Here is a 72,089-nt window from a genome sequence, read left to right as displayed (position 1 = left end):
TTCTCATACAAAAATGTAAATGTATGTAAAGCAAATTAGATCACTAGTGAAAACCTCCAAGGTCAATTATGAATCAAAACTAGCCTCCATAACAAAGGGAAACCATAAAGTCTTCTTCAGTTACATCAGGAACCTCTGTGGCAAAGCCCAGGTTTGTTCCAAATTAGTACTTAATAGTATCACTTACACTGATCCTGTTGACTTAGCCATACTGCTAGCAGATAGATTCAGCACAAACCTCACTCCCCTGTGTACCCCCAAAGGCCCTTTTGGCATCCCCAATACTTGTCCTGCACCTCATATCTCCATAGATCAAGTGTTACAGGCCCTATAGAAGGTATAAAACACAGCTTCAATGGATCTGATAGTATCCCAGGATGTATTCTGCACCATCTCCAGCAAGAACTGGCTTCATCATTGATCATTCTATTCAACCACAGGCTAATTACTGGCTTCATTTCAGCAGAGTGGAGAACCACCATTGTCATCCCCTTGCACAATGGTGGTGCCACTACTGATCTTGGAAACTATCACCCCATTAGCTTGATAAGTCTGATTTGTAAAGCCATGGACCGTATTGTTATTGATCACATAAACAAGGACATAGGCAATCTCCAAGCACTTGATCCCACTCAATTTGGATTTGTCATGGGCAGATCTTGCCTGTTGAACCTGGTTGACTTCTTTGAGACTGTCACCAAGGCCCTGGATGTAAAAGTCAGTACATACAGCTTACCTTGACTTGGCCAAGGCCTTTGACACAATCCCCCACTCAGGTATCATCAAAAAGTTAACACAACTCAGCATAAATCCCTATCTCATCAAGTGGGTGACCAACTGTGTCACTGACAGGACCCTCAAAGCCAAAATAGGCACCTCCACCACCAATAGCAGACCTGTCACTAGTGGAGTACCCTAGGGATCTGTCCTGGGACACCTACTATTTGGCATCTATTTCTCAGAGGTACAGGTAAAGACAAAAGGCCTGTGGCTAACCAAGTTTGCCGATGAATGTAAGTTGGGTGCTGTCATTGACTCCCCAAATGATGTTAACATACTGCAAGAGGGTCTCACAGCAACTAATGACTGGTGCCAAAGTCATGGCCTCAAGCTAAATGCAAAAAAATGTATCACCATACCATTCAGCAAAAACATGACCCCTACTGATTACCACATCGACGGCAACCCCCTAAGCACACAACCTGTGGTAAGAGACCTGGGCACTCAGGTTGATAACAACCTCACATTTTACCATCATGTAGCGGCAGTGGTCAGAAAAGCCTTTTACTTGGTTCATCTCATAAGTAAAGGGATTGCATCCAGAAAAAAAGGAGGTTATTACCTCTCTATACTCCTCCCTCATTAGACCAATAATTAAGTATAACACCCCATTTGAGATGTACCTCTCCAAACATCTGCATCATCTGGAAAGGCCACTGAAATACCTCACAAAGAGAATCCATGGCCTCCAACACCTGTCCTATGCAGACAGGCTCAATCACTATCACTCTACTCGGTATCATACAAATTGCTCAGGGGTGGTCTGTGTCTTGCCTACAAGGCAATCTCAGACCCTGCCCTACTATAGATGCTCCATATCCATAAGTATTACTCCTCATGCACTACCCACTCAAAAGGCCTAAACCTAATATGTGACATTAACAAAATCTCCTGGAGAGACAGGTTTGCTCCAATTCTTGAACAGACTTCCCATACATGTCAAACGGAGCACCTTGCTGATCCTCTTCAAGCACAACCTTGATGCGTGGATGGGAAACCACAAATTTGTCCCAGGGGTTCCACCTGTGTCCCTCATTAACAGGTGTGACAGGTGCTGACTGAGGTTTCTTTTTGAGGATAAACTCTTGGCTAGGCTTGTAAGGGCCCCAGGGCCATTAGCCTAGTAACCTCCTATGATCCTATGATCCTATGATCACAGGCTGCTTTTATAGGAAATTTAAACATGGTGTAAGGAGCTACACAATTACATGCGCATGCCCTAGCATTGCAAGGATGACCATTGATAAGTGTTACTGGCTAATGGGTGTTAATAGCTAATGGCTTGCAGATGCCTATGATTAGTCTGACTGAAGGAGCAATCATGGTTTCACAGTCTTGCATCTTTGTTGTACACTTACTGAGGGTATGTCTGGGAGAAGACACTTAACAAATAGTCTGAAAATACATTGACTGTGCTAGGAAAGAAACATTCCTAACATTGAAATGCTGGCTTTAATGGCCACAGTTATTGTCCATTTCTAAGAAATATTGTTCGTATTCAAGGGAGTACTTTAAGCATTGATATAGATAACATATGCAATAAAACAAAGATAGAATTGGTCTGAAGTAAGCATAGATAACAGAATGAGGTACCATAAAGAAAGAGAGGAATATAACTCTTTGTTTTATATTGTGTGAGTTCATGGCTATCCTAACAGTTGGCAATATCACAGTCTTCCAAGCATTTCCTGCCAAATGAGAAAAAACAACTTTCCTAAATGATTTCTGTAACACTTTCAATGTGATTTAATACAATGTCTCAGTATCAGTGCATCTAAATATTTTTCTCTTTGGGAATATATGTCTGTGTCTGTGGTAAATATGGGCCATACCCTTCAATGATTGTTCTTAACACCCTTATTTGAGATTACAAATCCATACATGTTCCTGACGACTCCAGTTTTTTTTTCTTTTCATCTATTATCATTTGTGTTCCATTTGGCATTGCATCTGGCAGTGGTCAGTAGCAGTGAGCAGCAGTTCATTGCCAAAGGTAAAAACTGCCAACTTTTATTTGGACTGTCATTGATAGTGCAATGAAGACTGGGATTGTTACTCTTTACTCAGCAGTCTGGATAGTACTGAGTGAAGAAATTCAAGCTGTCACATTCTTATATCTGTGGCATAATGTGTAAATGCATACAGCTTACAGAAACAGTACAGGTGATGCAGTGTTTGAAACTTGTTCCCATATCATTTTGCTAAGGGAAGTCATAATACATCTTGACACTCATTTTGGTGTATGAAGATGTTGATGTGGGAAACTCCAGCGAGGTCAGTATTGACTAAAAGTGATAGACAGATGTGCCCTTCTTCATTCCCATGTCATTAGCTAAAGTCCTGATATTGTGAGACATACATGATAGTACTGCTGTGGCAAGGAGATGTGAGAAGGCTGAATGTAACAATGTAATTCAGTAGTTGCTCTCCATTTGGCAGTGTGTAAACATGGTTCCCTACCTGAGGAAAACATTAAAAGAAAAATTAGTTTAGGATGTCTTATGTAGCACAAACTTGCCTCATGGCTATGTGTGACTGACAGCACTCTGGATAGAACTCACTAATGAAAAAAACATCTGTCAGGAAACTTTCTCTGTAGCACAAGGTATAACTGAAATGAACTGAGAAAAATAAGGCTCATGATGCATTATTGGAATACTGTTTAGAGATCACATTTCACTTATTCCCAATATGTATTTTTTAATTTTTTAACCTGCATTTGCTCTCTGCTTGGCAGTGCTAGGCTACTTTATATAGTACAACTATGCCTGGCAATGTTATGTGTTCTTCAGTACTCTGGGCAGTACTGATGAGAAAAAAAATCATCAGTAATGTACCTATTGCTGTGGCACAATATGTAGGTACAGTGTGTTTGGATAATTTAGCATATATCATTAATGCTTTACATATAACCTCAAGCTAATGTGTATACAATTTCTTAAACGTGACATTGATGATTCTGAATTTCAGATTCATTTGCATATGTATGGTGGACATAATACTTTTGTTATAATCATCATGACTCATCACATATCCTATTTGTTTAAAACTGGTGTGCCTTGAGAAGTATGTATGTAAGTAACATACCCAACCTGTATTACTCAACTCATTCAAATGCATCCATCTGAAATGTATGTATGTGTATATATATGTATATATATATATATATATATATATATATATATATATATATATATATATATATATATATACATATATATATATATATATATATGTATATATATGCAAACTGGAAAAACAAACATTTGGGCTGGTATATATACATGAGTTTTACAGAGGAATGCATTCCCAGGACTAATTAAAGTCACACACATGCAAGCATCTCTGAAGTAAACTTCCATTCATTCTGAAATTCGTATATCTCTAATTTCTCATGCTTCAAATGTAGTTCTGTGGCAAATAAGCCTCAATATCACAACATGTCACTCTTCATCATTTTCTCTTTCCTAACTGCAAGAAATAAAAGCCATACCATTAAGCATTAAATTGTTGAGCACTGGAACCTGTGTCAGTAGGTTGTGCATCACATATGGCAAAGCTCAATGTCATGTTTCACATCTTTACTGCTATGTGATGTAAGTAGTGCCAGTGTGTCTGCAAAATAAGCCATCTGCTTTCAATTGTGCAAATGCAGTTGGCAAGGCTGTGTGTCTTTGCTCACAACCAGTTATCTGTGAGTTCTGAACTGGGTGTCAGTTCAGACATTTTTGTTAGCCTAACCTTTGCACACATACTTGATAAGTGACAGAATTGTGCTAAAATTAGAGCACAAAGGTAGGGTGTTGAAGAGTCCAAGATATTTGTGGCACTCCTTGTGAAGCAGTGCAGATTTAGGCTGCTGCACATGGGTAATACCAGGTCTCGCTATAAGGCTGAGGCTTGCAATAGCTTAGCCAAGGCTTTTCTCCAGTGCAACTGGTATTCCATACTGTGGGAAGTTATGTCATCACCACTTTAGTGACTTTAAGAAGCACAAGTTGGTCCTCATAAGCTGAAGGGAGGCTGAATTTAGGATTGCAAACACCCTTCACTTGAGCAAGTATAATGACCAATATCCTGTCAGTGATATGGCATTAATGATCTAGCCAGCCAGTGTAGTTGCCCATTATGCTTTCATATGCATTTCTTTCTTTTTTGTACTTACAGCTGCAGAGGAAATAACTGCAAACCATGAGGTGCACCAGGAGAGATTAACTTGTTTCTGATTGGCACACGATAAGTATGACTCAAGTCCAAATTCAAGGCAGAAATTTAATTTCATTCCCTCAGTCCTTAACATCTTGATCAGGCATACCTCAACCTTTATATCAAGCATGCATGCCTTCTCCAATAACTCTTGTTGCTTACATTAGGCAATCAGAACACAAGATTAAAAGTGTGTCTGGGTTCAATACCCAGGAGCAGCAATTACTTTTTATTACTAGTTAAGTAGTTCTAAAATATTAACAGCAATAATATGTTGGAAAGAAATTCAGTTATGGTAATTGCAATTATTACACTTTTATGTATATAGGCCACAATGGTGCAGCAGTTAACGTTGTCACCTCACAGCAAGAGGTTTTCCTGTTCGATTCTTGGCTGGAGCGCTTTCTGTGTGGAGTCTGCATGTCCTCCCCGTGGTTGAGTGACATTTGAAAGACATGCAAGTAGGTGCGCCTGTGAATGGGTGTGCCTTCTTTGAAGGTTGGGCGTCGGGCTGGCAACTTGGCACCATAAATACCTACTGCCAATCATTAGTGGACCGAAGTTCTGCTGTGGCAACGCCTAACCAGGAAAAGCTGAAAGACATTTGAATGTATATATCCTATCCATTATATCACAATAAAGGCTGATGTTTGTTATACCATAGCAGGGAGATAGATTTGTTTTATGACACAAATTGGATGTGGAAAGGGTGTGCAATAGTAAATTATCATAATTGTTTATGTATTGCTCAACAAAGTTTATTGAAAAAATACAGTAATGTGACATGTTGTGTATCTAATTATCTATTTTTTTGTCTCCCCCACACTAGCTCTCTTTTATTTGGGGGGGGTTGTTTGCATACCTTAGTGGTGGAAAATAAATGACCAAAAGCACATAGAAGTAGACTGACCACTGCAGCTTGGCACACCATACCTCTGCAGATGGCAGCACAGACACCCAGCACTTTGAGTTCACAGACTATCCGTGTTGCTAGAGCTGACAGAGAAAGTAGAACATATCATGGCAAGGGTAGTTGTTGCATGTATCGGCAGGGTTTGAAAGGTACTGAGTTGGAATGAAAAGACAATGCATGTCAGACACTGACCCACAGCGCTGATGCAGGAGACAATGATGACAGTTCTGAGTGTGAGGACTAGATTCTCACTGTTCTCAAGCAGCACATGGATGTGCTCAGATGTCCCCTACATATCTCTAATCATGGTGTCCCCCACCTTTTGTCTCCATCACCATCCTTGTCAGCCTTGTATGTCGGCAGATTCTTCTTAACCTAACCTACCTACCTCAACCTTTCATTTCTGAGCACTTTTCCCAACATTTCTATCTCTCTGTCTAAAAAGTAATAAAAGTAAGCACCTGTCTTACAAAGAAAAAAAAAATTGCCCCATACATAGCTGTCCACTTCGCCTATGTGTCATCTTTAATTTGATCTAATTGGCAATAGAACATTATCCTGTTGTTGTCACCCCTAGTGTAGTAACTCCAAAAACATGAAATTGTGTGTACAATTGTACATTTATGTTGTGAAGAACTGGATAGCTATGGTGGTCTCCCACCTCCGGCCTGCAAATTCCTGTATTCGTCCCCTGTGTCCAACCTTCTACTTGCCAACCCCAGTTTCACCACTGTCTTGTCCACCACTTTTCACAGTTTAATCTGGTCTGAGAGTAGATTCACACACAACACACATAGCCAGAAATGCTCCATGGAAATGCTAGAATTTATGTCCTTAGCATTTCTGTGGAGATTGGCATAGCATAATAATGCTAAATGACAGTGAAGATTGTTTAACTGCTTATTGTAAAAGCTGATAATTTCAATTTAATTTTCAGTGGTCTGCTTACTTTCACACAAATGAGCTTAAATCTACTGCACTGTCAAAATGCAGAGTAAAGCAGAATACAGAGTAAAAGCAGACTAAAGGTATTACTGTGAAACAGTTAATATAACAGTTCTTAAGTTGCTGGATGTAATAAAATAGAACTTCCTATGTGCCTTGTTAAGATAATTATCTTATTTTTAGACTCATGTTTTTGTATATTGTCATGGGTTTGATTACAGGTGTACATCTATTAATTCATGGCATTTCATATTACTTTCATATATTTAACCATAAACATCTGTTCTCGCTCTCCATTTACAATATTTCATTTGCATATCATTTGAACAGTGTATCAAGGCATCATTTGCTAAAACACTGCAGCACAAACAGGGAATGTTATCAAGTCAGTCTTATCCTGCTTATGTCTTTGTGTTTGCAGCACTCTCCTAGCCTTTATTTGCTCCTATATCAAGCACTTTATTGTACAGAGATTGACAAATTAATGATGATTTAATAAGTAAAAGTTACACACCATAGAGAAGTTCCTACATGTCCCACAAAACATATTGTTGCTATTCCCTCTGAAAATGTTTCTCTCTCTCTCTCTCTCTCTGTTCACCCCTTCTGCTTCAGTAAGTTGTCACTGTGTGTGTGTGTGTGTGTGTGTGTGTGTGTGTGTGTGTGTGTGTGTGTGTGTGTGTGTGTCTGTGAGTGTGTATAACAGTGCTGTATCCACTTCCACTTCAATTGTGTTATTTAAATGGCGTGAAATAGTAATTCCTTAGTGGTGTGATGAGATACTGCTCACATATAGGAATAGACTTTGACTACTTTCAAGGCTTCCAAACTAGCCATTAGCTTAGTGTTACTGACTGTTTTTAGTACACTATTTTATGTGTGCCATATTGCTAGGAGCCATCATTATCCTTTTGTCATGAGCTACTTTGTCACTGCTTCCATCTCATCCTTCCACTGAATCTTCCCCCTACAGTATCTTTATTCTTCCACCCATACCTCTCAACTGCCCAGATTTTTGCCTCATATTTTTATTCTTTTCCTCATATTTTTTTTATTTTTTTGGCAAATCATTGGCATGTCTTTGAGGATTAAAGTCAAAATATAATGGCAGACATTTGAGTTTCAGACTTTGTACTCTTCAGAAGAGTCATGCTAATGCAAAATCGGTTATTCATCAACTTCCTGTGTTTGTAAGCACGATATTTAAAAAATGCCCCTATTGTTGGGCCTTTGTCCCCCATTATTTATGGCTTTGTCCAAATGTCTTGCTCTAAGAGGTTGAGAGGTATGCTACCACCTCTACATTTGTGCAATGTCTAGTTCAGGGCAACAAATGCAAGTAAGGCTAAATGGAAGTGCACATCTTATGGCAATGTCTTGTGATTGTATTGCCTTTGGACACATTACTCTGTTGGACTTTGCACTGCTGTGCTTAGCTATGTATATCAAGTTAAATGTACTATTCAGCAAGCCAAAGAGTTGGATATACAGATTACAGTGGTCAATAGGGTAATGAAGATAAATACATGTATTCATGTTTGCTGAAATCTGCTGTGAAATGTGAACTATCAGTCATATGACTTAATACATGGTGTGCTTAGATAATACTCTGGTATAAATCTTTTCTTTGCAATGTTCTAAAGGTTTGAATACAGATGGGTGAAAAAATGTATCAGCATATTTTGTATGTCTCTGGTGGCTGTAAATGTTTGCTACACCTTTGCTTAATGCACCATTATCCTGCTGCTATATTAATGTGCTTGATTCCTATTTTGAAGCCTGTGTTATACTGATATTTATGTGAAACTCAGCACAGAGCAAAATAGAGTACTGATAATTCCCATTTTAAGGTCAACACTTCAAGATATGATTATGTATGTGGTAATACTTTGCATCATCTTTGCAATTCAGCTTGGCAGTGCTGCATTGAAAGAATAACATAAAGAAATGAAAACCAAATAATTATTGTTTTAGTTTGCACAGCATTTGTGTATCTATATTAATTTTATAAACAGGTTATCTTGATTTCAGAATGATGCTGAGCAATTAATTCAGCCATTTAATGTATGCCTGTTCTACACTGTTTACATTTGCAACTGTGTTACAAATTTGGTTAACCTAGTCTCACATAATCCGTCACTGTTATTCTGCAGTGTACTGTCCTAAGTATGACTTGCATGTTTTTCATTTCAATGTACATAGTGCAAGCGTGAGCCAATACAAGTGTACAATCACCCCCCTATGAAGTTTCAGGAAAGTTTAAGTGATAATCCACTGGTTTACAACAGCAAATGTCTATTGCATCCCGTAATGTGAAACATGTCAACGTCCCTCACAGTAATGCAATAAACATGAAGGACACTATCTAAATTTTAGTAGAAAAGTATGCAGTTATGAGTGACAATCATAGTTATGCTACATTGTCCTGTGCACACATATCCATTTATTGTACAATATGTAATGCACAGTACCATCTGCTCCAAACAGTGGATTTTCAAAAAGTACAAATGTGCTATTTCACCTCACTGAAGTCAGTATTTAACTGTGGCACTTGCAAATAATATTCTGATCTCTAGATTGTGTAACTAGATAGGAAGGTGATTCAATCCTTACCATGGAAAAATTGTATGTGTGAGTGTGTAACAGTTAGTGTTGTATCCCTTTCCACTAACAAGAATCCTTTAACTGTTCAAATAACTCCCTTAATCCACTTCTTACTGAGACATCCTCTCTAAAACACAATGATGAAGTCTTCCTGACAAAAGTGTTCTCTTCCTTTAGGAATCCAACTTCTCCAGTGGTACTTGCAACTAATATAGTGCTTTCTAGATTGTGTAATTAGATGGCAAGGTGGTTTGATGACCAATATGGGAAACTTGTGTGTGTGTGTGTGTGTGTGTGTGTGTGTGTGTGTGTGTGTGTGTGTGTGTGTATACACATGTAATGCTTTGTGCTGTATCCATTTCCCATGAGGAAAATTCATTTCCATTTGTACACAGCTCTATTATCCCACTTTTTAATGAAACACCCTTTCTTCAACACAGTGATATCATACTGACAAAAATGTATTTGTCCCCTGAGAGTCAGACTTCTATTGCACTTGCATTTCTTACACTATTCTCTAGAATGTGTAAAGAGATATTTTGGAGGTTCAGATATAGCAGTGCTTATCTTGTACAACCGTATGTGTGACTAGAGATGAATTCAGAATTTACAGACATTTGCACTGTCAACTATTACAACTCCGGATGACTGTAAAATACATTTTTTACCAGACACATCTCCTTGGCAATACAGTGCTGATGTCATCCCTTTACAGATGCTATATGTCTCAGTTGTACTTAGTGTTATTATGTGGCCCTAGCTGCTGATAATGTGGGTTATAGATGATGTAGTGCAACAGGCAGGTGATTCACGTCCATCCCTGCTTAAAACATATAATTATGATTACTGTCATATATCAGTGGGCACCTCACAACCACCTTTATGCACACTTCCACTTATGAGATGGATTTATAAAGGCACAGTGTTATACTAGCAAACCCTAGCATCCCCAGGAGAACAAAAACATTTGGGTTGCACAGTGATAACATAATGCTGCTATAACTGCAGTATCTCACAGCTGGAGTGCAAATTCTTCTGTATTGTGTACCTGCTTTGTCCATTGTGTAAATATATATGTAGGAAGTTTGAAGCCAGATCTGAGTGCATCTTTCGCCCTCATGGTGTGTGTTACTATTCCTCAAATACATATATGTTATGTAGCTGTACACTGTTATTGTGCACTTCAACCACTGTTTAGCATAGTTATCCAACAGTTAAAAAGTGGTGATGTCATCCATTTAAATGTGCACAGTCCCTGTTGTACCCCAACATGTTGTGTGGTGCTTGTTGTTCAGGCACTAATAAATAGCTTGTGATCTTGTGTAATTAGTTCAGATCCAGACATTACTTCTCAGACTATGTTGTGTCCGTTTTATTGTAACTATATAGTTTGCTAACACTGTTGTCAAACACATCTGCTGTGTACACATATAAATGCTGATTCCTCTTACAAAAAGATATGATGTCTCTCATAGCAATGCTTTTATTCAGAGTAATGATATCATGTGATAACATTTTCTTTACATAACATATGCAGGAAGTGCTAACCTCTGGCACAAGGGAATGAGACAACATTCTAACATTTGTTGCCTTAGTACAGCAACTACAGGCACACATATCCCTTGCAGCAATAACATGATGCAATGCCTTGACACACTGACATATCTCACAATGGTAGTGACACTTCTACCATGGCACATTTGTCCTGCAAAATATTGTGTATTTTCTGTTCTCAAATGCTCATGTGTTCAACATCCACATTCAGTGCCTGTTATCATTGTTGGCTCTTATACTGTAATGCATGAATAGCATCCACCACACTTGTGTACATTTACAGTGGGAGAGGCTTCCACCATTCCTTTTATCTTAAACAGATTGTTTGCAACATATACAGCTGGTGTTATTAGTTAGCATGGGTGGAGTCCACACTTGTGCTAAGCCTTATACTGTGGTGCTTGTGGTTCATCCACGTCATTAGTTAGTAGAGTCATGTAGCTTGTTGTTCCATTCCTGAAAGGGTGACATTATATGAATGTACTGACATTACATAAACATGGCTATATCTAGTTATTCTTATCTAGTTTATGTTAGACAATTATATATCGTCACAGGTTGTGACTGCATTACAGTGAACTGGTTATTTGGGGCATGTCAGGCTTTGAGTGTGTCTATGGCAAGTGCATTGATTACTGACTTGTATAACATACATATACAGACAGACTGTAGTTCAGTTCTGGGGCAGTGTGTGCACTACATGATGGAAATAGTTTATTTGTCAAAGAAGCATTGATATTGTCCTGCTCACTTTTGTGTGGTCAGTAACACGTGCAGCTCCTTTACAGTATTCTGACTAAATCTGATTGTTCCTATTACATTTGTAACTCTTATCTTAATGCACACATTCAATTCAGTTATTTTTGGCAGCCTCCATTACTACCTGATGTGGCACATGCAGCCAATGCAGAGGTCTGGAGAGGGTGTAGTACAATAGGCAGGGGTGTGAATCTCATATCATGTGTCTGTCAGACAACTGTGTCAACAGCAGTGGCTTATATACAGGCAGTAGTTATGACACAGTCAGAGGGCCACCATTTTCAGGCCTTGTCCTACAAGGGAGGGTATCCATACCCGTTATAATAGGAAAGTGCTATAAGCCCTTCAAGGGTATGCTTCATGACATAACTGATATGCATATTTCTGTCCCATCCTTGATTTCTATGCATCTCTCTGATATCTGTCCTGGCAAGTGTTCAGAAATTACATGACACAAATATTTTTTATGTCATTCATTGTTCAGAGGCATTACCTAGCTCAAACGAATAATGCTCTGTATTATCCATATATTAATCCAGACATTTCTTTATTACTGCCACTGTGACTGGTCCTCAGTCACAGCACTTTCTTTTGTGTTGGTGCTGTTGAATTTCTGTTGTTACTGTTCCCTGTAATTCAGTGTGAGCATGCCCACTTTAATGATATCTGACATGTTTTCAAATTAACTATGTAAAACTTAAACCATGAAATGCCATCTGATCTGTGTAATCTGTCACTAATGTATGTTGTGTGTTATTATATTACCATTTAGGATTTACATGAATATACAGCAATTGTTTGCCTATTACATGTTTATAGGTGATAACCCCCTTTCCTATGGGTGCCACTTTCGATTCTTTACAAAAACATGCCCATTTTTGATATACATGACATTACAGCTGTAAGCTCCATTTGTTCTTGTGTATACATGCTGAGGTGAAGAATACAGCAGTGGCTTGCATAAGTACCCTCTATACACATATCATATGCAATAACTGCAGTCCATACATTCATCACATAAGGTATGTTTTGTCCTTGTTAACTGTTATCTCAGCACAGCATTTTATTAACATGTTTTATCACATTTTAATTCCACTTTGTTCCACTGCTACTTTATAATCCTATAACACCCTTTGTTAGTATGTCTGCTTTTATTTATGTGCATAACATTGGTATTGTCATTGATATTTTAATTAGCATTACATCAATATGACAGGATGTATGTTAGAAATGTTTCTTTGACACATCCTCACATTTACTTGTGGTATTTAACTATACTTTACCTATTTCCCCTCCCTATTAATTACTTCTGCAGTACAAACGATTATTCTTTGTGTACAACTCCTCCATTCCACTCCTCTCTTTCAAACTTCTTTCACTATACTTGCCCTTAACATTTCAGGTTAAAAGTTTAATGCTTCCAGTCGTATTTATGTGCCTTGTTTTCTTCAGTTACATTTGTTATTGGCTTGCAGGCACAGTTCATTCCTTGGGGATTGTCTTGTTTGTTTCTGGCACTTAATATTTCAGGGTTGCAGTGCATGCTTATGGCTTAGTTTTGCATATAAGCATAGGTTCATAAGTTCATAGATAGGTAGTAGGCTATTGGCCCTAGTGTCTATATAAGCCTAGCCAAAAAGGTTCCCTGGCTTTCGGCACCCAAGAAAATTATTTTCCTGTGCTCCTGTTGAGCAGAGCCACAGAGGTGATCGCCGGGGTGAATTTCCTATTTCCTATCCAAACATGAAGATTTTTCTTGAAGAGTGCTAATGAGGAGCTTTGTTTGATATAGATAGGTAGTTTGTTCCAGAGTATAGGAAGTGTCTGGGGCATGAATCTATCCCTCCAGCATGTTCTGTTTATTGTAGTGACAAGGATTAGATCCCTAGATCATGTAGCTCGGAGGGATTGGGATTTCATTAAAAGGAGCATGTCCAACAGCTCTGGGTTTCACATAGCTTTGTATGTTAGGCAGAGATCACCTCTGAGTAGGCGATATGCGACGGAGTAAAGCTGGAGTTTTTTGAGACAGTCTGCGTAGGGCATCTGTTTGAGGCTGGTAATCCTCTTTGTGAGGTATTTCTGCGGCCTTTCCAGTTGTAGATGTCTTGTGAGGTACATGCCAAAATGGGCATTATACTCTATAATGGGTCTAATGAGTGACGAGTAGAGGGGAACAATGGCCTCTTTTTTCCTGTATGGGAAACCTTTTGTGATGAGGTGTGCCATGTAGAAGGATTTCCTGACTACTGTGGCGATGTGATTATCAAAGGACATAATGTCCACCTGTGTTCCAAGGTCTCTTATCACACTTTTGGTGTTAAGTAGACTACCACCTATGTGGTAGTTCATGGGTACAGAGTTTTTACCAAAAGGGATGACAATGCACATTTTGGCATTGAGCCCATGGCTTTGACACCAGGCATCTGTCTCTGTGAGGCCCTTTTGTAGGATGTCCACATCATTAGGAGTTTCGATTATGGCTCCTAGTTTGCAGTCATCTGTGAGCTTCATTAGCCAAAGACCTTCTGTGTTAGCCTGTACTTCAGAAAAGTAAATACCAAACAGGAGAGGACACAGGACTGAACCCTGTGGTATTCCACTTGTCAGTGGTCTGAAGTCGGATTTGGAGTCTGCTACTTTCACAGTGTGGGTTCTGTCAGTGAGCCAGTTCTCAACACATTTTGTGACATAGGGATTTATACCTAGTTTAGTGAGTTTATCTATAATTCCAGAGTGGGGGATGGTGTCAAAAGCCTTGGCAAGATCTAGATAGGCTGTGTGAACCACCTTACCCTCGTCTATGGCTTTGGTGACTGCTTCAAAGAAGTCCATCAGGTTTAGGAGACATGATCTGCCTTTTACAAACCCGAACTGGGTGGGGTCCAGAGTTTGGAGCTTACCAATGTCTTTGTGTATAAGATCCATGGTGATACGTTTCATGGCCTTGCAGACCAGGCTCGTTAGGCTAATGGGGCAGTAGTTCCTGGGGTCTGTGGTGGCTCCCCCTTTGTGGAGTGGGATAACCATTGCTGTGTGCCATTCAGTGGGCACAAAGCCTGAGGTAAGGCTATGATTGAACATGGTGCTTAGGTGGGGGTGCCAGTTCATTCTGCAGTTTGTGTAGAACACAGCCTGGGATGTTGTCAGGTCCCATGGATGCTGTGTTCTTGGCTTTGGAGAGTGTGTTTTTTACCTGTGCAGCTGTGATTACAGGAACTTTGCATTCTTCCTTTATAGAGATGGGCCCTTTAGGGGGTGAGAGGGGGGTAAAGTTAGCACTGAACCTATCTGCCAGGATGTTGGCAATATCAGTTGTTTCTGTATATTTGTTGCCATTGTGCTGTAACTCAGAGCAGATCTGAGTGTTGCCATTGAGATTCTTGACATAGCTTACATTCAGTGTTTGTGCATGCAAGCAACTTGTCATGGCTTCGAACATTATTGCTGGCCATGAAAAGGTGCTTGCAAATGTGTAGGTGTGTTGAGCAGCATGAATATTTGATTAGTACTGGAACTCATCACAGTGAGCACAAAGTCTACACAAAGTTTACATGACTGTTAATGAATTCAAGGGCCTATTAAGATTCAAGAAAATATCCTAATACACAGAAGATGGCCAAGTTTGCTTTGGGACATCTGCATAGTTGTGTGCCAGATAAGTTTCTGGTCATAAGAAGGACAGCACATCTTAGTGATTCCTTAAGAAAAACATAGTGAGGTTATTAATTATTATATATGGCAACATATGAAGCAGAATTCTGCATGAGAAACTGCATCTTTATTTTATTTGAAGGCAAGGTTATTATCAACAGAGCTGACATTAAGTATATGGAAGAACACAGAAGAACTGGAACTGAATGGAATGTGACTGCACTTCCTGTTTTGTGCTGACGCAGTGTAATCCATGCATGATTTTCTTCATTAGCAAATGATGAAAGGTGCACACATTGTTCTTAATATGGGCTCTCACAGATTTATTGCAGGGGAACGAACCTCCCCTTTACCTTCAAGCAAGGGAAAACACATCCTGTCCTCCAGATGTATATATTCCTCCTCTGGGGATATACAACAGTAGAGAAATGAGTAAAAGTTGTATCAGTGAGTTGACTTCAGAAACTAGCATTTGTTTAAGCAGTACTCTACCTTTTAATATTCATTTAACTTCTTCCTCCAGTCTCCGCACATGCAGATGTTATTTTTATGGCAGGCTTATAAATGTACAAAGTTCTCAGCTGTTCAGTAAATACAATGATTAACTAAACTGGAAACACTAAAACCTGTAAGAAAAAAGCAGAAAAAAAAACATAATTTCAAATAGCTACTACAGTGGGCCTAAAACACAATAATGTACACAGAAATATTTACTGCTGCAGTTTATATGAAACAATTTATGACAAGCAATCTTACAAGATGGTAGACATTCAATACAAGATGAGAGGCAAGGACAGGGATGGAATGAAGATACTACTGGATCATCCAGACATGGAAAGCAATGTAACTTATCTGACTCCCTCCTTAGTGTTAAGTTCTGAGTCTGAAGAAGTACCTATGGAAATATGCATGGTTAAAGTGGCCAGCAGGGCCTTATCCACCTGCCTCGCCTTACTTGTGAATGCTAACCCTAACTCTGCAATTTAAGTTGTGAAAATGCCTATCTTTGACAGTACCAGTACACAAGTCACTTGGAAAGAGACACAAATGCACTATATGCATACAGAACACACCATCTATCCCATAAACTAACCCTTAATCTAACCCAAGCCATCAAATGTCCACACATATATGTATCCACACATGTTCATCAATACATGTTGAATTAACTGTATTTGACAAACATGCACACACACACACACACACACACACACACACACACACACACACACACACACACACACACACACACACACACACACACACACACACACACACACACACACACACACACACACACACACACACACGCATGCACACACACACACACACACACATACACACACACACATCATTAAATATATCTTCTTATGTAGCCTACCTCAACCTACTTACCTAATAAACAGGTATTTAGACTTTTGAATATCAACATTAAACATACTCGACAAAAAGTACATTTAAACTGTTAACAAACCCAAAAATACTATCAAACACATTGCATTCAAAAGTGCATTTGCACCTATATATTGCAACAAGGAACCTACTACCAAATATTTTATTCATAGTGCAATAAACAGACATCTGCTTCTGAACTATCACCCCTTCTTCCATGAAACATTATGCCCAGTTCAAATAAGCACTCCTTATAGATGAATTTTTGAGTTTAGACATAGACATATAAATCCATTAGCATAAGCTTTCCAAAAAATGTTCCAACATGACATTTCAGCTTAAAAATGTAAATCAACATCCTGCTGGAGACAAGGCCTTCCTAGAAAACCTGACATTTGAATGTGCATATGAGCTCATGAATATGATGATGAACTACTGCTTCTCATACTTTTTACATTTCTTCAAATCTTTTGAGTTTCTAATACTGTGAGGAGAATAGACTCCATTCCTAAGTCAAAGCATGATTAAAGTTCATGAAAGTAGTATTGCTTCAATCTTTGATGTCAGCCAGTAGTGTTCTTCACAGCACTCACAATGTGCCCAGTAATGACTCCTTTTGCAATTTGTACAGTGTTACATGGATTGGTAGCATATCTAAATATGATTGTAGACTCTTTTTTATAAGACCTGTTGCTCCTACTACTGTTGGAACTGTCTGAGTATCTTTCTTCCACATTGCTCTCATTTCTGCCTGCAAATCCTGATATTTTATGACTTTGTGTCTCTTTGTACGCAATACACTGAAGACTCTGGCTGTGGCAATTTCAATGATCAATACTACTTTTGTCTTCTTTCTTGGACCACTATATCCGGTTTTCTAGCATCTGTCTTTTGAATTGGTGGTAATGGGTGATGTTATGTGATGTAAAGTTCTTCATTTTCTATGATGCTTTGTGGCTCATGTTTTCAGTGTTTTTCAGCCACTTCAATACTATAATGTTTGCCAAATCCCCATTGCAACAGTCTTGCCAAATTGTTATGCCTTGCAGTATACAGTCCTTCGCCCATTAGCATGTCGCAACCAGCAATGAGGTGTGCAACTGTTTCCAATTCAGTTTTACGAAACCTACATTTGTTTGTTTCTCCCACATGTTCAGTGGACTTTGTAAACCAACGTGTATGCAGCTCACTGTCTTGGGCAGCCATTATTAACCTTTCATCACTTGGTTTGAATTTGCTTCTCCTCAATCATTTCTGTGTTCGTTCCTGATCAACATGAGGTTCTTCCAGAAGTTTTCTATACTTGCAACTATATTTATGCTTTTTCCACATTTCTTGCCTTCTCATCTGGTCGTTCACCTTATGTTCTTTCTTTTGTTTTTTGGCACATTTAGTTGCTGCCTAATTTTTATCTACTTCTGGTTTGATTTGAGCTTGAAAGAGACCAGCTAGCACAATGGTTAAGGTATTTGCCTCCCATGCACAAGGTACACAATTCAATACTGACCACTGATCAATGTCCGTTTGACATTTTGGATGCCGCAGTGGTAGCATTGTCACCTCACAGCAAGACGTTCTCTGGTTTGATTCTTGGCTGGGGTACCTTCTGTGCATGTCCTCCCTGCATTCATTTGGTTTTCCTCCAGGTACTCCGGTTTCCTCCCACATAAAGACATCCATCTGGAGCATTTCTCCCCAGGCCTCTACTGAAAATTGGCTTCATTCCAAGTCAGACTTTCCCAGTAAACAAATGCTAAATAAAAAATAAAATAAATTAAACATTTCCATTCCTGCTTGATGCCAATAGGCTTCTGCTACAGTAAGCAGAGAACTCATCTTAGATTTATTCTCCTCATGTTTCAAAACTTTCACTACATTTGGGTCTTGTGAGCTCAGCAGATATGTGTAGAGTCCCACAATTGCAGATCTATACATGTAATCAACTTCAAGGAGGCCCATCCCTCCTTCAGAACAGGGAATACATAATCTTGGTATGCACTGATTGTTATAAATCATTTGGTGAGCATGAAGCATCCTTCTTATTTTCCTATCTAATCTATCCAACATGTTTTGGGGCCTGTCAATCACTCCAAAACTGTAAGTTAGGACAGGAAGAGCAAATTGAGTTATAGCCTGGATTTTGTTCCTAGATATCAGTGCTGTTTTCTGGATTAATTTAAGTCTTCTGAAGTAGTCCTTACTAAGGTTTATTTGCATTTATTTGTGTTTTATTGAGCCTTCATCAATTCCCAATTATTTATACACTCCTTGCTCAAGTTCTTTTATGTCATATTTGTCCCAAACTGATGTTTTCCTGGTGTTGCAGTTTTCCTGCTTTAAAGGTTGCTTTAGCACATTTATCAAGACCAAATGACATTCTTATATCATCTGAAAAAGTTTCGACAACTTCCAGTTGTGCTTTTAGTTCCTCATCTGATGAACTATACAGTTTTAAATCATCAACAAAGAGAAGATGAGAAGTCTTTATACTGTTGTTTTCTAGGAGCCAAATTATAGCCTTGGCCTAAGTTGTTAAATAGACAGCATAATGGGTTAAGGCCAAGGCAGAATATCAGCGGTGACAAAGCGTCAACCTGGAATATCCCCTTTGAATTTTTATCCCTGAGATGATTTGTCCTTTATCGTGGCTTAATTACAAAGTGGTCTGCCACTGTTTCAGGGTTACTGTAATGTAGTTGATCAGTGTAGGATGTATATTATACATTTTTAAGCACTCTTTTATCCAGGAATGTAGGATACTATCAAATGCTTTTTTGTAGTCAATCCATACCATACTTAGATTCTTCCCCTTTTTACAGTTTTCTGCTATAATTTTATTTAACAAGTGATCCTTTGTTCCATATGACTTTCTTGTATTGCCATTTTGTTCTACTGCCATAATTGAGTTTTCTTCTTAATGACTATAAACGCTGTCAGCATCAATTCCCGTGTATAGTTTATAGGTCATCAGAAGGCAAGTTATCGGTCTATAATTTTTATGGTATCCTGCAAGTTCACTCTTAAGTAAGAGGATTGTTTTTCCTATTGTTAACCAGGTTGGTGCCTTTTTGGGATGTGCATATAAATAGTTCTTACTCATGGCTAAATCTTTGTGCAAAGATGTTAATACTTTCAGCCAAATGTTAGGTACTGCATCTGGGCCTGGGGTTTTCCAGTTAGAGGATTTTTTTAACTTTGTTTCAATCTCTCTAGCTGTTACTTCATCCCATTTCATATCCTGTACCTTTAAAGCTCTTATTCTTTCTTTAACTTCTTCTGTCCATTTAGCATCTTTGTTATGTTCCATAGGATCTTCTCTAAAATGTATCTATTTCTTTATTTTTTGGTGGTCTTTCAATTCCTTTTGTCATATTTCCCAATTCTCTATAAAACTTTTTTGGGTCATCAATAAATTGCTTATTTTGTACTTTTCCTTTATATTTATCCTTGTATTGTCTAAGTTTTCCACCTGTGGTGAAATTTTTAGTTTGTTATTTGCGATAGTGCATGATAGATCCTGGTCTGTTCTAAAACTGCGCATTGCTTTTAGCACATCTATCTTTCTTAGTATTTTTGTTGATCTATTCCCTGTTCTATAGTCTTCTAACAGTGACAATTCTTGTCTTAACTGCTTTGTAGTTTCCTCTATTTGATATTTCCATGATGGTATTTAATTTCTCCGCTTCCTTTCCCTCACTACCCTGTGTTCTTGTGGTAGAGCTTTATCAGTTATTAGTTCAGTTGCACAGTAATATATCCTGTTTACTTCTGTTATACCGCATGGATCTCTATGAACAGTTCTAATTAGTGTTCATTTGTTTTATCAGACTTCTGACTTTTTGGGTTTTATTAACATTCTGCAGTCTATTTCTTTCATTGATCTTGATGTTTGTCCATGTCTATTAAATCAAGTAACTCTTCTCTTAGCTCATTTTCTTCCAAACCGAGGGCACATCCCTTGTTTTCCACTTCCTGCAGGCATTCTGTAGAAGGTTCTATATCATCTTCCTGTGGCACATTCTCTTCAATTTCATCCTGTACCATTCGTTGGTCTGTCATATGGAAACTCACTAGCCTATCACTCCTCAGCAGTGACTGTATCAGTGCTTCCCCAGTTTCCTGTTCCTTCTCTTGCTGTCTAACTTAAAGTGAACGTTTATACTGGTTTCTGTAGGGGGGTCCAAATTATCTTCATATAGCAACTGACCAATTGCTTCATATTCCACTGATTTCTCCTTAATTTGGATATCCATTACTCTATCCTGTTCTGGTACTTTCTGAAATAGATTTTCTACACTGAATCCTTCACTTTGCAGGTACTCCATAACCTCAGTTTCTATTTCTTTAACTTCTCCATTACTGATCTCCTTTTCTACTTTTCTTCTTTATCTTCTTCTTTTTTGTATTGTAAAGTTTATCTATGTCTGGATTCCTTTGCCTGTATTTCTCTTCAAATATCTTTGGAGCTGCTCTTTTTGTATTGGTTTGTTTTGCTTTCTCCTTTGCATAAATATTACACCACATTAAATCTCTTTTTCTTTCCCACGTTCTTCATATTTCTTCTTCACCTGTCTCCTGATCTTCTTGTTTCGCCTTACTTTGGGGACTAGTTCCATCCATCATGTAACCTGTGTTGGACCTTCTGCATCAAATCCTTCACTTTGCAGGCACTCCATAACTTCAACTAATATTTTTTTTTTAACTTCTACTTTACAAATCTTCTTTTCTACATTCCATCTTTGTGATATTATTTTTTATTGTGAAATTTTCCATATACGGATGCTTTTGCTTGTATTTCTCTTTGAATATCTTTGGTGTTGCCTTCTTTACATTGATTAATTTGGCTTTCTCCTTTGCACAAATATTGCATCATATCAAATCACTCTTTCTTTCCCATGTCCATATTTCTTTTTTTTTATACTTTTCAAATATTTCTAGGTTTTGTTGTTTATATTTTTGTACTTCCTCAGAGGCTTATTTTTTCCAAACAGATCAATGTTTCTTATCTATATGTTTTTCACAAATCTGTTGTATTAATGAACACAAATTTTCATTTGAAGCTTCTGACAGTTTTTCTTGTGGAAGTATTTTTCTTTCCTCTAATTTCTCTCTTAATCATTTTGTATATCTTGTGTCTGGAAATTCTTGGCTTTTTGCATAACAGTAACAATACATAATTTCTTTCTTATCCTCAGTAGTCCACTTTATCATCTTTATGGCTCTTCTTTGGCCTATCAGTTTTTGTGATTTTTGTGTACCTCTTTCTACCTGATCTAACCACCTTTTTTCTCCTCCCTTTGTATCAACTGAGACCTTATTTACCGCTGCAACGATGCCAATCGAACTGAAATTGAGATAATTGTTCTGCTTGTAATTACCTCTGTCTTCTCTAATCTTTGTCTTAGATAACAATTGTATGTAACAATTGTATTGTATGTTCCTATGTAATTATGTAAACCTTATGTATATTAATACTTGTATAGGTGGAGCTTTTCTCCCCGGGCCTCCGCTGAAAATGGACATGTATCCAGTCGGATTATCCCGGTCAACAAATCTAAAATAAAATAAAATAAATAAATAAATAATTGTGGACTGCTACTTTCTTCTACAATGGGGTGGTATCCTCCCCCTATGCCAGGCCTGGCCCCATTGTAGTAATGTTTCCATATTTTGAGTATTCTACACTGTCATCATTTCCAGTCCTGGCACCAGTGCGCCTACCAGGATTGGGCACTTTTTATTCTGGGTTTTGTGCACCCAGTTATCTTTTTCAATTTTTAACCTACTTCTATCCATGATATATACTATACAAATGCAGTCTATATATCATTTTCGCCTTGGTGAGATTTTGCTATTGCCTCTCATACCCATGTGAGTGTTGTGCCTGTGTTCGAGATAACCAACCTATAGCGTTGTTTCATCCTTTCTCTGTTCTGCTCCCTAAAAACAGAATTTGTCTGCTGAGTTATACCACTTATTCAGGTAATATACTCCAGGAACCTCCTGTCTACTCTGAGTAGTGTTATATTCTGAACTGTAACATGAGACATTCCCACTTTGCAGCTGCTACCTATATCCTCATGTCATGTCTTAGTCCTTCATTTCTTCTTAAAATGTTTCTTTCAGAGTTATTGTCAGACACTGCAGTCTGCACACATCACATCCCCCTTACTATATTAACACTGTAAAAACATACACCTGAGGTTTTGAGTATGTGGTCTTGTCCTCACACCTGCATTACTTTTGTTATTTTGGTATGTGTCATAGACACACACACACAAACACACCTATACACAGAGACAGATGCACACACACACACACACACACACACACACACACACACACACACACACACACACACACACTCACATAGATGTACGCAAACACATACATGTACACAAAGACAGACACACACACACACACACACACACACAGACACACAAAGACACACACAAACACAAACATATGCACACAGACACACAGAAACACACACAGACACACACACACACACACACACACACACACACACACACACACACACACACACATACACAGACACACACACCTATACACACAGACATATGCACACACACACACACACACACACACACACACACACACACACACACACACATATATGCACATAGACAAAAAGTCAGACAGACAAACACACAAATGCACACACCACACAGACAAACACAAACATATACACAGACAGAAAGACAGGCACGCAGACACACACATGTATACACACAGGCACACACACACACACACAGATAAAAAAACACACACCTATATGCATATACACAGAGACAGATGTGTGCACACACACACACACACACACACACACACACACACACACACACAAACACACACACAAGCACACAGACAGACACAGACACAAATATATACACATAGAAAGACAGACAGACACATACACACACACAAACACAAACATGCACATATGCACACATACACACACACACACACACACACACACAAAACACACACACGCACACAAACACACACACATGCACACAGACAGACACAGACACAAATATAGACACATAGAAAGACAGACACATGCACACACAAACAAAAACATGCACATATGCACACAGACACACACACACACACACACACACACACACACACACACACACACACGTAGACACACAAACACACAGCTATAAGCACAGACAGATGTGTGCGTACACACACATACACACACACACACACACACACACACACACACACACACACGCACACATGCACACACACCAGTAGTCAATGTCAGTGGCTCATCAGGTAACACATTTGCCTTTGTTGCAGGAAGATCCATAAACTGTGCATTTGGTTTCCATACTAGTTGCTTGGATTCATTTTCCAGTACTGACACTGCAGTGCAACGGAAGAAGTGATGTTGGACTGGCAAGTGTGCCATCATTTGTATGAAATGCTGAACTGAGGTTCCATCTGCCTGATTTGGCAGCTGTGAAAGATTCCAATGGCACTTACTGAAAACAGTAGAGGAGGTTTATTAAAATATACATGGGGATTCTTAAAGAACCCCACCACTTACATTAAGGGCTCCAGTAAAAAAGTCCTGTTTCCAAAATACAGAGATTTTTGGGTCAGAGACATATTAGATGCAATAAGGAAATACCTAATCATCCAGTAATTTGCATGTTTCTGAATCAGCACTTTCCTACAGTAGTTAACAGTGGCAGAGGCAACATGTTAGTGGAGGCAGGCCCTCTCAGTCGCAAGCATACACACATGGGTCTACTTCACATGATTGAAATTTCATTTGACTGAGACCAAAATACCTAATTTTCAAAATACTGAAAACTTTCTTGACTGAAAATCATAATACTGAAACCTTGCAATGCTAAATTTCAAAATACTAACTTGTAAATCATAGATATGCACACTTACAACACCAATGATTAACTCTTTCCAGAACTTAAAAACTACTTGCATACCTTCTTAATAGAAGCCGGACAATATAAAAACAAACTAGGTGGGCGGCTATGCCCCACATCCTCCCAAACTATATATACTAATTCCAGGATCGCACTACAGTGAGGAAAAGGGCTTATACCTTTTACTAACCTTACAGTAGTCTACACGCAGCCACTATTGCTGGGAACGCACAAAACATCCACCATATTACTTGAGATACTTCCCATAAAAATATAAGCAGACATACCCACATTTTGAAACACTACAACACTACTTTCTACATGACTATTGATTAGGGTTGCCAGCTTTCTTTGTGGCTAAAACCAGACTAAGGTCACACCCCTCGCATCACCCATAACTCCACCCATTCCCACCCCTCTTCCATCCAGGCCACACCCATTTAGTGACATCACTGTGAAATCAGCTGATGGGAATGCCCTCTTTTTCTGTTCCGGATGCCTGCTTTCAGCTGATTTCTTACCAGTTGCCATAAACACTGTTCAAAACTCTCAGAGTGCATACTGTCTTCTGTTTCACACATACAGTGATTACAAATATTTGGATTTAATTTAAAATATTTATTTCAAATTTTATAGCACAAACCACTGATACACATTTGCTAAACAAAGCAATATAGTCTCACAATGAAAACAGACTTAGCATTAAAACTACTCTGCCTTTAAATATCACATTCACCGACTATACAAAAATACTACACAAGCAGTATTAGAAATGCATATATGATACATAAAAACATAATTACTCAAGTTCAGTGTAAATATTATGTGCAAAAACTATTAAACAAAATTCCTTTGCTAATTCACAATATCAAACAATGGATTTTACACAAGTAGTTACAGACGGAGCAGAGAGTTAAGGCTACAAGTGGTAGTTCTTGTGGAACGAGGAGTTAACAGGTGCAATATGTGAAGCGGGACAATAAGCAGAGTGGAGGTTGTGAAAATATCTTTAAGGGTGAAAAAGAAGATGTGGTGCAATATACAGTAATTCTGCAAGCACAGTATTCCATGAACAACTAAACCAATGCCTCATAAAATTGTTATACTTTCTGATTGGTATCGGCCATTATTCAGTGACTTCAGTTGTCAATGACTTTCCAGAAAACCACAAGTTTATGAGGAAGAGATTAAAAATATGGGGCAAAAATCTGGATATTCTACAAATCTTTTGAGAGTTAAAAGGTCTTAGAATGCATAGTAAATTCATGTATGCCGTCTGAATGGAAACTGGATTTTATGTTGCAGATCACTTGGTACATTTCATACATTTGTATAATAATAAATACATTTCACGTTGCTGAATTACAGGCACTGCTACTGTCTCATGTTACTGTTACTGCAGTAATGTGAAGTGGCTATTATATAGTGTTGTCAAACAGGTATGAATTGTATACATTTGTAAAATTATGCACTTCATACAGAGGTTAAATGTTATGATCTATGCATGAGGTTGCTACTCTCTCCTCACTTAGTTAACTGTGCAAACATGAGTACTACTATAACCCTACCTCACAGGTCTTGCAAGTGGGGTCACTGCCATTTCCTAAAAAAAAAACTTTCAGCCAAGAATCAGGGAGGAAGCCAAAATAATTTGGGGGAAGGTGAGGGGGGCAGATAAAGGCTCAAAATTAAGGGCAAATTTTAAATATTGCTCTTAGCAATTTAGGGTTAGATAATCAGGTTTTGCTTAAGCATGCATTTTCTGAAGGATATAAAGTCAGAAATTAAAATGTCCGTCATTACTTAGTGACTGCAATCCACAATGATTGCTAGAAAACAGGTTTTATGGATAACAGGTGTGAGGGTGCAGGCAAACATCGATCCCCTGCAAAAAAACGTAAAAAAAAATATTTGTGCGGCTGTTGAACACATCAGCATGAATAAGCATTCATTACTCCAACACGTCACCAGGTATTGTGTGGTGGGCGACACTTGCTACTGCACACCCAATGAGGAACTCTTCAACTCCATCACCTAAAGAAGGCCACTTGTGCTGCTACTGGCACAGGGACTTTTAAGTATAAACTGAGATTTTCCTGTTATACACGTGTAAATCACACTCTTTTTCAGACTATTCATGCTTTATTTTTCTGTTGTACTGACAAGACTGGAGATTGCACACTTTTAGCTACAGTTCTTACGTACACCACTTTATCATCTATGGGGGGATAGCATTGTTAAACAGGCCCACAACTCATGAGTTTACCCATTCGCATTAGGCAATTAACCGGGAACATCATTCTGTAGTTTATACACTGAATGCTTGCATATATAACTGAAATAAAACAGACACATTTTAGCCACAGCTTGCCTACCTGCGTCCATCCCCAATAATGTGTGTACAATGGATTTGTTTCAAAATTTCCAAGCTTTCAAGCTTCCACATCCACACTGCCATCCTGGGCTGACACAAGGAGGAGCAAGAGGCAGTGCTTGTCAGAGAACCGGCAAAGATGTTTACCAATGGCCCCGGTCATATTCCATTTCCAGAAAGGGGAGGGGCTGATCACATCCGCTAGTGTCATATATTTCCGGACAGTCTGGAGTCAGGTAATGGCTCTATTTATAGCCAAAAAGCACACCGGGACCACAGGCAATAAGGAGGGGAGAGAGAGAGTAAAGATGGCGAATGAGAAATACTTCAGACCACGGCAGTGGCACAAAACCCGGACTTCAATGTGTCCGGTTTTGAATGAAATTTGTAATCGGACAATTTTTCAGAAAACCAGACAGTCTGGTCAAAAAACGGACAGCTGGCAACCCTACTATCGATATTCTGACAATTAGCAATATACGTTACAGTAATTCTTTTTATCACAAGCAAGTTACAGAAGGGAAACCCTCATCATGTCTATGGCTTACAATTCAGTATAATGAGATTCAGTCAAATGAGTTTTCAGTATTTTGAAAATTTGGAATTATGGTCTCAGTCAAATGAAAGTCAGTCAAATGAAATTTCAGTCTTGTGAAGTAGACCCCGACACACACACACATGCCACATGCCCATACTTGTCCCTGTTGTTAGAACATCCACAGTGTCTTCTTTATTTCCTGCCTTGGTAATTCACAGATGATAACAGTCAGTCCTTAATGTCAGACATTCAATTTTCATACTTCACACCCTTCATTAAATGCATGTTAATGCAAAAGCTGTTATCCTAGTGACTTTCTACAATTGGAGGACAGATACTTCCAATCCCCTTCATGATTTTGTCCCATCTTTAATTTTGGCTTTTGTCCTTATTTCTTGCAATACATGGTTGAGAGGTATGCCTAAAGATCCCAATCCCTCTCAGTCATAAGTCATGAAATGCTGAAGGCGTTGTATATTACCTGAAATCCTTAACAGATGTTAAAAAAGTAGTATGCTGCACTAGCTTATCATGCCAAGGTTTTGTGTCCCAAGGATGAAGAGTTCATATCCTTCCCATCCTCTTGTACTTGATTTTTTCTTCATTAATTTGTTTTTAACATGATATCCCAAATATGTAATGGAGACATATAGTACTAATATCTGCTGTGAGAGGGTACACGCTTGGAATTCCTTTTAGTGTCTTTCAAGGCATTCTACTTGCTAATGCCATCTAATGATTTCCTGCACCACATTTTTTAACATATGCATTTGAAGCACACCATCTAGAGTTTCCTTGGTGAAAAGTTCTTCACTGTACCCATATTATTCTAATTGTCCCTGTTGGTTATCTAGTGGTTCCACCCATTTCTGTTATGTTCACATGCTGTTAAAGCATGAAATGTGAAAGAGTTCTAGAGTTCCCCTGGTTTCTAGTATCCTTTCTGACCCATGTTATGTTTAAGTGCCTTTCAGACACATGCAGAGTAATTTCTGGTGTCTACTGCCTCCCAACCCTGTGTGATGTTAAGTCATGTTGCTAAAGACATCCCTGATGGTATGCAGTTTTCAGTGACTCAGTGTTGTAGGCCCTGTTCATTAGTCTAGCTGTGTGTAGAAGTACGTTAGCTACTCACAAATAGACAGACAGACACAGAACGCACACACACACACACACACACACACACACACACACACACACACACACACACACACACACGCACACACACACACACACACACACACACACACACACACACACACACACACACACACACACACACACACACACACACACACACACACACACACACACACACACACACAGACAAAAAAGCCTTCTGCCCATACTGTCTTTCGGAGATACACTCATCCATTTACCCGCACCCATACAAACATACACACATACACACACCTTACTTACCTTTCTCACTAATTCCTCTATTGTGACCACCTAGGCAGACACACACTCACACATGCATCCCCTTATATACATTAACACCATGTTACCACTAAATTTCTAATCATTTAACTTTTGGCCCATTTTTTTTTTACCTCAAACAGCCATGAGCATCAGTGCTATTTTAAACAAGCAGCCCCAGAGAAATGTATGGCTAATTAACATATGCCTACTCCCCTAGACATCCTCATTAGCATATAGCAGGTAGCATGGCTATGGAGACAGCCCAAAAGCACTACAGTAGAGCTACCTCTGAATTCCAGAAAGTTACAGCAAGGTGTATAGAAGGTGTACACCTTGTGGTAAATTTAAAGAATTTAGCCCATAATGTCTACATCAGACCAGATGGCTTAGTGGTTAAGGTCTTCGCCTCCAATGCACAAGGTACAAGGTTCGATCCTGACCTCCAACTAATGCCTGTTTGGAGTTTGCATGTTCTCTCTGTGTCTCCGTGGGGTTTCTCCCATGTTTGAAAAACATGCTGAGTGTTTCCATCTCAAACTCACCAATGAATGGAACAGCAGCACAGACTCTACATGGTGCTCAATGGGGGGAAGAGTTGTAAAAAAAAAAAAAAAAAAAAAAAAACAAGACCAACCACTGTGGGCATCTATTGTGGTGCGCAGTATCCTCAAGATAGGAGAACACGGATCACTGACCTCAACGGTGTAAAATATGGCTCTAGGTGATTCGGTCATGTTGACTGTCGCCAAAAAATGGGCATGGGTAGTTACCAGTGATAAGTGGGATGAGGACCCGGCCTACTCCCTGACCCACACCAGGGACCCATGCTAATGGTGGGAGGGGTGTATGTGCCCCTGTTGGCCAGTGTGTGCCCACCATAAAAGCCCATAAAAGCCCAGCAGCCCTGGGTCAATAGGCTACTGGCTGGCCGGTGTCTAGTTGCCCAGCCTGGGTTACCTGGGATAGCTCTGTTGAGTGAAGGCTGGACATAAAACCAACCAACCTGCCAAACATGAACTGAGAATTGCTACGCTTAATGTAGGTTCACTGACAGGACGCAGCTTAGAAGTGGATGACATGATGATACAGAGGAGGCTGGAAGTGCAACAAATGGGATCCAGACTCTACTACTCAGGTGGTGGACAGGCTAGAAATGGTGTAGGAATTGGGGTGAGACAGAGACTTCAGAAGTCAGTGAGGGATATCATCAGAATTAATGACAGACTCATGGCAATCAGACTCCAGTGTAATGATAGGACAGTATTCATAATCTCAGCCTAGTTGTGATAGTGAGGAAAAGAGTGCATTCAGACAGCAGTTGCAGGACCTACTGGATAAAGCAGGATAACATGAATTGGTGTTGATAATGGGTGACTTAAATGCAAATATCGGGACAGACAGAACAGGATATGAGGACTGCGTGGGTCCACATGGGTGGAGCAATAGGAATAAAGAAGGAGAAGCCATTCTAGACTTCTGGCTTGATAGTAGCCAACACATGGTTCAGAAAGAGAGACAGTCACAAGATCACATACAAGAGTAGCCAACATGCAACTCAGGTAGACTTCCTCCTAGTAAGGAAAAGGCACTGGGGTAGAATCCATGATTGCAAAGTCATCCCCAGGTTCACAGCGTAAACCAGTAGTTGCCACAATCAGCTGCAAGCAGTGGTCAGAGAAAGCTCTAAGGTCAACAGAGACCAGGCTGAAGACCTGGAAGTTGACTGGAGAGAAAGTACAGCAGTTCAAGGAATTACTCAGGGCTCTAGCACCCCAAGAAGAGGAGGAAATAGGTGGAGTTGAAGAAGAGTGGCATCGCCTAAAAAACAGCATGTGTTAGGACTACAGAAAAGATATGTGGCTAAGCCAGGTATGGAAATAAGGTACATAAGGAAAGCTGGTGGTGGAATGCAGAAGTGCAGGAAGTAATCAAAAGAAAGAAGCAGTGCAGGAAGAAGTGGGAGATTGAAAAGACTGACCAAGCTAGGAAGGACTACTGGTTGGCTAACAAAGAAACTAAGAAAGAAGTTGCAATAGCAAAGAATAGGGCATCAGAGGCACTCTATCAGCTTCTGGAAAGTGACTCAGTAAGGGGCACAAAGAAACTATACCAGGTTGCAAGGCAAAGACAGAAAGATAAAGAAGATAGTTGGACACCCTTCATAAGGGATTCCAGCAACAACCTGCTTACCAGCCCACAGGGCATCAAAGGCAGATGGGAGGAGTATTTCCAGCAGCTTCTGAATGAAGAAAACCCCACAGAAGCGGTACTGCCCCAGAAACAGCCTACAGTGAGAGTAGAAGAGGAGCCCAGCTTAGAAGAAGTAAGAGCAGCACTAAGGAAAATGAAGTCAGGGAAAGCAGCAGGCACAGATGAGGTCACAGCAGATATGATAAAGATGCTGGGTGAGCTAGGGGAGAAATGGCTCCTGAGGGTACTAATTGCAGTGTGGAGAGAAAGATGTATTCCGGATGACTGGAGAATAAGCATACTCGTGCCAGTGTACAAGAACAAAGGGGACATCCACAACTGTGGACAGTACAGAGGCATTAAACTCCTACCACATTGCATGAAAGTTCTGGAGAGGGTGATTGATAAACGGATACGCAGAATAGTAGAATGTAAGATGGGAGTTGAACAGTTCAGATTCAAATCAGGATGCAGCACAATTGACCTGATGTTTGCATTGAGACAGATACTTGAGAAGAAACTAGAGAAGAGGAGAGAGTCAAACTGGGCTTTCCTAGACTTGGAGAAAGGATATGACAAGGTCCCAAGAAAGCTGATCTGGGCAGTACTGTGGTGGTTTGAAGTCCCAGAAACATTGGTAGAATTAGTACAGGCTATGTACAAGGACCCAGAGACGAACAGTGTTTGGCCTCACTGAGGGGTTCCCAGTGGGAGTGGGTGTACACCAGGGTTCAGCTCTGAGCCCACTGCTGTTCATACTGGTAATGGACTACATCAGCAAACAGGTTGGAGGGGTCAGAGCAACAAAGCTGCTGTATGCAGACAATGTGGCAGTACAGGCAGATTGATCTAGAACTTCAGCAAATGATAGGAGAATGGAATGCAAATCTGAAGGCACATGGGATGAAACTAAGCACAGATAAGACAGTGGTAATGACAGCAGATTGGGGAAATCAGAAGAAGCTGAGAATAGAGATAGATGGGAAGATAGTGGAACAGGTAAACAGCTTCAAGTGTCTAGGAGGGGTGGTTGAGGAGAAGGGTAGTCTGAATGAAGAGGTCAAAGCTAGAATCAGAGGGGCTGCAGCCAACTGGCATAGAGTATCAGATGTAGTATATGACAGAAGAATGTCAAAGAAGCTGAAAAGTAAGGTGTACAAGACAGTGGTGTGGCCAGTACTACTGTATGGTACAGAAACCTGGGCAGTAAAGGCAGAACAGTTGAATAAGCTAGAGGTGATGGAAATGAAGTGCCTGAGAAAGGTGGTAGGATGCACACTGCGGGACAGGCAAAGAAATGACGACATAAGAGCAGAAGCCAAAGTAGCTCCAATTGCAGAAAAGATCAAAGAAAACAGATTACGATGGTATGGGCACATGTGTAGAAAAGCAGACGACAATCTGGTGAGGGAGATTTGGGACAGACAGGAAGAAGGTAAGAGGAAGTGAGGGCGTCCAGCAAAGAGGTGGATGGATTGTGTGAAAGAAGATCTGCAACAGTCAGGCATGAGTGTTGAAGAAGGCAGGAGAGTGGCACTGAATCGAGAGAGTTGGCTACAATTAATACGATACCCTGACCCCATGTAAATGGGAAAAAGGGGATGATGATGATGATGACGATGATGTCTACATCTGTAAAAACGTTGCATATATAAATATATATATATATATATATATATATATATATATATATATATACACATTTATATACATGCAATTGGAGGCTTTGGCAAAAGAGAAAAACACAAAGGAAAACCACGTGTTTTATACCCTTATTCTTTATTCTATACCCACAAGTTAACATTCTTTTTTATGTCTGTAACATCCCTTTGTTCATGACATAATAACCCCTGGCATGTTGCTTTCTATAAAAATCATATGCAAATAAATACCACATCATCCATTTTATCATTTTTCCTTTGTTCTTGAACTGATCATAGTGGTCTTTTCCAAATTTAGAAATTCTATTCTAGTAATTTATTTCTGCTCTCCCAAAAAAACCTTTTGAAAAATCCTTCATTTATTTTTATTTCAGTAATGCTTCACTGGGATATGTGTCTAACAAAACATACTATAAAAATCTTGCCAGTCACAGATATTTTAAACCTTTTTCTTGTCATCAGCAATCTTGCTTTTCCATTTTTACATGGGGTCATGTTGACGTGTCACATCTCTCTTTGCAGAGACAGTCTATACCTTCTTCAAAGTCATTCCCACATATTGCAGGTCAACTTAAGTCTTCTTTCACATAACCCATGTATGTCTCGGCTAGATGTCCTGATCTCGTTTTGCAGTCTTCCCTTTGTGCTAAGGCTGTTTTCCCATATCACATTTTTCTTTCTTGCACATACAACTGAATCATGATAATTTCTTCTCCTTGATCTTCTCTATAACTAGGGCTACTTGGGTTTCTGCTCTGATAGCCTCATTTCTTCATCTCTCCCACAGTATACATCTTGCTACCCTTCTCTGGCACTTCATATGCACCACCTCTGCTTCCTCAGCTTCTCTGCCTGGAATGTCCACGTTTCTGTAGCATGCATATGCACTAGTTGCACTAGTGTTTTATACACAGTATGTTTCAACTGCTTTGGCATTCTGCTGTCACACTAACCCTGACACTTCGTGTCAGTTTGCTGCAGCAACTAGCAAGTTTTGACCTCCACAATCAGGCCTCCCTTCCCCTCAACCACACCTCCTAGACACTTGTAGCTGTTAACCTGTTCCACTATTTTCCTTCTATCTCAATTTTAAGCTTTTTCTGATATCAAATTGCTGCCATGACCGATGTCTTATCTTTACTAAGTTTCATCCCATGTGCTTCAGTTATGCAATCCAGTCCACAATCATTTGCTGAAGTTCATGTTGAGTTTCTGCTTGCAGTGCCATATCATTTGCATACAGCAGCTTTGTTGGTCTACCTCTCCCTGACCTGCTTGCTGATGTTGTCCATCAACAGTATTAGTAGTGGGATCACAGCTGCTCCATAATGCATACCTACTCCCACTGAGAAACTCTTTGTGAGTCTGTTTTTTCACTGTGTCCCTGTACAAAGCCTGCACTAATTATACTCATGTTTCTGGGGCTTTGAGCCATCAAAGAACTATCCAGATGAGCTTTCATGGGACCCTGTCAAATGCTTTCCCTAAATCTAGGAATGTCCAGTAGGACTTTTTCCTCACCCCTATCTTCTTCTTTGCTAAAGACCTGACTGCAAAACATTGGGTCACTTATGTTGTATCTTGATCTGAATCCAAATTCCTCATTTCCCTTCATAATTTCTACTTCTCTGTGTATTTGTTTATCAGTCTGTCTCTCTCTCTCTCTCTTTTGGTGTTTGAATTAACTTATCCCATTTGTTGTTAGACTGGCTTACCATAGATAGGTTGTAGGGACCCATTAATGGCATAAAGCATTTAGGAGCTGTGTCTGTCCACTAGTAGCACAGAGGGTAGTCCTGGGATAAATTTTCTATTACCCATCCATAGATCCAAGTTGTGCTGGAATATGTACAGGAAAAAGATTTGTTTACGTGGATGTGGAGTCTGTTCCAGAGCAGGGTAATATCTGCAAGATATACCAGTCCCTCCAAACCACTTGTTGATATTACAGAAGAGGTTTAGATCCCTGAACCATGTATTTCTGATGCAATTTAACTTGCTGATATACAGTAGATCCATCAGTACTAGATAAGAGGATGCCTTGTATGCCAAACACAAGTCACTACTTAGCAGTCTGTAGGATACCAAGTACAGTGGCAGGACTTTGAGGCACAACATGTAGAAAATATTATTTAAGCTTTGTATCCTTTTAGTAAGGTATGTCTGTGGGCATTCCAGTTGTTGCATGTGTCTGAACAGACTAAAGCATTATAATCATTGATTGGCCTAATGAAGGCTGAGTAAAGAAGGAGAATGACATATCTAGATCTAGTATGATCCCTTTGCTTATAAGCTGTCCAATATGGAAGGACCTTCCTATGTCCATTGACACATGTTAATCAAAAGTTAGGTAACTGCCCATATAAGTTTCCAAGGCATGAAAAACACGATCAACTCTCAGGGGCGTATTGTCAATGTGGTAGTTCCCTGGCATAGATGACTTCCCAAAGGATATGATAATCAGTTTTGGCATTTAGTTTCAGTCCTTGATTCTGGCACCAGTTATTTGTTTGGGGGTTCAATAACTGCTCGTAGCTTGCAGTCATTTGTAAACTTAGTCAGCCAGAGCCCTTTCGTATTGGCTTTTACCATAGAAAAGTAGATGCTAAACATACAAAGTCCCAGAACTGAACCCTGGGAACTCCACTGGTGACTGTTCTCTTTATGGAGATAGATTCTGCTATTTTTGGTCTCCTGCATCCCATCTATAAGCCAATTGTCAGTCTAGTGTGTGATATAAGGGCTTATTTCCAGTTACTTTAGCTTTTCTTCTATGTCCAAGTGGAGGATTATGTCAAAAGGCTTAGCTAGGTTGAGGTATGTATCGTGTACTGTTTTACCTTCATCCATTGATCTGTGGACCTTTTCAAAGAAGTCCAGCAAGTTGAGTAAGCATGATCTGCTCCTGACAAATCCAAACTGAGATAGTTTCAGTGCTTTCACATTCCCTATGTCCTTTTTGATTAGTTTCATGATAAGTCTTTCCATGCCTTTGCATATGAGGCTGGTCAAACGTATGGGTCTGTAATTCCTTGTAATTGTGAAATGTGCTACCTTATGCAGAGGAAAGACTGTAGCTGTTCTCCATTCATTTGGTACAAAACCTGTATGAAAGCTGAAGCTGAATAGTCTTGTTGGTGGGGGAGTAGTTATAGCTAAATTCTGCTTCATGTCATTTAAGATGCATTAATGGATATTGTTAGGACCCATTGATGCATTATTTTTAGCTTTTGATAGTGCTTTCAAAACTTGGTCTTATGTGATATCTGGAGATGAGTCAGTTTCAGGTATATCTTTTGGGATAGATGGTGGGAAGACAGGGGTAAAGTTTCACCAAAAATTAAAGGCCAATAGGTTAGATTTATATTCAGCTAGACTGTATGTTACATCGTTCACAATCATCTCAGCACATAGCTGCATTGTTATTCTAAGATGATGAACAAAAATAAAAAAAAATCTTGTGACTGTCTTTGGCTAGAGTGGCTATTTTAGCCTCAAACTTGGCTTTGTTGGATTTTATTAAGCTCCAGAGTTGTTTGCTTATTTCAGTAATGAGAGCTGAATCTTTCTGGGAATTACTTTTCTTACTTTTTGGCCATAATTGTTTTCCTTTTATTGCAAAACTTGTTGATATTATGGTTCCACCAAAGAGGTGTATTTTTGAGGTTTGCCCTGCACTTGTTCGTATAGGGTGCAGTTGCATCTACTCAGCTGTATACATGCTGGTAAAGTGTGGTGGTGTATGTTTCCCCTGCATTCAGTAGAGTTAACTGGGTTTGGTAGGGATTGAAAGCTTTATCAATGTATCACATAGCAGTTGGTAGTTTGTCTTAGCGCAATTCCTAAGGATGCCACAGCTGGAAGAAGTCTATGATTTCAATATTATTTTGAATGAGATTACTTTATGGTCCAAACTAGCAAGTGACAAAGATATGTAAGGGATGGTGCAAGATGCCCCTATAATAGTAAGGACAAAACCCAAGATGTTGTTCCCTAATGGGTACTCTGACTAAATGTTCCAGTGCATTTGTATTGGCAAAGTCCAGGAATCTCTGTGCTTGTACAGTAGTGGTGGTTTAGGTTTCCCAACCTATGGTGGCATCGTTTAGATCACTTAGGAGAATGGGATTGAGTTTAAAACTAAGTGATTCCAGTTCCTATAGATGGGCATTCTGGCTTTCTTGGGACATAAAGGGAGCTCTATAGCTGACTAATATATGGTATGGGACCGTCTGACAGTAATTTAGGCATGAAGATCATCTAGCTCATCATGCTGCTTTACCAACTTTGATGTGAGGTTCTTCTGGAGGAAAATTGTGACACATCCACCTTTGCTTTCCCTTTGCACAGTATCTGATCTAAATGTATGGAAGGCATTTTAGCCCTGCACAGCCAGAGTGCTCTCAGCTGTTTTAAACCATGTCTCAGCCATTGCACACATATCTATGTCATCCTGGTTGAGGCAGACTTGTAGGGAGTAGAATTGATTGTTTAGGCTCCTAACATTGATTAGTGATACCTTCATATTTCCTTGATTTGTTTTGTTATGTTGTTAGGTTTATCAGATTGGCATTACCTAAAAAGGCTCTATAGGGATTGGCAATGTGTTTGCCAATGATCAAAACCATAGAGGACACAGAAACAGATGCAGTCTGGAATGATAAATATTGGACCCACTTCCACTTAACTTTCATACTGTGGTACTGCACCTAGTTATGAATATCCCCTTTGTTCTTGTACACTGGCACTTGAATGTTTTCTCCTGTCACCAGGGATATTTATCTCTCCCCTTCTCTCCATCTATCTATCTTTCTATCTATCTATCTATCTATCTATCTATCTATCTATCTATCTATCTATCTATCTATCTATCTATCTCCTTATCTGTCTATCTATAGTGAATTCATATGAACCTGTTGCTTTTCTGACTTCACATTCCTTAGAATACTTTTTACTTATTTTGTCTTTATTTTATCGCATGTAATCGGTATCCTATAAATTCTAGCCATGTATTAATACATTAATAATAATTGCACAGATATGCTTCATATCATTCCTTTGCTTTTACTACTAACTTTTGTAAACAATACCCCCCAAATTCATATGATGTTATTGGATTCCCCAAATTATCCTTCACTGTATATCCTTTCTTTTCCTGCCTTCTATCCCTTCAGAAACATCATCATATTCAGCACATTATAATTCTACTAATATAACTTTTTTTTATCATATTTCATGACTTTTTAATCCAGGGCAAATGCAAAGCAGCTAAGTAAACTACCATACTCAACAAACCTAATCTACTCCTTTACTTGTTATTATACACAACTCTTCTTTTAAATGATTGATTCTGGAAACCCAATGCACACCAAAAACAATCTCCAGCAACTCTTGCTCTTTGTCGAAGGAAACATAAGCCTACTTTTTAAATATCATTGTTTTCCCAAAACTACATCTTCTTCTTCTTTCAGCTTTTTCCCAGTTAGGAGTTGCCACGGTGGATCACCTGTCTGCTCATGATTGGCAGTAGAGTTTTGATGGTGTCGCTTTGCCAGCCCGGTGCCCAACCTTCCACAGAAAGCACACACATGCACACACTCATGCCTAGGGCCAATTTAGAGTGTACAATCCACCTACAGCATATCTTTGGGATGTGGGAGAAAACTGGAGCACCTGGAGGAAACCCATATGACCACAGAGATGACATGCAGACCCCACACACAAAGCACCCCAGCCAAGGATCAAACTGGAGAACCTCTTGCTGTGAGGTGACAACGCTAACCGCTGCATCACCATAGTCACCCGTTTTCCCAAAACTACTGAATGAATTAAATGCAGTTTCTCAGAAAAATATATAGATAAAACATTCCATTTCCCTACTATTCTTGTCATTTCTGCTGAAGTATCACTCCTTTGAACATCTACAACATGGACCCAAAATGAACACCTATCACTTTACATTTTACCATATTAAAATTGACTGCCAGTTTAACTGTATTTCCATATCATTCGCTTGTCTCCTAACTTAGCACCATACCTACTTTGTGCAAACAAGCATACCAAAGCTCTAAGAACAATCTGCACCCATGTCCTACTTCTGATCCTTATTAGCCAAATCAGCTGCATAAGACAAAACTGCAAGAAGCATATTATTTTTTTGTATGAAACGAGCACAAACATTTTCAGATTCAACACACATGCTTCAGACATTAGCATTAACTGCTAAACCAGACAAAACAACAAACCACTCATTGGACACCCTTGTCTCACTCCCTTGTTCATTTTTACTCTATCACTCAATCATCCATCTACCAATATTTACACCTACCTGCTTCCATACACTCCTTTAAAAAAATACTCTCATACATAACCCATATGTGACAAAAATGGTTTTCACTTTTTCTCTTCTGAACTATCGCTCATAGTATCCTCCACAAACTCATTGTTAACCCATTATGTACGTTTTTAATATTTTATCCATTATCACCCCTATGTACATAGCTTCCTCCAGGACTACAGTGAGGTTATAAAGCATTCCTCTCAACCTCTCACTGCAAGAAATATGGACACAGCCAGATATAATGGGGGGATAAAGGCCCAAAAATACAGAAATATTTTAAAAATTGCCCCTATAAACTTAGAAAGTTATTAGAATAACAGGTTTTGCATTACTATGTATTTTCTGAAGGATACGAAGTCTAAAACTCAAATGTCTGTATTATTTAATGTTATTTAGTGACTTCATTCCTACAAGATTTGCCAGAAAACCACAAATTTTATGAGGAACAGACCAAAAATAGGAGACAAAAATGCGGACATTCTGTGAAAATCTGGAGAGTTGAGAGGTCTGTTATTAAGTATCACAGAAAATTTCAGCAATCATAATGATAAGACAATAGATACATCCATGTAGAAGGTCAAAGTACTTACCAACATAAAGTATATAACAAGTAAGGACTGCAGTTAACAGCACATTTGCAAACTACTTTTTCAAAGTGTTTCAGCTAATAACATTTAATTAATTTGTTTATATCAATATATTAATTTCAAACTAATTCCCAAAGCAAGAAGACAGATCACTTTTCCTGCTGGGTCTAAAAAAAAAGCAATATGTTTGGGAAGAAAATAGTACCACCAGACATACTCAACACTTAAGTCATTATGTAGATATAACACGGAGATTTGCAAAACACACACACACAGACACACTCACTTACAAAGTAAAGAGAAACTCAAAGCTGTACTCGAATCAGTAAAGTTAATATTAATAGGTATGTGATGCAATCTTACAAAGAGATCAAATGCTGGATATGTGTATTGCTGCTTAGCTTCTGATACATGCAACAAAGATAACTGTGCATTTCTTTATTGCATAAAAAGTCTAAGTAGTTTTTGAATTAAACAACATACCAAATATCCAGAGAATGCTTGCTTCTTCCTGTGACTTATCATTCCTGTTTGATAATTTTCCTTTTTCTGCTTTCGTATGCTACATGTGTTTTCCCACTTTCTGCAGCTGTACTGACCAAAGTACATGAAAAGACATTGTGAGAGGATCAGAACAGATTAGAAGTATCCTTCCAAAGGTAATTAAAGGAGGATTAGTGTAAGCAGCACTTTACAGGTATGTAAGCAAAACGAAGCAGTCTGCTGTTGTAGCATTTTGTTCAAATGCACCACTGTTTACTGACAAAGAAAGAAATATTCACACAGTCCGTCATGGCTGAGTCATGTTTTTAATATATGGGTCAAGACAATATACAACACTACATTTCCCCTAACATGCACTGCTAATAGGTAGCGCAGGTATCTCAACTGTCTCACTGGAGACTGAATTACCAATTGAGGTATCTGCTAATGATGTTAGTTTTCATAGTAATTCAGCCATTGCTTTCATTATAACGAATCAAATGGCAATTTTTCATCATAATTCTTTCATAGGTTCATAGGTAGGTACTAGGCTATCGGCCCAAGGGCCTACATAAGCCTAGCCAACAAGGTTCCCTGGCTTATGCCACCGAAGAAAGTTATTTTCCTGTGCCACTGTCGAGCAGAGGCACAGAAGTGATCCTCGGGTGGTGACAAGGTTTAGGTCCCTAGAGTGTGTAGCTCAAAGGGATTGGGATTTCTTTAGGTGTAGCATGTCCAACAGCTCTGGGTTTGACATAGCTTTATAAGTTAGGCAGAGATCACCTCGGAGTAGGCGATATGCTACTGAGTAAAGCTGGAGTTTTTTGAGATGGTCAGTGTAGGGCATTTGTTTGAGGCCAGTAATGCTCTTTGTGAGGTACTTCTGTGGCCTTTCCAGCTGCTGCAGATGTCTTGTGAGGTACATTCCAAAAGGGGCATTGTACTCTATTATGGGTCTAATGAGTGTCGAGTAGACGGGAACAATGACCTCTTTTTTCCTGGATGAGAGCCCTTTTATGATGAGGTGTGCCACATAGAAGGACTTCCTGACTGCTGTGGTGACGTGACTATCAAAGGAGAGACTACTGTTCACCTGGGTCCTAAGATCTCTTATCACACATTTGGTGTTAAGTAGATTGCTGCCTATGTGGTAGTTCATGGGTACAGAGTTTTTACCAAAGGGTAAAATGCACTTTTTGGCATTGAGCTTGAGGCCATGGCTCTGATACCAGGCATCTGTCTCAGCGAGGACCTTCTGTAGGATGTCCACATCATTTGGGGACTTGACTATGGCTCCTAGTTTGCAGTCATCTGTGAACTTCGTTAGCCAGAGGCCTTCTGTGTTAGCCTGTATTTCAGAGAAGTAGATACCAAACAGGAGAGGTCTCAGAAATAAACCCTGTGGTACTCCACTTGTCACTGGTTTGAGGTCAGATTTGGAGTCTGCAACTTTTACAGTGCGGGTTCTGTCAGTGAGCCAGTTGGCAAACCATCTTGTAACATAGGGATTTATACCTGGTTTAGTGAGTTTAGCTATAATTCCAGAATGGGGGATGGTGTTGAAAGCCTTGTCGAGGTCAAGATAGGCTGTGTAAACCACCTTACCCTTATCTACGACTTTGTTGACTGCCTCAAAGAAGTCGATCAGGTTCAGGAGGCAGGATCTGCCTTTCACAAACCTGAACTGGGTGGGATCCAGAGTTTGGAGGTTACCAATGTCTTTGTTTATGAGTTCCATGATGATACATTCCATGGCCTTGCAGACCAGGCTCATCAGGCTAATAGGTTGAAAATTCCCGGGATCAGTGGCGACTCCCCCTTTGTGGAGTGAGATACTTGTTGCTGTGCACCATTCAGTGGGCACAAAGCCTGATGCAAGGCTATTATTGAACATGGTGCTTAAGTGGGGATCCAGTTCATTCTGATGTTCATGTAACACACAGCCTGGGATGTTGTCCGGTCCCATGGATGCTGTGTTTTTGGCTTTAGAGAGTGCAGCTTTTACCTGCGTAACTGTGATTACAGGGACTCTGCATTCTTCCTGTATAGATATGGGCCCTTTAGGGGGTGAAGCGGGGGTAAAGTTAGCACTAAACCTATCTGCCAAGATGTTGGCAATATCAGTTGGTTCTGTAATTTTCGTGCCGTTGTGCTGTAACTCAGAGCAGATCTGGATGTTGCCATAGAGATTCTTGACATATCTATAGAATGCTTTGTGGTTGTCCTCAGAATTAGTGGTGATTTTGTTTTCATAGCTAGCTTTGGAGGATCTTATAAGGGATCTCAGCTTCCTACTGAGGCTGACCAGGGAGCTCCCCCACTCATGGGATTTTACTCTCTTTTGCAACAGTTTCTTCCTTCTGTTGTACAGTATGTTTATGGCAGGGGACCCCCAGATTGGCTTCCTTTTTTTGGAGGATAGCATCTTGGTTCTGTTTGGGAAAGCACAATGCATGCACTTGTGTAAGTGCTTATAGAGTGCATTTGTGTAGGATTCAGCAGTTGTAACTGTATTGCTCATCTGCATTGGGTGTCATGAAGTTCACCACTTCTGTCTTAAGAAGCATGAAGTTAGCTTTGGAGAAAATTTTTACCATGGTTTCCTTAATGGGGGGTGGGGGTGGGATGTGGATACCAAGGGTGATTAGCTTATGGTCGGATCGGACCAACGAGGAGTTGACTTTAAGTGTGGAACACCAGTCACTCATGTTGGTAATGACTAGGTCTAGGATATTGTTGCCCCTGGTAGGAGTGTGGATAAGCTGATCCAGGGAATTGGAGTTTATGAATTCCAGAAAGTGTTGAGCTAAGGAGTTGGTACACAAGTAGTTTTTCCAGTTAATGGTGGGGTAGTTGAAGTCGCCCATTATTAGGGTGTTTGGTTGAACCCTAATATTTTCCAGTACATCAAGAAAAGAGGAGTGGGAATCCCGGGGCATGGTGGGGGATCTGTAGCAAGCTACAATTTGGATTGCAGTTTTTCCCAGATTTAGTTGCACTTGGATAACCTCGGTTGCATTATGCTGAGCAACTAGCCTGGAGGTGTGGATATCCTTAATGAATATGGACACACCTCTACCTTTGGTGTTTCGGTCCAGGTTACATGGCCAAAAAGTCTGGTATGAGTTATAACCTGGTAGTGCATGGGTGGTCTCCGGAGCCTTGAACCAGGTCTCAGTCACTGCACAGATATCGAAGTCTCCATTTAAGGAGTGCCTCAAGTGAGTACATTTTGAGATTTAGACTTCTAGCATTGAGTAGCATTACCCTCAGTTTTTGCTTGCCTGTTCCTGCTATGGTGGTGAATTTGTCATTTGAACCTTGCCTAAAAAAGGCACTATAGGGGGGGCGGCAAAAGCCTTAGCCCATATCTGGAATCCCAGGGGCGACAGGTGCAGGCCATCTGTGGCAAAGCATCATGGTCTGTCGACCATGTCATCCCAAGCAGACAGATACTGGATCCTCTTAGAATGACACCAGAAGCTTAGCCAATTGTTGAAGTCGATTATTTTGTCCTTGTACTGCGGTATCATTCTGGGCGATGGCAGAATGCTACTCATGGCTAGGGTCATACCTGCCTGGGCTACAAGATCAGAGAGCTCTTCCATGTCTCTTTACAAGTAGTCCAGTGAGGTACATCTCAGGTCATTCACACCAACATGGACAATGACAGAGTCATATTTGTACTTGTGGAGTGACCTGAGTGCGTGGGTTATGTGGCAGATCCTGGCACCTGACAGGCAGCTGACAGTAACCTTCTCCTTGTTTAGCCTGGTGAGTGGGACATCAGTGTGCCTGACTATAGAGTCACCTATGACTAGTGTGTTGGGTACGTTGTTTTGCCTTATTGGCTGTGGTTGAGTGGCACACTGAGTCTGTGGGCTATGTGTCATTTGGGTTGTGTTGCTTTAGAGGTCTCTGTTGCTTAGACAGATTATTATTGAGAGCCTCCGCAAATGTTTTTGTGTTACTATGTGTGGATTTTGGTGGTGTAGATTTAGTGAGACTATGTGATGAGTGTGGTGTGGTGCAAATGTTTACCTTCTCCTCTTGACTGTCAAGTTCAGTCTTGGTTGGAGAGAGCTTTACCTCCAGTTTGGCTAGATAAGTGCATCTTTCATAGGATGTAGTGTTGGGTGGTAGAAAGAGAGGGTTGTCTGTGTACATGAGGCAATTTCTACATTGCCTCAAGATGCCCAGATTCATCAGATAGACAGGAGAGAACACTGGGAGCTGACCCTTGGACATGCCTGAATAAAACACTATTTTCCTCTAGATAAGTGAGGAAAGTGAGTACAAGAGCTGTTTTTCTCTATGCAAGTGAGAAAAGTAAGTAAAACAACTGTTTTCCTCTAGGTAATGAGGAATGTTGAGTGCTATAGTAATTGGTAGCTTATTTAGTGCTTACAAGTTCTGAACAAGTGCTGAGCACGAATAAGCAAATTTAAGTGCTAAAACCAAGAATCTGTATCTGCACTAGGCAAGTTACAGGACAGAAACAAGTGCAAATACAGGCTTTCAAATCAGAAAGTTGAGAGAGATGGAAAAGATTGCCCCAACGGCCAATAACTACCATTTCTGGGCCAGAACCACTCCTTATGTGGTAGACAGGTTACCTAGTGCTTACCACTCCCACTGATAAGTTAGAAGGATTCTCTCCAACACAGAAAGGCTTGGGGGCTCAGAAGCTTACATACAGTCCTGGATACAGCAAATCTGTATCTGGAACACTAGTTGCAGGAAAGGTAGGAAACAGGCTTACAATATTTTTTCTTTTTTTTTACAGAAAAGTAGCTAAAACAGCAGTAAAAACAATTCACATGCAGTGCAAGCTAGCACACTTGAGTATGTAGCAATAATAGACCAAACACAGTTTAAAAAATGCAATTAAATTAAAAAGGACTAAAAGCAAGTAGAGAAAGAGAGAGTTCACATCACATTCTTTATTTTTTTCTCCACGCTTTGCTGTTGACATTATATGCAATGGATTGGGTACTGTGACATATAATGTGTTATTTTATTTATTTATTATTTGTTGACTGGGAAAGTCTAACTAGGACAGAGTCTATTTTCAGCGGAGGCCTGGGGAGAAATGCTCTAGATGTGTTTGGAATGTGGGAGAAAAACTGAGTACCCGGAGGAAACCCTAACGAAACACATGCAGACTCCACACAGAAGGCACCCCAGCCAAGAATCAAACTATAAAACCTCTTGCTGTACAGCAACAATGTTAACTTTGTTATGCTTTTTTGTCTTATTAAAATATACCCAATCTCCTTCCTGCATTCACATGAGCAATGATCCTACACCAGTAGCATAACTGGCCTGTATGATGAATTTTGAAATTATTGTTAAAGAATGATGTAAGGTATAAATACCAAGTGATTTGGAAAAGAGCTGTATCTTACACATTAGTGCAATAAGTTTTCCTTACCATGATATGAACTGTCATTATAACTGATTTTCTACAAATGTATAACTTTAAAAAAACAATATCACTTCATGTCATGGTTTGGAAAGAATTTAACAATATTTGGGCATTTCCTTGTTTTCTGGAGCTGCTGGCATTCAGAAATGCAGAATATGAGGTGTCAGTAGTTTGCATTGTACCATTACCAATATAACGCATTTTGTTTTGTAATTGTTACCCAAGTTGATGATGCATACTTTTCTATGATTTACTGACTGTATTAGTATGTTGGCCAAACATTAGACACTTTTTAGGCACTGCAAAATTTACAGAAGTGCAGAAATGGGCTTATAACAAGGAAAAACGAATTGCAGCCAAGTTCAAAATTCAGAGATGTTGTAATAAATTGTATTCCAAGCAATAAACGTAGTAAAATGTTCCTGCTAATCACTTTCATCTAACAAATAGAGACATCAGAGCCAGTGAACGGGTAGAAACTGATTACATTTATATAAAAAATAAACAATAAAATTAAATAATCATATAACAGATGCAGCAGAATAAAATAAATGCAGTTAGCACATTGGTAAGTGGACAGGAGATAAAAACTCAATGAATCACTTTAGGTAAAATAAAATACAGTAAAAATGACATAACAATCCAATATTTTTTTTTTACTATTTTTATTGCTTAGAATACAATTTCTTACAACAACTCTGAATTATGAACCTGGTTGCAGTTCATTCTTCCAGGGCTTTTTCCCTCTTGGATTTGTTTGGAGTTTTAGAGTTTAATACATGGGTGGCCTAATGGTTAAGGTGTTTGCCTTATGAACGCAAGGTGCAGGGTGTGAGTCTCACAAGGGATAATTGGCTAGGCTTAAAATGTCTTGCAAGGGCAATTAGCCTAGCATGAACATCAGGCAGAGTTTTCCCAGGGCCGATAGCCTAGTACCTACCTATAATCATTTTCTTGGGTGGCAAAAACCAGGGTATCTTTTTGGCTGGGCTTGTATAGGCCCCAGGGCCAATAGCCTAGTACCTACCTATGAACCTATTTGTGTTACTTGAAGTTCACTGGTTTTTGTTTTGCTTATAACAGAAGGCTTATAGACCAGACTGCATCTCACAAGTAATAAGAATTGTCATAGGATCATAGCTGGTTACTAGGCTAATGGCCCTTGGGCCCTTACAAACCTAGCCAAGTACAAATTATGCTTAAATGGGGTCAGTGAAGGGATCTTTACCTGAATTGGAAGTTTGTTCCAGTGGAGAGATATCCTGTGTGAGACGTATCTGTCTCTCCAGCAAGTCCTGTTGATGTCTCATACTAGGTTGAGTTTCCTAGACTGAGTGCATCTTATACCATTTGATTTACAAATGTGCGGCATTTCTATTAGAGCAGGATCTGAGATTGTTTTATATGCAAGGCAGAGTTCATCTCTGTGTAGTCTGTAAGACACAGAGTATAGTGACAATTATGTCAGTCTGTCAACATATGGCATATGCTGAAGACCCTGGATTTTCTTTGCTGCACGTGCCTGGTAAGGTACTTACCAAAGATAGCATTGTACTCTATTATTGGCCTAATTAGTGAGGAGTAAAGGGAGGTTGTTCTGGCTGCATTGTCCTTACTTATGAGGTGGGTGACATAGAAAGCCTTTCTTACCACTGTGGATATGTGGTGGTCAAAGGAAAAGTTGCTGTCAACCTGTGTACCCAAATCTCTCCCCACTGACTGTATGCTTAGGGTGTTGTTATTAATGTGGTAATTACCAGGATGTCACACTTGCCAAAGGAGATGATAATACAATTTTTGCATTGAGCTTTAGCCGATGACTTTGGCACCAGTCATTTGCCTGTGTAAGTCCCTCTTGTAGGATGTTGACATAATTTGGGGACTCAATGACTGCACCTAGTTTGCAGTCATCAGCCATAGGCATTTTGTTTTAGCCTGTACATCCAAGAAGTTGATTCCAAATAATAGGGGTCCCTGTGAAACACCACTGGTTATGGGTCTGCTGGTGGAGGTAGTCATCTATTTTGACTGTGTGCATTCTATTGGTGAGCCAGTTTGCAACCCACCTAACAGTATATGGCTTGATCTCCAGCTGGGTGAGTTTATCAATAATGCCTGAGGGGAAATAGTGTCAAAGGCCTTGGCCAGGTCCAGGTTGGGTGTATGCATGGATTTGCCTTTGTCCATGGCTTTGGTGACTGTCTCAAAGAAGTCCACCAAGTTCAAGAGGTAGGATCGTCCTTTAATGAAGCCAAACTGGGTCCAGTTCAGCATTTGGATGTCTCCTATATCTTTGTTGATAAGGTCCATGATTATTTTTTCCATAGCCTTGTGGGGTAGGCTGGTCAGGCTTATGGTTCTATAGTTCCCATTATCTGTGGAGGCACCTCCTATATGTAATGGGATGATGGTTGCTGTTTCCTATTCAGCAAATCAGTGCTTAGAATGTGGTTAAAAAGGGTACCCAGCAGTGCAGCTAGTTTCTGTTTTAATCTATTTAGAATGCAGCCCGGGATATTATCAGGTCCCATACAGGCTGGGATTTTGGCTTTGGAGAGAGCATTTATGACCTGGTCCTTGAAGATGCTTTGAGGGATATGTAGCAGGAACAGGGGGGAGAAGTTTTCAGTGAACCTGTCATAGAATCATAGGATCATAGGAGGTTACTAGGTTATTGTCCCTGAAGCCTGTATAAGCCTAGCCAAGAGTTTAGCCCATGTTTAGACAAATCAGCATCCAATACCCCTGTACAGCAGGGACATGGGTGTAATCCTAGGGGTATGTTGTCTATTTCCCATCCAGTTATCCAGGTTGTGTTTAAAAAGGGGTAAAGAGGTGCTCTGCTTGATGTGGAGAGGGAGTCTGTTCCATAGATGAGGAAGTCTCTGAGACACAAATCTGTCCCACCAACAAGTCCTGTTGATGTCACAGACCGGGTTGAGGCCACATGTGTGGGTTACTCGAGTGGAGCTTGACTTGTGGATATGCAGCAGTCCCATCAAGTTGGAGTCCATGATCGCCTTGTATGCCAGACAGAGGTCACCTCTGAGGAGTCTGCATGAAACTTGAGTAGAGGGATAGGGCTTTTAGCCTATCTGTGTATGGTATGTGTTTGAGGCCCTGGATTCTCCTGGTGAGGAACCTCTTTGGTGTCTTCAGCTGCTGCATGTGCTTTGCAAGGTACATGCCGAAAGGTGCGTCGTACTCAATAATGGGCCTTATAAGGGAAGAATACAGGGATGTTATGACCTCATTGTTCCTGGATGAGATATCTTTACTTATGAGGTGGGCCATGTAGAAGGCTTTCTGCACCATGGAAGCAACATGGTGGTCAAAAGTCTGTTTGCTATCAACCAACCATGTGGTGCCATTAGCAACCAGTCCTGTGCAGATCTAGATTTTTCCTTTAAGGTTTCTGATGTAGCTAAAGAAGGCCTTATGGTTATACTAGTGAAGGGGGTAATTTGGATTCATAGTTAGCTTTAGAATGCATTATGTGGCATCTTATTTGCTTGTTTAAGTTGAGGAGGGAATGCTTCCAATGCAGATACCATTCCTTCCTCCTCCACCAGGCAGGCTTGTTCTTTCTTGAGGATCTTGTTTTCATCATATCAGGTATGACTGAGTCAATACATTTGTTTAGATGCTTATACAAGGAATTGGTTTAAATCCCAGTATAGGTGTCTATGCTACAGTGAGGGCAGGGGTTATAACGCTATAATAGGTTCATAGGTTCATACTAGGCTATCTGCCCTAGGGCATTTATAAGCCTAGCCAGAGTGTGTTTGTCTTTCGCCACCCATTTTAAATTAATTTTGCTATGCCCTTTTTTGAGGTTAGTATACTGTGCCTCTGTCTAACAGTGGCACAGAAGTGATACCCAGGGTAAACCTACAATCTCCCATCCACTCATCAAGATTCCTCTTGAAGAGAGTCAATGAGGGACTTGGCCTAACCTGGACTGGAATTTTATTCCAGAGGGAAGGGAGCCTCTGGGTTATGAATCTGTCCTTCCAGCATGTCCTATTTATTTCAGTGCTGAGGTTCAAGTCTCTCGAGCACGTAGCTCGATGGGATTTGGATTTTCTGAGGTGCAGCATGTCCATTAATTCCAGGCTGGACATGGCTTTATATGTCAGGCACAGATCGCCTCTGAACAGGTGGTATGCCACTGAGTAGAGCTGGAGTTTCTTTAACCGGGCAGCATATGGCATCTGCTTGAGCCCTTTGATCCTCTTGGTGAGGTACTTTTGAGGTCTTTCCAGTTGCTGCAGGTGTCTGGTAAGGTACATCCCAAAAGGGACATTGTACTCAATTATGTGCCTGATGAGGGATGAGTAAAGAGGCACGATGACCTCCCCTGATCTAGATGTGAAACCCTTCATGATTAGGTGGGCTATATAAAATGTTTTTCTAACCACTTTGGCCACGTGGTTGTCAAATGAGAGATTGCTATCAACTTGGGTCCCCAGGTCCCTAATTACTTCTTCTATACTTAATGGATTACCACCTATGTGGTAATTTTTGGGCACTTTGTTTTTGCCAAAGGGGATGACTATACACTTTTTGGCATTTAGCTTGAGACCATGGCTCTGGCACCAGTTGTCTGTTTCTATGAGGCCCTTTTGGAGGATGCTTGTGTTGGCTGGAGAGTCGATTATGGCACCCAGTTTGCAGTCATCTGTGAACGTGGTCAGCCGCAGTCCTTCTGTGTTGGCCTGTACCTCCGAGAAATATATACCGAACAAGAGAGGTCCCAGGACTGAGCCTTGTGGGATGCCACTTGTAACTGGTTTGGAGTCTGACATGGCTCCAGCAATTCTAACCATGTGGGTTCTGTCCTTGAGCCAGTTTGCAACCCATCTAGTGACACAGGGGTTTATATTTAAGCTGGTGAACTTATCTATAATGCCCGAGTGGGGTATTGTATTGAAGGCTTTTGCGAGGTCCAGGTAGTCTGTGTGGACCACTTTCTCCTCATCAGTGGCCTTGGTGACTGTTTCAAAGAAATTGACCAGGTTTAAGAGGCAGGATCTGCCCTTAACAAAGCCAAACTGGGTAGGATCCAGTGTCTGTAGGTCCCCAATATCTTTATTTATGAGGTCCATGATGATCCTTTCCATAGCTTTGCAGACCAAGCTAGTCAGGCTTATGGGGCGATAGTTTCCAGGATCCGTTGAGGCACCACCTTTGTGGAGAGCTACCAATGTTGCTGTACGCCACTCTTTGGGTACATATCCTGTAGTAAGGCTGAGACTGAACAGTAGTTTTATGTTTGGGTTTAGCTCTTCTTGGGGTTCATGTAGGATGCAGCCCAGGACACCGTCTGGTCCCATTGATGCTGTGTTTTTTGCTTTGGAGAGGGCGGCTCTTACCTGAGCATCTGAGATGTCAGGGGGCAGCACTCTGCTGGGATAGATATTTGCCCTTTTGGTGGGGAGGGGGGGGAGTTTGCGCTAAACATGTCGGCTAGGATGTTGGCAATGTCTGTGGGTTTGATGTATTTTTTGTCATTTTGAACTAATTCTGAGCATATCTGGGAATTCCCACCCAGGTTCCTAACATAACTAAAGAAAGCCTTGTGATTATCCTTAGTGTCCTATGCAATTTTTCTATCAAAGCTGGCCTTAGATGATTTAATGAGTGCCTGTAGTTTTTTGCTAATACTGATCAGAGATGCCTTCCCTTTTTGGGATTTTGCTCTATTGTATAGTTTGTTTATGGCTGGGGTCCACCAGACAGGACGTTTGCCTTTGCAGGATTGGGTCTTGGTTTTATTTGGGATTGCATGATCCATGCATTCCTGAAGGTGTTCATAGAATGCATTTATAAAGGATTCTGCGGTCTAGGCCGTATTTTCCACAGGCTCGGGGGCTTTGAAGGATTCCACCTCGGTTTTGAAGAGTGTGAAATTTGCTTTAGAGAAGTTTTACACTGTGGTTTTCTGGGCAGGGGGTGGGGTTGGGATGTGAACATCCAGTGAGATTAGTTTATGGTCTGATCTTACCAGTGAGGGATACACTTCTGGTCTGGAGCATAGAGTCCCCATGTTGGAGATGATTATGGTCCAGTATGTTGCCTTCATGTATTAGGTTGTAATTGGCTTTGGTGAAGGTTTGTAGTCTAGTTGCTGGTAATGGGGTTCAGATATTATTGTTACTTCTAATGAAATTTATTTATGATCAGACCTCACTAGGGAGGGCAGCACATATGGGGTGGTGCAAAGATCACCCATGTTAGTGAGCACCAGATCCAGAATATATGGGCCCATTGTGGGGGTATCAACCAACTGTTCCAGGGTACTGGAGTTGATGGATTCCAAGAACCTTTGGGCAAGTGTGCTAGTACATGTGTAATATACCCAATCTATGGATGGGTAGTTAAGGTCACCTAAACCTCAGGTGTTTGGTTGTATCTTGAGTGATTCAAGTAGATACAAGTATGCAGTGTGGTTATCCTGATTCATGGAGGGGGGTCCTATAACTGGCAATAAATTGGAGAGGGGTCTTACCTACAGTCATTTGGATGTGGATTAGTTCAAGGGAATCATTTTGTTTAATCAATCTAGAGGTGTATCTATCTTTGATGAATATTGATACTCCACCTCCTTTAGTTCTCACATATTCAGTTTTCAGTATAGCACATTGAGAGATGTACTAAATTATAAGTTCTTTCATGTATGTAATATACACAACTATTATTATTATTTATTTATTTTTTATTGCAGTTGCCAGCTATAAGAACTGGAAAGAGTAGAGTAGAAGTGCCTGAAGAGAAAAGGAGATTCTGTGGTATGTCCAATTAAGTTAAAAGTAGGTGGTAGGGTGTTTGCAAAACCATGGCTTATTGTCCCAAGATTAGATCCTGGATTCATTAACAGCTAACAAAGTGCAGCTATAGTGAAGGTAGTGGGGCATGCTGCGCACACAATCATTGCTTTTTCATATTAATTAAATTACTCTGCACTTAGTGTCAAGATGTAAAACAACGTAAATGGCCCATTATGCTAATGGTAGCATAAGTAGTTGAATTACAAGCAAATTGACCAATCCTACCTGGTGGAGCTATTCATGAAGCAATAAAGCAATCATGTATATTCATTGTAGCCATTTGCCCTGAAATCCAGAACTCTTTTGATTACAACCTTAAGTGTAATCTTTTGATTACACATAGGAAAAAAAATGTTAACATTTGCTGCTGCCATGTGAAAGTTGTATGTGAAGCAAACATTAATTAAAGACACTGTTTAAAGACAAATGTTTTCTATACCCTGTTTGACTTGGTATGGACTGCATGACGCAGACAATTGTATAGCAAAACTAGGTAGACAGAAAAATGGTATAGTAAATATGCAACCGCATCTGAGGCTCAAGTTAAATGTGGAACCTGTTTGAAAAAAAAAAATTACTGCTTAGTTCCATATGCAAGTAGCTATATGTCCCTAAAATGAGACACCTATCCTGTCTACAGTAATGTCAATAATGCTGTTTGACTGTAATGTCTTCAGTATCTACCTATGGACTTTGCACAATAATGTGCAACAAGCATTTTACTTTCTCGCAAACATGGAACCATAACTACATAAAAAATGTGGAAAGGCCAGTGCACAGTCATCCATCATTAACATAGGCTGATGGAAGTGGGACAGAATACATGATAGTAAGCCTAACACATAAGAGTTGATTGCAAATTATTCAATTTGATTGCATACTTGAACATGTCAGAACCAACATCAACAAACAAAATAAAGAAATAAAGATTCATATTAACACACATAAATAAATACACCCCCCCAAAAAAAAAAGTAAAGGAAATGAAAACCAAATGTACATTTCATGTAAGGAGGACAACAGCTGTGTAACTGAGTACTACATTGTAGCATTAATCAGTGCAATGTACCTTTACCAGTACATATGGGTAAAAGTGTTCTTGGACATCTACTTGTATGGAAGGTGGCCAGCTATATATCACAGACTTAACACATTTGTGGGCTATGAATGTCAAACCCCTGACCTTGCTAGAAAGTGATGCAACACTCTTCTACAATAACTTGCTAGATAGACATAGAAAATGTTCCATAATGTCATGTTACATTATTTGCAAATGTTTGTAACATGTCAAATAGCTGACATACATGCCTCTGACACCAGCAAGGGAGAAACAATGCATACCCTAAGCTATGGGTGTATTGTGAAATGCAATCCATCACTAAGGTTGAAATAAAGCATTTTGTAAAAATACATCAACTTACATTTGCTTCAAGTTAGTTGTGACACTAGAAACATGGTTTGCCAGCAATTAGCAGCATACAGCTCTCGGGTAAAAGAGCATACCCTACCACAATAAACATTTCCCTGCCTACAGGATTAGCTTTCTATAGTACAGAATCAGCCCTGTGCATGCTGTGAATATGCAAATGAGGTGTGACATCATTACAATTTAAGAACTCCAAAATTTGCACTAAATGCAGGGAATGTAAACATGGAGTAAGGATCTACACAACTTCATGCACATGCCCTACTTTTGCAAAGACAAGCAGTAAGAAGTGTTACCTTCTAAATGATTACAAGTGTAAATGATTACTCTGGATGCAGTATTAATTGGGGTATATCAGGGAAAAGGTACTGACAAGAAATTTTGTGACTACCATTGACTGACATAGGAGAGCAAGATTCCTAACATTAATATGAAATTGTTTATGACATCAGTTTCTGACTCTCAATACAACTGTGTCTATATTTATATGCAAGTAGATCACTCATTTAAACATATATAAACTGCAAGGCAAAGTACATGACAGTCTTATTACAGAAGCATAGATTGATGAATGATGTTTACAAAATGAAGAGAAACAAAGAGGTGCAGTGTTTAAATGTTTTATTTTATATTAGGTGAGGAAACATTATCTGCACTGTTGTCAGTATCACAGCCATCCACATCTGCAGATTACACAGGACAATGGTCAGTATATTTTTCTATTGCACCTGTAATGTTAGTTGATACTATGTCAAAAATTGAGTCTAGGTAACCACTTTTATCTTCACATTATAATGTGTATGACACATAGTGATAAGAATCTTGCCTGTGTTTTGTGAATGTCCTGAGGTTTGTAATATAGACAGGGTGTGTTTGCATTAACATAGTAATGTTTGATGAGCATATGTTCCTGTTGAAACACAATCAGAAGTATAGATTGTAACTACTTGTTTCATAATTTTCCTCTATATCACTACCTAATTTGTGCTCTTCCTCATTTGAGTGCTGTCTAGAATTGTACACTCTGGACTGGGAGCAGTCCCCAGCAGTGAACTGCAGTTCATTGCATAAAGAAAAAAGTAAAAAGCTTAATTTAGGCTGCTTTCTGTATCAGGTCTAGCAGTGGTGTTCAGACAGCAGCCCTCTGGATAATACTCAGTGAAGAACATGGACTTGTCAAATAACTTTCTCGGTGGAGCAAGTTGTTAAGTGCAATGATTTTAGAGAAACAAAATAGATGATGCAAGATCTGAACCCGCTGAGATGATCAATTTAAATGTGGTATTAATATTTACACAATTTTTGTGATATCATCATATTGCTGTTTGAAAATCAACTATTCCCAGTATTGCTAACAAAATGTAAGCTGTTGTATGCCCCCTTTAACATTATTTACAAGTACCTACAGTCCTGAAAATGTGTGCCAGAAATGAAAGTTCAGATGTGTTAAGGGAACGTGAGCAGGATGAATGTGTCACTGTAATGCACTTCTTGCTCCGGTCATTGCTAGGTATACCCTATTCTTGAATTAAGTTTTCCTTTCAGATTTTTTCTCTGTTAATTTATTTTATTTTATTTTACTTTACTTTTTTTCTCTAATGACTTTCACAGTTGCTCTCTGTTCAGTAGCATGCAAACTAGGTTCACCACATAAGGAAAAAAAAATGAACATTTTAATTTAGGTTATCTTCTGTAGTACAAACAAACCTGGCACTTCTGCATGGTTGTCAGCACTCTGTATAGTAGTTAGACAATAAATTCAACCTCTTAGACAAGTATTCCCATGGCACAAGGTATAATTGAAATAAACTAAGCAAAATAAAATGGGTCACGCATGGTTCAGATCCAGTCAATTATTAATTTTATGAGGGGGCTGAATACATATTTAAACATTTTAGATAGCTGTGTTGTGTAAAACTGAAATATTCTCAGTATTGCTTATAGCATGTGTGCTGTTGTCCATCCACTTTCACATTATTTGTCATTAGCTACAAGTCTGATAATGTGTTCCAAGATGTGAGAAGGATGAATATGTCACTTGAATGCAATTGTTGCTCTGGTCATTGCTAGATATAATCATTGATTGAATTCATTTTACAGTCAACTTTTTTTTCTCTCTCGTAGTTTTTTTTTTTCTAATGCCTTTTGCAATTGCAGGGTGCTCAGCAGTCTGCAATCATAGTTCACTACCTAAAGAAAAAAGTAAAAAAAATAATTTTGTAGCACAAACAAGCAAGGCTATCAGCACTCTGGATGTCACTCTGGATAGCACTCAGTGAATAAATTCAATCTGACAATTAACTTTCTCTGTGGCACAAGATATAAGTGCAGTGAATATAAAGACTGAAGATCTGTAGTGCAGGGAATTCAACTCCAGTTAACAGTTACTTTTACAGAGGAGCTTAGAATGCCATTTGCCACTAGATTTTGCTCAGGAATGTCACAGTAAATGCACCTCATTGTTATAACTCTGTTTGATGCAAGAAATATGTCATTACAGCTGTAGAATTCTAATATAATGTGTGTAAGTTAAGTAAAGCAACACACCAATGATATTTAATGTAGAATGGTGAGTGACCTTGATGTCCAAATTGGCAAGGTTGAAAAGGGCATGCATCAGACAGAAAAAATGGTACCATGATTGGCACTGACACAGGTAGCTGACACAGGAGACACTGATGATAGTTCTAAGTGTAAAGACTAGATTCTCACTGCTCTTAAGCAGGATGCGGATGCACCTCCAAGCTCCCCTACATATCCCTGATCATAGTGTCCCCCAAACTTTTGGGTCCATCACCATCCCTGTCTATCTTGTATATCATGTTTATCTGTACCTGCTACCTAACCAACCCTACCTACCCATTCTTCTTATTACTAAACACTTTCCCCAACATTCCTATCTCTGAAAAAAAATTGATACCTGTCCCAAAACGAACAAACAAAAAACATGCCTCCATAAATAGCTCTGTACTTCACCCATGCATTATGTGACACACTTAATTTGATCAAATTGGCTGTACAACATTATTCTGTTGTTGTAAATCATCCCTGGTATATTGACTCTCTAAAGTCATGAAATTGTGTGTACAAAAATAAATTTATGTCATGAAGAAGTGAATCTCTATGCTGCACTCCCAACACATCCTCCTGCATTCTTTCCTGGGTCCTACCCTCTGCTTGTCACCCCCATTTTCACCACTGTCCTATCAAACCCTTTTTTTACACATTTAATCTGGTCATAAAACAGAATTCCACACAGCACACATGGCCAGAAATGGCCCATGGAAAAGCCTTCACTTTTTGTCCTTAGCATTTGCACAGAGGTTGACATCACACATCAGTGCTGACTGATAGTGAATGCCATTTAACATCTTATTGAAAAACCTGAAGATTTTAATATCAGCTGCAGTAGTCCACTTCTTTTCATGCAAATGTGCTTAAATCTACTGCACCATGGGAATGCAAAGTAAAGGCAAAATAACAGCACTACTGTGAAACAGTTACTGTAACAGTTCTTAGGGCTACTGAAGTAAAGACCTAGAGGTTCCTAAGTGGTGTGTTGAGATAATTTCACTGTTTGTACATTGATGTTTTTGTACAGTGTCATAAGCTCAATAACAGTTGTAGATCAGTTTTACTGTTTCATGACATTTTATATTCCTGTCATATAATTAACTACAAAGATTTGCATTTCTCTCCATTTTCAAAATCTCTTTAACATACCATTTGAATAGTGCAGACATTATTTGCAAAAACATTGTAGCTCTGAAAGAGAGCCTTAGTAAGCCACCCTTATCCTGCTTATGTCTTAATGTTCGTTGCAGTCTACTACCCCTTCTTGATCTCTGTAACAAGTACTTTATTATACAGAGCATGACAGATTAACAATGAGGAAATAATTAAGAGTAATACACTATACAGATGGTCCTACAGCTCCCACAAAAAATATTTTACTGTTCTCTCTATCTGTCTATAACCATCTCTGATCATCCCTTCTGCTTCACTAGGTTTTACTGTCCTTCAACTCTGTTATTTAAAGTGTGTGAATTAGGAGTTATTTTGCAGTGTTACGAGATAAAGCTCAGATCTATAGACAGATTTTTTTCATACGTTCAAGGTTTCTAATTCAGGCACTTGCTAAGTGTTACTGGCTGTTTTAGCAGCTGTTGCGTACATATTGTTATGATTCAGCATTATCCTTTTTCTGTCATATGATACCTCATCCCTGCCTCCCTTTCACCCTATATATGTATATTCTCCCTTCTACATCATTAGTTTTCTTTCTCTGCATTTACACAATGTCTGCATTGGGCACCAGCTGCAACTGAGACTAAATGAAAGTGGACAGCTTATGGCAAAAATTTGTGAGTTTTTGTCTTCAGCTACATTACTGTGGTGCCCCTCACATTGCTGTGCTTAGCTATGTTTAGCAGGTTAATCTACTTTACAGCAAAATGAGCTGCAAAGTTGAATGTACAGCATATAGTTGTGATGAGGATAATGAAGAGTAATACATATATTGTCCTTTTCTGCAATCTGTTGTCCCATATGAACTTTGTGATGTAAGAGTTCCTATGTGGTGTGTTTAGATTTTTCTTGCAATACTCTCAAGGTTTGAATCCAGATGCATATCAAACTATTTTTGAATGCTTTGTTTGACTCATTTACATGTAAATGTTAGTATACCTTTTCTTAATACACTGTTATCCTGCTTCTATACTAATATGCTATCCTAATGTGAAGCCTCTCTTGCACAGATCTTGCATGAATAATTATGCTGGTAAAGCAACCAGCAACACAACACAAAAGAAATATGAACTAATGTGTTAGTCTATCTGTATTGTATACTCCTGTCACCAACAGTCCACCTCTTCCTACCCCTTCTGTATCATCTAATAAACCACTCTGATTCACAACTGTTTCCATAAGCCATGATTCCACCAGCAATAACATGCTGGGTCTCTCATGTGTTTCATAATATGCCTGTAGCATACATACCTCTATATATATATATATATATATATATATATATATATATATATATGTATATATATATATATATATATATATATATATATATATATATATATATATATAAAAGGACTGAGGAAATGCAGCTGTCATGGCAAATGTGTAAATCATGACAACTGAAACATGACTATAGCACATAGCTGTACTGTATTCCATCAGATTCAGACATGGTTGTGCGTGTATAATGCTTCTTTGTACAAAGGACAACACAGAGCATCATCAACTGCTAATTCACATTCTAAGTTCGACACCTCAAGGTATGATTATGCATGTGCTAATACTTTAACTTCAGCCATGCATCTGAGCTTGACAGTGCTGTTCTTCAGGCCGAGAGTAAAAAAAAATACAACAAATAATTCTTTGTTTAGGTTGCACAACATCTGTATGTCTGTATTTCATTTTGACAATAAGTTATATGGATTTCAGAGTGATTTTGACTCAGTTAAGTTAGTCTGTTAATGTATGTCTACACTCAAATGGTTATACTTGCAACTGTGTTATAATGTTGGGTAACCTATTCACACATAATCCGTCAGTGTTATTCTGCAGTGCACTGCCGTATTTAGGAAGTATCTGTTTTCTTCTCAATGAACACTGTGCAAGCATGAGACAAGACAAGTTTGAAATTATCCCAGAATGAAGAGACGGGATTGGCTGATTGATACTGTACTGGTTTACAACTGTGATTGTTATTGACATCCCATAGTGTGAAAGAAGTATATCTCACTCACATTAATGCATTCTACATGAAGAACTGCATACAATTCTTAGTAGAGAAGTATGTCACTACATGGGACAATCACAGGGTTAATAGGTTGGCCTTTTACACATATACATTTGTTCCAAAACCTGTGGTGCATAGTACCAGCTTTTTCAAACATTGAATTTCTGCTAATTAAAAATGTGCTTTTTCACACATCATTAAATTCAGACCTTTTGGGAGGCCACGGTGGTGCAGCGGTTAGCGTTGTCACCTCACAGCAAGAGGTTCCCTGGTTCGATCCTTGGCTGGGGTGCCTTCGGTGCAGAGTCTGCATGTCCTCCCTGTGGTCACGTGGGTTTCTTCCCACATCCCAAAGACATGCTGTAGGTGGATTGGGCACTCTAAACTGGCTCTAGGTGTGAGTATGTGCATGTGTGTGTGCCTCCTGTGGAAGGTTGGGCACCAGGCTTGCAACTCAACACCGTAAAACTCCACTGCCAATCATGAGCAGACATGTGATGCTCTGTGGCGACCCCTAACTGGGAAAAAGCCAAAAGAAGATGAAGGAGGAGAATTAAAGTCAGACCTTTTCTGTTGTGCTCACAATTAATACTGTGCTCTCTAGATTGTGTAACTAGATAACTAGGAGGTGCAGTTAACACCATGGGAAACTTGATTCTGTGTGTGTGTGTGTGTGTGTGTGTGTGTGTGTGTGTGTGTGTGTGTGTGTGTGTGTGTGTGTGTGTGCATGTGTGAGTGTGTGTCTGTGTGTATGCGTGTGTGCGTGTGCGCACGTATCGAGGGAGTAAAGTGACAGGCAAGTAACACTTCATTGTCAAATGTGTTGTGTCCACTTCCACTAAGGAGAAGGCATTTAACTTTGCACTCACCTATCTCTGCACTTTATCCCACTTTTAACACAAACACCCTCTCTGAAACACACTGATAAGGTCATCCTGTCAAAAGTCTACTATCTCCCCCTGAGTCAGACATTCTTTCTGGCACTTGTGGCTTATGCTGTGCTATGTAGTTTCTGTAACTAGGTAAGCATGAGGTTCAGTTTTCACTGTGGGAAACTTGGAGGTGTATGTGTGTGCTTAAGGGGAATGTAATGACAAGTAAGTAATGCTTCATTGTCAGAAGTGCTCTGTTCACTTCTACTGAGAAGAATGCATTTAACTTTGCACACAGCTCTCTCTGCACTTTATCCTACTTTTAAAACAAATGTCCTCTCTGCAACACACTGTTGAGGTCATCCTTTCAAAATTGCACTCTGTCGACTTAAGAGTCAGATTTCTCCTGTGGTTCTTCAGCTAATGCTGTGCTCTCTGGATCATGTACCTATGCAGAAGGAGGTTCAATTCTTCCTGTCAGGGCCATTGTGTGTGTGTGTGTGTGTGTGTGTGTGTGTGTGTGTGTGTGTGTGTGTGTGTGTGTGTATGGCTACAGTATCAGAAAACTCTAGTTTCCTAAAAAGACATGCTGTATCAACTTCCTGACAAGGGAAATTAACCCTGGTGAGTATTCCACCATCCCCGTTTTTCACTTTTACCACAAACATCCGCTTTGCAACACAGTGATGAGATCATCATGTCAAAAGTGCACTCTGTCCCCATCAGAGCTAGACTAATACACTGGTGCTTTGCAGCTACTACTGTGTTCTCTACATTGTATAACTGACTAGGTAGATTGTCCAAATCTGACAGTGGTAAACTTGGGGGGTCTGTGTGCCTCTAGTGTTGATGGTTCAAATCTGACAGTGGTAAACTTGGGGGTCTGTGTGGTTCTAGTGTCATGGAAGTAAATCTTCAACAACAGAAGCGCTGCATCCACTTCCACTCAGGAGAAAACTTTAACATTGGACACAGCTCCAATTTCAGTTTAGCCCAATTTTAATACAAACACCTAATCTGCACACCCCCAAGAGTCAGACTTTTCCTCTGAGACATGCAGCTAATACTATGTTTTCTATATTGTACAACTATATAGTTAGGAGGTTACAATTTCACAGTGGGCACCTTGTGTGTGTAGCTTCAATATCAGTTGCCTATATCTGTTTGAAGAGTCATGTTATCTCAACTTCCACTCAGCAGAAAATTATAACATAGGAAAGGATTCTCCCTCTCCTTATCCCACCATTACCACAAATGTCTTCTCTCTATCCCACTGATGAGGTCAGATGTGTCAAAATTGCACACTGTGTCCTAGCAACTCATAATTCTCCTGTGGTGCTTGTGGTTAATTCTGCGTTGTATCGATTGTGTAAAAAGACTGACAGGATTTAAATCCAATACTGTATAAATAATGTCAGTGTGTGCACTGTCATGTGCAATTGTGCCTGTGACAACATCCCTTATGTAAAATTCCACTTAGGTGATATATTTTACCTGGAAGGGGATTACCTTTTAGATTTGTATTAACCTAAGGCAATAGTAATTTTTGAAATACAATGCTTACATCATGCTATCAAAAAAGAACCACATGAAAGAGGACATATGAGTTACCCTGTGGCAGTGGCTGGTGATACTATGCTGTCTGGACTGTGGAAGTACAAAGGAAGGAGGTTTGAATCCAGCATTGAAGGACTACTGCCCATGGGTGTTTTTCTGTCATGTTGTGTAGAGAAGTCTTGTAATGCATGTAGTAAATGCAGCTGTGTAGTGTTACTGCACACCTCAAATGTCTACATACATTTTTAGAAGAACTTCACTGTATGACAGAATGGTGATGTCATCCTTTCAAATGTACACTGTCACAACTGTAAAAGAATATCTCATGTGGCACATGCAATTTAGGTAGTGTTTTGTATCTTGTGAGCTTAAGTAATATGTTCAGATCCAGCCACTACTCCTTAGACTTGTTAGTTTCACTATGTCTGTGAATGTGCAGGTATGTAACAATGCTGTCAGCCAGCTATCTGATGTGTACAGGTGTAGATGGGGATTCCTAGCAGAATGATGTTTGCTCATTTTCACACAGAAATGCTTTCTTTGATAATGATGATGGCATGGGGTGACATTTTCTTTCACATGAGAACTACTAAGGCTTTTCCTATGGCATGAGGACATGAGACTCTTTTTGTATACTTATGCCTCAGTAAGACATGAGTTTGAATCCATGATTATTGTAAGGCATGAGTTTGAATCCATGATTATTCATACAATGTGCCTGACTACTATTCTACCATCACAGTAATGACTGCATTATACATCGCATGTGTCTGGGTAAACCTAGCAGCACACAATGTTCTGTGATAACCACTTATATAGCAACACTATTTTAAAGCAATGACAGGCACACCTCTCCCTTGCAGCATTAAAATGATGTCATGGCTTCAAAGACCAAAATATCTCATACTTGTAACACCAGTGACACCATGGCACATTCATTCTTTCCTATATCATGTAACTTCTGTCATCACATACTCAAGTTTTCAAAACCTGCATTGGCTTAATATAAGCATTGCCTTTCCTAATGCTGTTATACATGAATGACATCCACCAGTGTTATAATGTGCATAGTTATAGTGGGAACAACCTACCCTAACTCTTTTATCTCATACAAATTGCAACGCACTCATATGATGTATTGCCTTTTCATAGGTGGATTCTCTGAGTTTTGATAAGACTTCCATTGTGGTGCTTGTGATCCATACGCATTTGTAGTTCTTGGGCTTACATAGCTTGCTATTCAGTTCTGTGAATATACTGACATTAGATAAACAACATTGCATGACAGTTTTATTCTCAGTGTTTATTTATTTATTATTAATGGAAATAATATCTCTGTTTGTGTTATTTACATGCTGTTATGGTAGTGTTCACTGTAAAGTCTTGTAAGCATGCCCGGTATAATCTTGTATTACATGCAATCCATTTACAAATGGAGACCTTGAAGTGCTGCAGTGCCATCAAGATTGTATCATTTGCCACTTGTATATTTTGATTGCTATTATATTAACTGTTTATTATGCACATGTATATAACCCCCATCTATGGCTGTCCAATGACATATGTTAAACCATGTCCTTTTTGGCTGTGCATGACCCAGCTGCTGTATGGCTCATGCCTTGATTATACAAAGTGAAGTGGAGTTTGCATCACTACAGTCAGTTATCCCACATTATTATTTATTTGACATTAATTTACGAGGAAAGTCCAACTGTGTGGGTGCACATTTTAAATGGAGGCCTGGGGAGAAAAGCTCCAGAGATAATTAGCATATTATATTAGCTTATCACAGAGCAACAATACATACATTCCCTGTACATGCATGTCATATTTAATAACTGGACTGTATGTGAATGCCCCCTAATGTATCCACAGTCCATGCTAACTTTTATCCCAGCTCAACATGTTATCAACCTTAATATCACATTTACTCCCCTTTTTCACATCTGTTAGCATGTCTGTTTTGATGTTCTGTACATGGGTAAACAGTTACAACCAGGATTATTTATTATTTCCATCAATATGGACATCTTCCTATAGAAAAATTTTTCTTTCTGGCATTGTCACATTTGAATGTATTAACTGAGTATATTTTTCCATTTTCCCACCTCTCACAATTATCCATGCATTGTTCACATTGTACTGTGTAATGATCCCAATTGCACATCCCCTGCATCTACGTGTTTAAAATTCACTTGACTTTACTTTTTATAAATTGTCTGTGCGTGCTAACGTAATACATTTGCCAAATATTTCTGTTTACATTGCATGGTCATACTTCCAGCAACAGTATATGACCACCAACAGTGTTACTGGCCACAAAATGGTGCTTGGAATCATGTAAGCATAATGAGCAGCAAGCATATGCAGTGAGCGCTGCTATTATTCATGCTAATGCACTGTAATTGTGTCGTCTTTGTGCAAAGCCTTTACGATTGTTACTGAATCCCAGGGCAGGTCTAAAAACAGAAAATACTTTTAATCTTTTGTTAATTTTACAATCTGCAAAGAAGCAGTAGTTTTTCAAGTGTATATTGGATCTGTAGGAATATCCATGGTAATTATGACACAGTATTTGTATCTGTAGGTGACAGAAAATTACTAAGAGAAAGTTAAGTATCAGTATACTGTTATTACATACTATAAATGAAAAAGAGAGCCGATCTAGTCTAGATAAGGTATGCATATGTTGTTCACATTTTTTGGAATCCAAGCTACCTGACAAACATTGAAGCTTGTATTCAAATTAGGTTGCAAGATCATCATTGCCAACAACAGCTCTAATGCTGGATTGAGATTGACATCTTAATACTGTGAGTGGCAGTAACTTGATTGTAGTGCATGGAACACCACAAATATGCCCTGATTTTGAGCAAAATACAAACTAGTCATTACCTTCTCTAGCATGAGGTACACTTATAACAGAGATTAGGGGGGTACCTAACAATTGCTATGCATCCCCCAAGCACTGTTACAATAGGGTACCTCACTAGGGACTAATAGCATAATGTACCAGTCAGCAAAGAACAGCAGCTGAAGGGAAAACTGCTTTGTCTCTGTGTGCTGTCCACATTTCTCAACTGCCTCTGAGTTTGTCTCATGATTTTGCTCTGTTTCTCATCATTTTTGTTTTCACTTTGTTGAAATTGCTGAGAAGTATATTTTAAAGTTATCCTCAATGTTTCGTCCATTGTTCTCCATTATTTTGCTTTTGCCCAGAAGACTTACACAATCTGTCTATGAGAGCTAAGTGCTTTGCCAGCTTTTCTGTAGTATACAGTTATCTGATCCATACAACTGGTACTACATGGATCAGATAAAGTTCCATGCACTACAAAGAATTATGACAAGTTCTCTGATTTCAACCAATTTTATGTATTCTGAATATGAATGCCAAGATTTACCTCATGAGCTTTGTTCTCAAGTGAATTTCTGGGCATGCACATCTCGAACATTTGATAAGCCAATTATGATCAGAGATCTGATCATAATCCTCCCTGGCAGGGCTAGCCACCCAGGGGTGTGAAACGTGGCTCTAGATGATTGTCACTGTTGAAGTGGCATCACAACCCCATGTCCAAAAATGGGAAAGGGGGTTTTGGATAGATGGATGGATGGATGGATGGATGGATGGATGGATGGATGGATGGATAGATCTGATCATAATCCTGAGTATAATGTTTAGGCAAAGTCTATGGAGGTCAGTAAAAAAGACAGCAACCTACTTGAGAGATATAACCTACCTGATGTATCCTTCCTGCTAAACATATTAAAAATAAAGTATCTGAACTTCATAAACTCCATGTAGGTTCAGCGCAGAGCCAACACGGAGTGGTTTTGTATATGCAATATTGCTCATTATGTGGCATCATATCATGCATATTAATGATGTGTGGCATACATAAACAAGGTTTTTGCAGCTCGCACTAGTGTTGCTGGCTGGGAAACCTGTAATATTAATGCAGTGCATGCCTCCCAACCTTTTAGTGCAAGAAATCTAGACAAAGAGTAAAATAATGAGGGGAAAAAGGCCCAAAATAGGGACAGATTTACAAGATTGTTCTTAAAAATGTAGAAAGTAGATAGAATAATAGGATTTGTTTTAGCATGCATGTTCTGAAGGATATGAAGTATGAAACTGAAAGGTATGTCATTGTGTATTGACTTCAATCTTCAATGATTTTCCAGAAAACCACAAATTTTACAGGAACAGCCCAAAATATGAAGCAAACATCTGGGCATTCTGCAAAATTCTGGACAGTTGAGAAGTATGATGCAGATAGTATTTCCGTGTATGGTTGCTGACCAGAAAAGCGGAATGTAGGACAGCACGGCAATTGCTTTACCCTTACCTGAGTTTTCTTCATCAAAATTTGTTTGGGGCTCTGCCATAGATAGTTTCATCTCATTTCAACTATGTGTCCATTCTATTTATTTATTTTTTGAGACCAGTGTTTGCGCGATGCATCACTTAGCACAAATGTGTTTGGCTGTGCTCAACTTGTTTGCGCAAAGCACAGCATTTGTTTCTGTTCATTACTGTTTTTGTAGCATATCTTTTTTACATCCTTTGTACCAGCACACTTTCTTCTTACTGAAAGTGTTTATTTGATTAATAATTTGTATTATAAGAAATACAGAATTATCAGCGTTAGTATCTTTTAATATCTCACATGAATGTAGTTTTAACTTCTTTAAATGTTAGTAGTTTAAATAACTCTATGAAAAGAAGATGTATTTTAGAATAATTTGACATTAATAAATCACAAGTAGCATTTCTTCATGAAACACTATCCTTAGTAAGAATTTAAGGTGCTCCATCCATTCATCCAGGTTCCTTTTGATTAGTGTCATAGAGGTGTTCTGCTTCATATGAAATGGCAGCCTATTCCAAAGACACAGCAGTCATTGGAAGACAAATCTGTCCCTCCAGTATGTCCTATTCAAGTCACAGGCCATATTTACATCCCTCAAATGTGTAGCTCTAGTCCTGTTTGATTTATGGATGTGCAGCAAATTTATTAGGTTTGGGTCAGAGATAATTCTGTATGCCAGGCATACGTCTCTCCTAAGAAGTCTATATGATACTGACTATAGTGACAGGGACATTAGTCAGTCTGTGCAAAGCATGTGCTTGAGTCCCTATCTTCTTAGTTAGAAACTTCTGAGGTCTCTCCAGTTGCTGCAGGTTCTTTGTATGGTACATGCCAAAATGGGAGTTATACTCAGTTATGGGCCTGGTTAGTGATGAATATAGAGGGGTTATAACCTCATTTGCTCTAGAGGAGATGCCTTTGATAATCAAGTGTGGTATGTAGAAAGCCTTCCTTACTACAGTACACACATTACTTGTCATCCTAGATCTCATACCTCTTCATTGGTACATAGGGTATTGCTGTTAATTTAAAAGTATGAAGGGACATTGTTTTTACAGAAGGGAGTGATGATGGATTTTTTTGCATTCAAGTTTGAGTCTGTGACTAAGACACCAGTCATTGGTCTGCATAAGACCTTCCTAAAGTATACTGACATCATTTTGGGATTCAATAATTGCACCCAGTTTGCAGTCATCCACAAACTAGGTCAGTCACAGCCACTTAGTCTTGGCCTGAATTTTTGAGAAGTATATCCCAAACAGTAAGGGGCCCAGCACTGACCCTTGTGGCACCCTGCTGGTTGCAGGTCTTCTGGTTGAGGAGTCATCCACTTTGGTAGTGTATGACCAGTTTGTGAGCCAGTTGGCAACCCATCTTACAACAAAAGGGTTTACATTCAGTTTGTTAAGTTTATAGGTAATATCTGAGTGTGGGATTGTGTCAAAGGCATTTACCAAGTTGAGGTATGCTGTCTGCACAGATTTAGCCTCATTAATGGCCCTGGTCATGTTTTCAAAGAAATCCACCAGGTTTAACAGGCAAGATCTGCCCTTGACAAAGCCAAAATGTGTCAGATCCAGGGTTTGGAGGTCGCCTATGTATTTATTTATGAGGTCGATGATGATACTTTCCATAGCTTTACAGATGTGGGTGGTCAGACTTATTTCTGGGTTCTGTTGCTAAGCCACCTTTGTGGAGTGAATAACTGTTGATGTTCTTCACTCCACAAGAATAAAGGCAGTGGTTAGGCTGTAATTGAATAGGGTACTTAATGATGATGCTAGTTCATGTTTTAGTTTGATTAGAAGATGGCCTGAGATGTTGTCCGGTCCTATAGAGCTGTGTTTTTGCCTTAGACAAGATTTTAATGACCTGCTCTTCTGATAGGAAGGGTGAAGGGGAGTTGGGGGCAAGGTTTGTGATAAGATTGGAGGGGATAAGGGAGTAGGATTTTTGCCAAATCTGTCTGCTAGCAGGTTTGTTATCTCTGAGGGATCAGTGTGTGTGATACCGTTAGTCACTAGTTTGGCACATGCTTGGGTCCTACCTATTAAGCTATGTACATAGCTGTAAAACACCTTATGATTATCATTGGCTGTGATTGTTAAGCTTTTCTCAAAGTTACCCTTAGAGGATTTGACATGTTGTCTTATTTGCCTGTTGAGGCTGAGAAGGGTGCTTTTCCATTGCTGTGGCCTCACCTTAGTTTTCTTATACAGCAACTTTTGCATCTAAGATTCTATGGAATAGTAATACTATAATACCATAATGCCTAAAATTATTTAGAAATTTAAAAACCAGGAAGGCTTATTATCTCTTATGGTTATAAACTATAACAGAATCTGGATACTAGCTAACCTACATTGGTTTCTGGGGATGATTGTCAAACTAGCTAAGAACTGTTTGGATACTGTCCTGGGCAAAGCAAAAGGTACTCTAATTATAGGAGGTGATTTCAACTGTATACAAAATAATTCCAAATCTACTGTTTCCAGAAAACAAAGATTCTCTCTAACAGTTAAGGCTTTCAATAATTGGGTTGAACAACTTAATTTAAAAGATACCATATCCCATAACAAATGGCAGATCTTTAAAATTTCCTTATTATTCCTTTAATTTTGGCTCACAAATCAGAAATGATAAAATATTAACATAATATGGCCTCTTCTCTAAAATAGTTAGCTTTGACATAATACCTTGTTCCTTTTTTCAGACCATGATGTCTTTATTTTCATCTCTATGGATTCTAATATCTACGTATATTTGATTAACATAATTCCTTCTTATATTATCAGTTTAAAAGGATTCAAATCTTGTCTCATTTCAGAAGATGATTTTTTTATGCAAATAAAAAGTAAACAAAGTTAGAATATTGGATTATTTTAAAGCCTATATATATGGTAAACTATTAGCCTGGTTTAGGAAAAAAATAAAAGATTGGGACAGTGAGTTTATAAACATTCAAGTCAAATTACAATATGCTAACTCTAAGATAAGTAAAGGAGATAAAACCAATAAGGGTAGAAGTTGAAAACTTAAACAAGAAATGTAATTACCTTTTATCTCAAGACAGCCTTGGCTTTAGAAAATAATTTAAAAATAACTTCATATGCTAGGTCTTCTAAACATTTGTAAAAAATAACCAAGAGAATGAAAGTACAGGCTAAATTCAATCAGAAAAATAGAAATAAAACAATCCAACTAATAATAAGACTTTTATAGATATTGTGGATATATTTGATGCATTTAGGCAATATTAGAATAGTTTCAACAGAGCATGACATAATTAAACCATCTTAATATGAATTTAAGTAATCTTATCAATATATCTCTTCTGAAAAACTCTCCCAAATTAGAAGCCAAATTTGCTGATCAAATTTCCTTTAAAGAAATCTCTGACAAAATAATTAAAAAATAATAAATCAACAAGGATTGATTGATTAATCTCAGAAACATTTAACATACTCCCAAAATAAATTGTACATATTTTCCATAATGTTCTTTTAATTATATAGACATTTGGGACTATTCATCCCTCCTGGAGATATTGTTTAATAATTCATATTATAAAAGAAAAAATCTTATTTTATGTTCCACATATATATCAATTTCTCTACTAAACTTTCTTTAGCCACCAAGTCTTTAATTATTATTCAAGACGGTTTACTATTGAAATGTCGAATGGCACTACATCGACTGTACTATAGTCGAACACGGATGTTCGAAAATAGTAATGTTGACGACAAAAAAACAATCTAGGACTGTGTTTTAACATGGGTCGAGGTAGGGGAGATGTTTGTAGTTCTGAATAATACTGAACACCTACCTCGACCCATGTTAAAACCATTCCTAGATTGTTTTTTTTTGACATCGACATTACTATTTTCGAACTTCCGTGTTCGACTATAGTACAGTCGACCTAGTGCCGTTCAACATTTTAATAGAAAACCATTCAAGACATAGGCAAACATGCATTAATAGAAAAGAAAACATACCATATTAATGTATTTTTTTTCATTTACAAATATTATATGTCACATTTTTTTTCTTTCTTTGTAACTGTCATCAGTCCAAAATTACATAAATTGCTTAATTCCTGACTTCCCTTAAACCTCTCTCCTCCTGAACTGTACCCACAATTTCCATTTATTTCTATGTAATTTGCCTCTTCCCTTTTCTAAAGATCATTCTTCCAGCTGTAGTACATTAGTGTAGCCCTCATTATTCAAACCTAGCATTATGGACAGTCAGACTACCCCTGTTTCTCCTGCCAGCTTTGTTGACTTGGGTCTCCTGAGAAAGTGTAGCAACTGCCTCATATACACTGATGACCTTCTACTAATAACTCATAGTGCAGAGTGCAACAGATGTGTCTACACCAAGAATCATGAATCCCTGTTCTCTAGCACTCAAAACATTAACACTGAAGAGGTTGTCAACTCACCCACCACTACTCATGCACACAGTACCACTACTCATGCAAATAGTAGCAGTACACATGCCCACAGTACCACTACTGATACACAAAGTAAGCATCCAACACATAAATCACCATATGTGGAGGTTCTCTCAAAAAACGTACGGAAACACCAGAGACCTCCAAAACACAAGACTGCTTCAACGAACACAGTTCAGACAGCACCCAAGACACATAGCAATACCAGTGTCTCACCTACCAAAGCCTCAAGGCATAACATTCATAAACCAAATTTTCTTGTCATTGGAAACTGTATAGTGATACACATGGATGTCCCACTCACCAGGTTAGATAAGGAGAATGTCACAGTCAGCTACCTCACCGGTGCCAGAATTCATCAGATCAATCATGCACTCAGGTCTCTTGGCAGCAAGTACCATTATGACTCTGACATAGCCCATGTTGGAGTGAATGACCTGAGATGTACCTCACTGGACTATATGAAGAGAGACATGATTGAGTTCTCTGAATGTGTCCCAGGCAGTTATGTCCCTAGTCTTTATAGGTTCATAGGTAGGTACTTGGCTATCTGCCCAAAGGCATTTATAAGCCTAGCCAGAATGTGTTGGCTTTCGCCGCCCCCTTAGATTAGTTTCCTGTGCCTCTGTCCAGCAGAGCCACTGAAGTGATCCCCGAGGTAAACTTTCTGTTTCCCATCCACTCGTCAAGGTTTCTTTTGAAGAGTGTTAGCAAGGAGCTCTGCCTGATGTAGATTGGGATCTTGTTCCAAAGCATGGGAAGTCTCTGGGACAGGAATCTATCCCTCCAGCACGTCCTATTTATTGTTGTGGTGAGATTTAGATCCCTAGAGCATGTGGTTCATGGGGATAAAGTTTTCTTTAGGTGGAGCATGTCCATCAATTCTGGGTTGGACATGGCCTTGTATGTCAGGCAGAGATCACCTCTGAGTAGGTGGTATGCAACCGAGTACAGCTGTAATTTCTTCAGTCGAGCTGCATAGGGCATTTGGTTGAAGCCATTGATCCTCTTGGTGAGGTACTTCTGTGGTCTTTCCAGCTGTTGCAGGTGTTTTGTAAGGTA

Source organism: Protopterus annectens, chromosome 3.part1, assembly GCF_019279795.1.
Source record: "Protopterus annectens isolate FY-2018-M chromosome 3.part1, PAN1.0, whole genome shotgun sequence".
Taxonomy (NCBI): domain Eukaryota; kingdom Metazoa; phylum Chordata; order Ceratodontiformes; family Protopteridae; genus Protopterus; species Protopterus annectens.
Note: the sequence above shows the minus strand (reverse complement) of the source record.